This window comes from Nuphar pumila, chromosome 2 (genome assembly GCF_984573655.1).
Source record: "Nuphar pumila chromosome 2, dmNupPumi1.hap1.1, whole genome shotgun sequence".
Lineage (NCBI taxonomy): Eukaryota > Viridiplantae > Streptophyta > Magnoliopsida > Nymphaeales > Nymphaeaceae > Nuphar > Nuphar pumila.
In genome coordinates, this window is record NC_143250.1 from 97,897,762 (window position 1) to 97,969,850 (window position 72,089).

Consider the following 72,089-nt stretch of genomic DNA (forward strand, 5'->3'; position numbering starts at 1 on the left):
ATTGTGATAATTCCCATGTTTATATTGTTTCAGGTATCACGGAGCTACGATTCAAATTTTGTTCAATTCGGAGTTAAAACGATAAAATTATAGTAATTTTATGGTTTTAGAGTGAATTTCGATACGAATCGGTTCCTGAACCGGTCCAAATCACATCCTATGGATCGTGGATCCAATCCAAATGTGACCAGCACTCACTCAATCCAAATCCAATTGAAAAATGTCCAAAACCCCCCTCCCATGTGGTGCCAACCCCTTTTTGTAAATTATAATAGGTTTATGTGGTATTTTGAAATAGATTTTATTTTTGGACTAGTTTTGTAATTTTTTTAAAAACCTAAAAAAACATTATAAAGTCTCACTTTTGAGAGTGCATGAATTAGTTTTCAACCTTCTTTTCATGCAACTCTCTCTCTTCCATAGACCTCTTTTCTCTTCCACGCAACCCTCTCTCTCATCTTCTTTTTCAAATTTTTTCTCTTCTTCCTCGTTTCTTCGTCTTCTTCTTTCTCTTTTCTCTTTTCTATTTCTTTATTCTGCAGGATCAGAGTGGGATCCACTCTGAGAGCACTGTTGCATGCTGCACGAGATAAAGATTCATTCTCTCCTCAATCCAGGCCGTCGGGAAACGCCAGATCTTCAATTCGTTATTTCCTTCTCCCTCGTTTTCACGTGTAGATTAATTTTTTATTTGGTTTTAAATATCATGATTTTTTATTTGCTTAGATTAGATCTCGGTTATTATTTTGCATTCCATCTGCATTTTATTTTTTAGTTTTAAAAAAAAAAATAAATAGAACCCAATCGACGGTTTGGATCAACCCCCGTTCAATCCAAACCATCGACCAATCTAGATTAGCATTTTTTGTATTTTTAGTTTTCTAAATTAATTTATTTCTTAGTTATTTTGTTTGATTAATTAGGATTCAAATTAATTTAGTGTTTGATTCAGTCGATTAGTTATAATTAATTTTCATTTTAGAAATTGTTAAATAGAATAGTGATTAAGTTTAAGAAAATAGTTATTTTAGTTTTTTGAGTTTTTGTAATTTTTCCTGATTTTGTTTCATGTGTATCTGGAGTTTTCGGACACATTTTGTGAATTCATAAATTGGGTTCAGACCCCTAGATGAGACTATTTGTGTTCTATAAATTTTTTATCAGGTTTCAATGCTGATTGATAGATTGTCGCATCATTTTACGTGAGTCTATCCAAAAACACTTGTTTTCTATTTTTTCTGCAGATTTTCTATTATCATAATTATTTTGGGAGTTTTGTGCAGATTTTTTCAATTCTGTAAATTGTGTTAGATTTTTGAGTGTGTCAGGAATCAATCTGGAAATTTTTGTTGGGATTCGACACAATTTACTCACCCGTTCTGCAGATTTACGAAATCCTATCCTGACAGGAAATCACATAGGACAGAATTGAGATTTTGTGCATTTTGTAATTTTTGTTTTGTGAATCCTGTGTGTCGTGTCATGTCATGTCTTGAAATAGAGGACACTCTATTCGAGACCAGATCCCACTGACTTATTTGGGATCCATGTTTAGAAATTTTAGTTTGTTTCCTTTATTTTTATTTGTTTCTGCGATTTTTGTGAACTAATTTAGTTGTGTAGTGTTTGTGTTTTGTTCTTGTGTTTTTATTTGATTTCGTAGGTGGCTGCCACGAGCTGGAGGTACAATATTTAAGTAGAAAAATGAGGATCGATACACAAAGAGTTGGATCCCAATGCACGTGCAAAGGCGGATCACTGTTTTCTTTATTTTTAATTTTTTTAGTTAATTAGGGCCTTAGGCCACATTTGGGGTTGTACTTAATTTATTTTCAGCTCGTAATATTGTAATAGGTTTTTACGTGCTTTGGTGTTGCATATTTACTTACTTTTTATTTTTGTTAAGGCAATAAAGGCGTTTGTGTGAAATACAACATTTTTTTCATCTCGTTCCCTGAGTTCGACCTGGATGTCACCCTAGTGTAAGCCGGTTTTTATTATTTGGTGTCTTTACACAATTTAATTTTATCAAAAATATCTTTCAAAATCTATTTCATAAAAACTTATACCATAGTCAATCATCTTAGCTTGATCAAGAATGCCGAGAGCATAACTAGATTGATGTAGAAAAATACCACCTTCAAAATATTAAACTTGTATCCCGAGAAAATGTTGGAGATCCTCGAGGTCCTTCATTGCAAACTCGGAGCTTAACGGATTGATGAATTCAAATAAGAGGGTTGGATTATCTCTGAAGATGATGATGTCATTGACATAAAGGAGTAAAATGGTTCCTCTTAAATTGCGATAAATAAATAATGCAGAATTTGCAGTAATGCAATAAAACCTCAAACATAATAGGTAATCACTGAACCGATCGAACCACGTAAGTGACAATTGTTTTATCTCGTACAACACATGCTTGAGTTTGAACAGGTGGTTAGGTTTGGTTGGATCTTCAAATCTAGGTGGTTGTTTCATGTACACAGGATCAACAAGAAACTTGTGTAAGAATACGTTTTTGATGTCGAGTTGACGTATTGTCCACCCATGAGCGATAGCTATTAACAATACAATACATATTGTGGTCGGCTTAATCACTGGTGAGAAAGTTTCAATAAAATTGATGCCGACAACCTGATTGTAGCCTTTGGCAACAAGGCATGCCTTGAGCCGCTCAAGGGAACCATCGGCACAAGTCTTTTTTTTTTGAACACCCATTTGCAGTCACTATGTTCATGTGGGATGATGAGGGGACTAACTCCCAGGTCCCTGTTTGGTGAAGAGCGTGCATCTCCTTCTTAATTGCTTCAAACCAGCCAGGTTGCTTAAGAGTTGCCTTAACTGACTTTGGTTTAAGCGAAACTGTAAGTGTAGCCATCATGAGGTATTTGGGGTTTGGTTTGGACACACCTGACTGAGATCGTGTAGTCATGTTGTGACTAGGCGTGTATGTTTAGATGACTAGCTGGTGACTTCATAATCAGACTCTGAGTGTTGGCTGGTGTCTGTGTGATCAGGTTTATGTTGTTGTTGGTCGAGATCAGGTTCAGGTTGCTGCTGGTCGTGAAGCTTTTGAGACTGTAGTATGGTTGATAAACAAAATCCCAAGCCGACGCTTAAAAATGTCATCCCCGTTTGAGAAATTGTACGAGAAAGTATCAGACTATGGATATTTGAGATAATTTTATCTCTTTCTCAAACTGCATCTTAATCAACTTCCTAAAGTTATCAAAACAATCCACAAAATCCGATTTTTGTTTGAGTGGATAAAGCCAGAAAAATCTAGAATGATCATCTATGAAAATGGCATAATATTGAAATCCTTTGTTGGACCTTACAAGTGTAGGTCCCCATAGGTCACAATGAACTTTATTAAAGGCCTTTTTACAAGTAAAATCAGATTCCAAGAAAGGAAGCCTACACGCCTTGGCATAGTGCAACTAGTGCAAATACTTTTACATTTATTTAAAGAAGTGTAACTACTAGCTATCAATTTATTTCTGACTACGTTTATGTCAGAGTGACCGAGTCTTTGGTACCAACAATCATCACCGACTACCTGAAAATGTGTAGAGAATAAAGCTTCTTGTGATTTTGGCTTTAAGAGGTACAAGTCACCGCTCCTACGCCCCTTTGTGATCATTGATTTTGTGTTTCTGTTCTTTATCAAAAAAACCATTAGAGGAAAATTCAACAATTAGTGATTGTTTTTCTATCAACTGACTGATGAAAATTAAATTCATTTTTATTTTCAGAACCACCAACACATCTTTTAAATGTAATTCATTTGTGTCCAACTTAATATTTGTTGAACCAATATACAATATATCCAATTCATCATCATTTTAACAATGATTTTCTCTGGTCCTTCATATTTAAGAGGGTGGTGTATGTTCTCCCCCGATGATTCACTGAATCCCACGTCTGTGTTCGGAGGTCTGAATAAGCACCACGTATACAAGCACATGGGGCTCGTATTCCCGTGTATTTTGACATCACTTAGCATTGGAGTCTGGTGTGGTTGCAAAGACTTAAGTACCCTTTCTTGCTATTCTTTTCATAAAACGACAGTTTGAGAAAATGACAAAAATGCCCTTCATTAAAAAAAAACAAATGGTTCAAAAAAAGAACAAACATGTCCTCCATCCAGAAAGTTGAGGATGATGTTGACTCTTCAAAGTCTACACAACGAAACGAACCTTAATCGTTTCGTCGATGGTGATCCAGCAAAACGATGGTGAGCCGACGATCCGATGGTCATCCGGCGAAACGAACCTGAGCCATCAAAAATGTCTATTTGAACTTTTCATCGTCATCTTCTTCTTCTTCCTTCTCCGTAAAACACTGTAAAATCCTCTCTCTCTCTCTCTAGAGAAGAAATCAAGGGAGGCAAAGAGTTCCCCCTGGAGAAGGCCATGAACATCAACTCTCTCACTCTCTCTCCCTTCTCTTTCTACTTCTATGCACATCCAGCAGGCAATCCTACATTGCTCCATCAAACACCAACTGACCTGCACACTAACTGTAACATCGTTCAACTTGATGAGTTATGAAGCCTGATTCATAGTTTTTGCCCTTACAGGAGGGGGTTTGGGGGCTCCTCTCAGCGTTGGTAGCATCATTCAACTTGATGAGTTGTGGAGCCTGATTTAGAGTTTTTGCTCTTACAAGAGGGGGGTCTGGGGGCTCCCCCTCGGCGCGGGTCCCGTCCCTGGCGGGGGGCAACGCCCCCCAGACCAAATTTTTTGGAGGCCTTGTATAATTTTTTTATTTTCTTTCCCTCTTTTAACTATCGAAAAAGAGCAATAAAGCGTTTTCTTTCCCACAATTTTTCTATTTTTATTTTTCTGTTTCATTTCCACTATTTTTTCAATGCTCTTCTACAACGATTTTTAGTGTTGTTGGGTCTCCAACGAGCCCCACAACGATTTATAGTATTGTCCAGTCTTTCAACAACAATTTGTAGTATTGTCGGGCCTTCCTACAACGATTTATAGTGTTTTCGGGTCTCTAACAAGTCCCACAACGATTTATAGTGTTATTCAATCTTTCAACAGCGATTTGTAGTATTGTCGGGCCTTCTTACAACAATTTGTAGTGTTTTCAGGTCTCCAACGAGCCCAACAACAATTTATAGTGTTATCCGGTCTTTCAACAACAATTTGTAGTATTGACGGGCCTTCCTACAATGATTTGTAGTATTTTTGGGTCTCCAATAAGCTTCACAATGATTTATAGTGTTATCCGGTCTTCTAACAATGATTTGTAGTATCTTCCGCAAATCATTATAGCGATTTGTAGTGTTTTTGAGTTGCACAATATAGAATAATAGGTTTCTGGTTTTTAGTTAAAATGAGAAATGAAATTACCATAGAAATCACTGAAAATTTACAGAAATAAACTAGCCTCAATAAAAAATACACCACTTTTTACGGATTTGGAATATGACCTCCGGTTAGGGAGATATGACCATGACAAGTTGGTCATAATTTAGGTAGCGATTTACAACGATTTGCTTACTGAATAACATTACAAATCGCTATAGTGATTTGCGGAAGACACTACAAATCGCTTTATTGCTCTTTTTCGATAGTTAAAAGAGGGAAAGAAAATAAAAAATTTATATAAGGCCCCAAAAAAATTATATGAAACCCGCGCCGGAGGAGAGCCTCCAGACCCCCCTCCTGTAAGGACAAAAACTCTAAATCAGGTTCCACAACGAATCAAGTTGAGCGATGCTACCCACGCTGGGAGGAGCCCCCAAACCCCCCTCCTGTAAGGGCAAAAACTCTAAACTAGGCTCCACAACGAATCAAGTTGAACGATGCTACCCACGCTGGGAGGAGCCCCCAAACCCCCCTCCTATAAGGGCAAAAACTCTGAATCAAGCTCAACAACGAATCAAGTTGAACGATGCTACCCACGTTGGGAGGAACCCCCAAACCCCCCTCCTGTAAGGGAAAAAACTTTGAATCAGGTTCCACAACTCATTTAGTTGAATGATGCTACCCACGCTGGGAGGAGCCCCCAAACCCTCCTCCTGTAAGGGTAAAAACTATGAATCAGGCTCTACAACAGTCAATGTGCAGGTCAGTCGGTGCTTGATGGAGCAATGTAGGATCTTCTGCTGGATGTGCACAGAAGCAGAAAGAGAAGAGAGAGATAGAGTGAGAGGGTTGATGTTCATGGTCTCCTCCAGAAGAGATTTCTTTCTCGGATAATCCTGCAGTGCAGAGACTGAGTCTTAAATAATCATCTTCGGGGCACTTAAGTCTTTACAATCACTCCTTTTCTAGAATCGTTATTTTTTTTGGCACCAATAGAGGAGAGGGTACTTAAGTCTTTGCAATCACATCAAACTCCAATGCTAATTAATGCTGACAAACATGGGGATACGAGACACACAGACTTAAATATGTGGTGCTTTTTGGGACCCCCGAGCATGAGATGCCCTGTTCAAAGGGGGGGGGGGACATATAACCTGCTTCGTTCATATTTGATAAGGTTTTGAAGTTTTACCTAGATTTGACGTCATGCGATAGGATGCACCAGTATTCGGGAAGCATGCATGGTCATCCTGGTTGTTGTTGGCTTGGTTTGCCTATTGTGGAGGCTTAGTCGCATTCTGGCTATTATTTTCATTGGTTCTAGCTCCTTGGCGTGAGGCCTTTTGCTCAAATTGAGTAAATCTTTTTCCTCTTGAAGAGAACCTTTTGTTGGGACCGCCTCTTCCTCGTCACTGCCCAAAGAAGGCAATATTGTTGTTCACGGGCTCTGAATGTTCAACCACATAGAAACTCCTCATTGTTTCGTGACTTCGAAGGAGGGAGATGATCTCTCTACATGATGGAGTGGGCGGCTTCAGCATAGTGGTAACGAATGACTCGTAACCAGATCCAATGCCATTCAGGAGATTGAAAACCTTTGATCGATCACTTGCTGTTTTTTCGATCGCTGCTAACTAGTCACAAATGTTCTTAAAACCTCTAATATAGTCAGATATAGATGAGTTTCATTGGTGATACATCTACAGTTTTTTAGTTAGGTAACATTCTCTTTCATGGGAGTCAAGGGCAAATGACTCTCCTAAGGTAACCCAGACTTGAGCGGCAGTTTCTTGGCCTACGATTAGACCAAAAACCTCTTTGGATAGAGTGCTTGTAATCTATCCCTTTAAGAGCCAATCAGACTTTTTCCAAGCCCTGAACATCGGGTTTTTCTGACATTTTTTTAGGAAGTTCAGGTGTAGGGGAGCTGATGAGTGGCAGCGGCATAAGGGTTTCACCATTGATAAAGCCAAGGAGATCCTAACTTTCTATCAATCCCAGAATTTAAGTCTTCTATAGAAAGTAGTTGGATTGACTTAACTTGAGAGAGACGAAATTCCCCACGTTTAATGTGGATGGATAAAAGAAGAATGGCTGAAATGGTGCAAGAGCTTTAGGTGGGGCAGAAGAGGCCATTTTTTGATCACAGGTGGAATAACATACTCTATTTCTGTCATGGCTCTGATACCATAACAAGAAAGGAGAAGTTTTGGAAGTCTGCAAAATGTTTCAACTCTTGTTATTGAATATTGCAGGTACACATGAATTTATATGTTCGTGTCTTATAATTCTGTTTTTACTCTTACAGTTACAGAAGATAACAAATCTACATAATCCAAGCTCAATCTGATCATTATCATATTAAGTCTGTTATAGATTGGTTGTTACAGAGTCTATCTTCAGTTCACGTAACAGCTTCATTTGGATTGGGAGCAACTGCAGTTGGATTGAGATCATCTGCAGCAATATCAGCACTCGTAACAACTTCATTTGAGTTAGACTGCCTTATCTTTATCCTTCTTTATCTGACTGGTCAATACCACCCTGCTGGCCACATGGGCGACCCCACGGTGGTATGATAGATGATTAAAGTTAATTATGTTTTTAACAAGCATGAACACCAAATAAGACAATATTAAGATGGACGGATTTGAAACAAGATGAGGTAGCCAGTCAGAGTTCAAACTCAATAATTTGGCGTAGGTGCTTCTGACCTAAATTTGGGTCAACAACACAATGGGACTGTCATGTCAAACCCAATTAGATCAAATCAGGTTTTCATGTGTCCATGGACCGGGCTTTGCTTTGGGCTGTAGGTGGTCCAAAGTGATTCACCACAAATCAGATGCCATTAAAAGGGTTATTCATAAATCAAGCTAGTTGAGCTTGTTCCAAGATAAACTTGCTTAGACTTGTATTGATCAACATTCCTAGCAATAAGTAGAAAAAAGACTAAAGGTTCGGATGCACCAAGTTTGGTTTCACTTGACTTTGTAGAGCTCTCTTTTTTTTTTACTCGGAGAAACCGCTTCAGGCGCAGAGACCTAGCCGCACTTGCTCAGGCTGCCATATTTACAGTCTCTAAACATGTCAGTGTAAAACTCCGAGGGCTTATCCCACGAGCCCAGAAAGTCGCCAAGCTTCGGCTTACGCAAGGGGGTAATGCCCATGTAGAGCTGTCTCTTTGCACTAACCTATTGAAGTAAAATTTTTTTTTTTTGCTAGGCCAAGGGAAAACAACCCCCCTTGTGGATCCAACGAGGATCATACCCAAGTCCTACATGTTTGTAAATGCATGATTATGAACGTGTATATACGTGTGCACACACATGTGTGCTTGCATGCGCGTGTGCACGCATGTATGATGTGATAGTTATAAATATAGGCAATAAATTTGTCATGAAATTTTTGCCAGAAGTTAATATGCGATGAACTCAATTTACTTTTAAATTTTGCATATTTATTGCATTGTGATATGATTTTAACAAATTTTTTTAGCTGTGTAATAAAGAAAGAAAAACTCTTGCATTTTTTTTTTTAATTTAATAGCTTTCTTTAACAAAATAAGCTTTGCCGTATCGTGGAAAAGTGGCAAAATAACTAGAAATGCTTAGGGGGGCTCCCCTAGCGTTTCCTTATGGAGAAAAACTAGAAAATTATTTTTATTCGTAAAATACTAAAATAGGTTCCTACTGGGATGTATTTGGTATTCGCTTGGCTAATAGTTGATTTAAAAAAAAATTAAGATTAGGTCACTACATATGAAATAAATAGCCAGAAGCTATCATTTTCAAATAAAATATCTCCTATCAACTCCCATGTGGGACAATCCCAGAGAAAGGATGCCAATCCCTCTGAATTTAAAAATAATTGGGCCATATACCTACAAATATCAAAACTCATTATCATACATACACTGCAAAGCCCACGAAATTTTATGCTGTCAGGACAGTGACCATAAATAGGGCATCTGATTTTGGAGGTGGTTTTTCCTTGTAAATATAAAAAGATATCATTTTCTAATGAAGTTGGTAGAAACAAACATTCCTTATGTAACAAACAATTCACTGATGTTACCATGAAAGGCACACAATGCTTAATACATTGGGTATATATATATTTGCTACAATTGATTGTACTGCAATCTAGTTGAGTCCATAGAAAGCGAGCCCCCATTGCAGGAAAAAAAAAGAGAGGATCTAGACAGATGAGAAGGGGGTACTCTATTTAACCTTGTAGATGTATTCAGCATGGTCGATTTAGTGGAGAACCATCAGTGAATCATATTTTTTTTTATGAAAAAAAAGTGTTTTTGAGTTGAAAAATTTTGGTGCACTTACTTCAATTTTTGTTAAAAAAAAACAAAACTGTGCACATGTTCTGGCAATCTAAGGCCAATTCCGATTAAACAAAGCACATAGATCACATCTATAAGTTATACCAACAAAAGGAAAAGAAAGGGGTTTTGCTAAGTTGATTGTAAGTACAAGCAATTGTAGAATATACATAGAGTAATGCTCTGGTGCTCTGAGAGCACCTGTGCTCTGAGAGCACCTATTCCCATCTACTAGAATTCATGGTTGTAGGTTGCATCTTCTTCTCAAACATTTGATAGGAATCATATTTTGCATCATGTTTTTTGGACATCAAAATAAGTTTTTTTACGTCATTAAATTTTGGTACATTGCGAGTTGTTGGTTTTTGAAGATCTTAAAAACCCTACATGTATGCCTTAATCACATTATCCAAAACTTGTTTTTCCTTAAATATTGATTATAAATCATATCTATAGGGCCTGATCAATGAAAAAACACTCAAATTTTAAAAAATTGAAGCTTTCTATTGGGTGGGAGTAGGTGTTTCGACCATATCATTACTAATATATATAGAGAGATAGAAAAAGAGAGAGATGGGGGGAGAGGACCATCCAAGTTCAAAATCTACAATGATTGAAGGTGTTCCTTCTCTAATGATTGAGTTTTTCATAGAACAAACTTTACATGTTGGATTTTTATTATTTATTTAGTAAGCAACATATTTTTAATTATGAAATTTTAATATTTAGATGCATTTTTAAAGGCACTAATTAAAGATCAATGCCCCACCACACTTTATATTGTAAAGTTTTAAATGCATTGTGAGCCATCAATTTTTGACATTTCGAAAAACATGTTTAGATGCGGTAAAATCATGTAAGGTATATTTTTTACTAAATAAATTATAAAGAACAAATATATAAAAAACACTCAAACATTAGAGAAAGGGAGGAGAAAGGAAGTCCTCCCACCATCATTGGTCGTAGATTTTGGACCTTCTTTTGGTTAAATGACCCCCCTTAATATATATATATATATATATATATATATATATATATATATATATATATATATATATATATATATATATATATATATATATATATATATATATATATATATATAAAGAGAGAGATAAAGATGCATTGTCCCTCCATGTAAAGTAAATCACCTTCTTGACTAATAATGGTAATCTTTTTCTTTGGCATGAATGCTTGATGATTATCTTGGTAAACAAACAAGAGAAAAAAGAAAGGTCGAGAAGAGAAAGTGCCATTCTTCCTTCATCCCAAACACATATCATTAATAGGGCAGTACAAAGTTCATATATGTTTTCAGTTTCATAAAAGTATAAGTATGCATCACATCAAGGGTGCATTTAAGTTGCGTGACATAGAGTGGGTTTGAAGAGGAACACGTGAAACCTACCTCAACACAAAAAAAAATATTCTTTTCCCTCAAAAAATTCTCTCCCTAAAAATTGTTTTTTTTCTTCCTTTAAAAATAAATAAATAGAGGAACACGTGAAACCAGATGCCTTTTTGTGGACCCCACGGCAATATGCAAGTGTGGAGCCCCCACCCCCCGCTCCCCAAAGTGATCGATGCACTGCCATTCAAACATGCCTTAAGCGAGAGCTTGTGAACTTTTTGATGAGCTTAGCTCTTGAATTTGGTTTTGTATAGCAAACCAACGAGCTTGTTTTTTATATTTACACAGAGCTGACAACGTAAAACTTCATGGGCTGATTTTTTTGCTCTCAGAGATTAGCAATAAATGATGGAGCTTGCATTGAGTCTTACTACTCATTTTCTTTCTTTAATTTCGTGTCCATCTTCATGTAAATTGCAAATTTTTAGACTTTGATATCATAATCACAAATATTCTATAATATACTACGGCTAACACATGTTTTTCCGATCCGATATTCTAGAGGTCAGCGTTGTCTAAAAATCTGAATAAATGATGAAGCCTTAGGGCATTTAAAAAAATCACATAAGACATGAAAGAGAGAGAGAGATGAATTTGAAAAACTCCAAAGATGAAGGTGTAATAAGCCAAGGGAGTTAGTTTTATGCTGCCCGGACAGCGACCATGAAAAGATAAAGTGTAATCTCATAAATATTAAAAAGATCAGGTGCCACATGATCGCCCTCCATCTTAGGGACAGGGCCTGTCAGGTGTGGGACCCAATACCTGATGAAGGGTGATTACAAATTTTTGTGCATGCAATCATATTGCACCAGATTCGGACTCTCGTAAATAAGGCAGGCAAAGCCGACGCCGGTGAGGGCTTTTTTGATCCATCTGGTCGTGTAATTATAAAAGAAAAAGAACAATACAGAAAAAATGAAAACAGAGAGGTGAAAAAGAAAAACTTTATTCAGATCCCTCCGGCAAACTTTGCCTCTCTCTCTCTCTCTCTCTCACTATATCTGAATCCTTCCCTCGATGCCGTCCTTCTGTACGGTCTCTACCCCTTATGTACGGTCTATACCTCTAGAGGGTGTTAGCTCTCTCTTCCCTCCATTCTTTTCTATAACGCTCTCGAACTCTTCTTCTTCTTCTTCTTCTTCTTCTAGGTACATAACAATCTTCTCAATTTAGGGCAAGGGTTAGTTTCTATCCCCTCCCTTTTCCTTTTTTGGGTGGTGGGTGGGATGGACTCTTCTTGGGGGAGCAACCCCGAGAGCTACCGGACCTCTGTCGGCCTTGGTTCCAGGCGCTACGGTGTCCACTTCCCCTCAGCCAATTTCATCCAGGCGCCCCTCTCAGCGTTGCTCGATTATTCCGCGCCCGATCGCCTCACCAGGAGGCGGAGCCCTTGGTCCCCACCGGTGTCGGCAGCGGCGGCCCTCTCTTGGGATTCCGGGAGGGCCCGGACGAGCCCACCAATGGTGGTGGCGGTGGGGCGGAGATTTCGATCAGGATAATTGGCGCCGGGGAGCAGGAGCACGTCCGGGTTTCTGCTGCGGTGGAGGCAGCGGGGATCGGGGGCGAGGAGGTGGAGCCCCGGAGGGTGCCGGGCGATGGGCGGGCAGGGACGTTGCCGGGCGGGGTCGGAGAGGTGGTGCCGCCGCCGTCTTCGCCTGTAGCGGCGGGAGGATCGTCCGACGAAGGTGCGGAGGGAGAGGGCGCGAATGGGGCGGCAGCATCGCCGAACGGACGAGACTCGTCGTACCAGAGATACGATATCCAGCAGTTGGCGCGGTGGATAGAGCAGATTTTGCCGTTCACCCTTCTTCTGTTGGTAGTCTTCATTCGGCAGCATTTGCAAGGTAACCATTCTTCGGTTGTTCATTGTTCTTGTTTTCGTTTTATCTCCACTCTCGTGTTTGATTTCTGTTTTCTTTTCATGCCCGGAGATTCTGCATTAATCGTTTATGTGCCCATGATTCGAAAAATTTAGCAACAAGTGTACTTGGTTGGCGAAGATACGGAGACTAAGCTAGAGTTGAAATGGTGTTTTTGAATGGTGGAATTCGGCAATTAGTATTTTTGAGTGATATGATCTTATATATGTTTATCTTCAGCTTGATTCAATGATGTTGATCGTGTTTAAGGCATTCTTTTGGATATGGAATAGGTGGTGCACCCCACTAGTTCTGAGTTACATGGTTGAGATATAATTAAACTTGCAGCAACCATATGCCGCGAATGAATTGGTTCGTAGAAAGATGGGAGTTTGTTTTGAGGGCATCTTTAACTACCTCCTTGGGGAACTATTTCCAATTCTGAGCCTGAAATGAAGTAAGTTTAGGTTTGGTTGGCCAATGTGACTCGGTTTTTGTGCAAAACTTAGAGGTAGGATTATTGTTTGGTTCTTTGGATTCTCTATTGACTTGGGAATTGTGGAACATGATTTCCTTTAAAGATAAATCATGAATCCTTGATATAATCCATCTTGGTGCTGGTGGTAAGGAGGATGCTTTGACATATTCTTATCCATTACTGAATTGGAAATCCTCTGGAAAACCAATTACATGGTTGATGTTGCGGGAAGAGGGGAATGAAGGCCATGATAAAGAGGAGCCTCTTTTCCTTTGTCTCACTGTTCTCTAATTGCACGCTGATCTGCCCTTGTTTCGTTTAAGGATCCGGACTCTTTAGCCTAGAAACATTGAACCTTTTGCCTTCCTGATGGATGGATATTTAATTCTCCCACGGTTGTCTCATGACTTTGATATCACTCAAGGAAATTGGTTTTGCATCTCGCTTTAGAAATTAATTTTGTGTACATGGTCTCAATTTCTGTGGATAAGGTATATAAGGAGGTTTATGACAAGTTGGATACCAAAGAGGGTGAGAAGGATATTTATAGGCTTGCAAAGATGAGAGATAGGAAATCGAGGGATTTGGGTATGGTTAGATGTATCAAAGATGAAATGCAAAGGGTTTTAGTCAAAGATGAGGAGATTAAGGAGAGATGAAAAAATTATTTTGATAAGCTATTTAATGAAAGACATGCTCAGGATCTTGGAGAATTTTCAATTCCTTTTCATGAGATGAATCGTGACTTCATGCGCAAGATTCAAAAGAAAGAAATTGCAGAGGCTTTGAAGAAAATGAAATCAAGAAGGGCAGTTGGCCCAGATGGTATACCTATCGAGGCTTGAAAATGCTTGGGAGAGAAAGGTTTAGAATGGTTGACAAATCTTTTTAACAAGATTTGGCGGACAAATAAGATGCCTAATGAGTGGAGGAAGAGTACTTTGGTGCCTCTATATAAGAATAAGGGTGATATACAAGATTGCACAAACTATCGTGGTATAAAACTCATGAGTCATACTATGAAACTTTGGGAGAGGGTGATTGAGTCTAGGTTGAGGAAGATTGTCATGATATCGGAGAATCAATTTGGTTTTATGCCTGGAAGATCAACTATGGAAGCTATACATCTTCTTAGACAACTTATTGAGAGAAATAGAGAGAGGAACAAAGATTTGCATATGGTTTTTATTGATTTGGAGAAGGCTTACGATAGAGTACCTAGGGACGTTCTCTGGTGGACAATGATGAAGAAAGGTGTTTCTCTCAAGTACATTAGTATAATTAAAGATATGTATGAAGGAGTAGTAACCAATGTCCGCACTTGTGGAGGGGTGATAACCAATTTTCCTATAACGGTTGGGTTACATCAAGGATCTACTTTAAGCCCTTTCCTATTTGCTATAGTGATGGATGAGCTTACGAGATCAATTCAAGAAAATGTGTCGTGGTGTATGTTGTTTGCTGATGATATTGTTTTGATTGATGAGTCTAGAGCTGGGGTTAATGCTAAGCTAGAATTATGGAGACAGACATTGGAAGCAAGAGGTTTTAAGTTGAGTAAGAGTAAGACAGAATACATGAAATGTCGATTTAGTAAGCAACGAAGTAGTGATGGGAGTGTAGTGAAGCTTGGTGAGCACGAAATACCGGTGGATGATTCTTTCAAATATTTGGGATCTATCATTCAAAAGTATGGAGAAATTGATGGAGATGTAAATCATAGGATAAAGGTTGGGTGGATGAAATGGAAGAGTGCAACTGGAGTGTTGTGCGATCGTAGAATGCCATTGCGGTTGAAGGGAAAGTTTTATAGGACGACTATTAGGCCCGCTTTACTATATAGTACGGAATGTTGGGCTGCCAAGAGACATCATATTCAAAAAATGAGTGTAGCTGAGATGCGTATGCTTCAATGAATGTGTGGAAATACACTAAAAGATAAGATTCGGAACGAGGAGATACGTAAGAAGGTAGGCGTTGCACCCATTGAAAATAAGATGAGAGAGAATCGTTTACGGTGGTTTGGACATATTCGACGAAGGCCTAATGATGCTCCAGTTAGAAGGATGGAGAAATGGGAAAATATATTAGTTAAAAGAGGTCGGGGTAAACCTAGGAAGACATGGATGGAGGTGATAAGAAAGGATATGAATGCTTTGAACCTCACCGAGGACATGGCATTGGATAGAAATGAATGGAGGAAAAGGATTCATGTGGAAGACCCATAATGATTTTCTTTGTTGGTTCATATCGCCGACCCCAATTGTTTTGGGATGAAGGCATAGTTGTTGTTGTTGTTGTTGTTGTTGGTCTCAATTTCTGTGGATATGTATATTTATGAATTTGTGATGTATTACCTTCGTTGGAAGGACTTGCAGGTTTCTTTGTCACATTTTGGACTGCTGCAGTTATGATAAAGTCAAATGATATTCTACGGAAACAAACAGCACTGAAGGTACTTTACCTTCTTGCCTGCTTGGTTTTGTTTTGTGATACATGTAAGAAAGATGAGATGGTCGTAAGTAGTTATTGCTCATACTTTGATTATTATTTGGCTCATTAATAATTACTATTGTTATGTTCGTACTGTTGTCTTTTATTTTCTTTTGACATGGAGAGGTTTTATAGGGGTTTCATCTTACAGCTGAAAGCCTTCAAAAGGAAATTTAGCTATTAAACCACATAGATATTGGGGAAAAGATAACGTATGAAAACCTCCCCAAGTTTCTCTAGCAGACAAGTTAGTAGAGGAAATCTTTACCATCTAAACAAAAATTTTCCTGAGCATATGGTGTTATTTTTATTAATGGTGGACAAAAGAATAAAGTTATTTCTTGGTTTTAGTTTTCTAACTATCGATGTTCTTGTTTGCCTCGCCTTTCGTTGATGTATGATATATGCTACTTTATTTCTCTATTGAAGAGGCTGGATTATCTCCTTCTGGTGCAAAGTGGATGAGCAACTTCACTGGTTTTGTTTTGTAGTCTCATGAATTTAAGAAAGTCTTAACCACGTGTAAATAAAGATGATGCCTTTAGGATGATTAGAGTAAATTACATGACAAAGCTGTGACTTGCAAGTTGCAAATGTTAAAGATTGTAACCTTCGCTCTCTATTTCCTTTTTCCTTTTGGACCTGAATTAACCTAGAAATTACTCTCTCTCTCTCTCAATTGAAACTCTGCAATTTGCAAGTTTCAAATGACTGAAGGTTGTGACTGTCACTATTATATTTTATTTGAAAACTGTTTTAATTTGTATTTGGACAGTGGTTCCTCTAACTTTTCCACTCCAGGCAAGGAAAAACAATATAAAACTTTTCAATCTTTAGTAAGTGTATTCCTTATAAATTGTTCAGGGGACTATTTTTTCCAGACAATTTTGGATTATGATAAATTGTTGATCTGGTTGCTTGGTTGTTTAAGATTTTTTGATAAAGGTCTTTTATACTTTAAGAACATTTAATGTTCATTATATTGCTTGATTTATTAAAGGGTGTTCAGTAGTTACTCCAAATTGGTAATATGCTCTTTCACATTTTTTGTTGGATTCTAAAACTCTCCACTATAAGCTAGTTCTGCTGTCCTCTGATACTTTTCAAGTGGCATTAGTTCATCATACTCGAAGTGTGGCTTTTCCCAAGAAAGACACATTCAGTCATGACATTGAAGTTGCTTTGCATAACGTTGAATCCTATTTTTCTTTTTCTCTTTTTTCAGGGCGAGAGGAAAGTTTCTGTTCTTATTGGCATCACACTGGTGTTTATGCTTCATGTTGTTGGGGTCTATTGGTGGTATAGAAATGATGACCTGCTGTACCCACTTGTCATGCTTCCTCCAAAATCAATACCACCATTTTGGCGTGCTATATTTATCATTGTGGTGAATGGTATGGACTTGGTCTTACATACATGTTTACCATCAGTGCAGATTTGTGCTTGTAATTTCTTTCTATGTATTTCATTTTTTATGTTACTAATTAACCTTTTCCCAGCCCATCAAATCATTAAAATAAGTATATGCTTTTTATTGGTTTACCTTTGTCAGATACCATGGTTCGCCAGGCAGCAATGGTTTTTAAATGCGTGTTACTGGTTTACTACAAGAATAGCAGAGGGCGCAATTATCGGAAGCAGGTATATATATGATATGTCTTAGATTTTACAAGAAGCAAGAAGATATTTCTGGTGGTGGTACACACAAGCACATGTTAAACAGGATCCTTTCTTGTTGCTGGAACCATCGACTTTTTTATGAGCTCTGTTCTAGACCAGGAACATGCATTTTGCAATGTGAATCAAACCATCGACTTTTTTATGAGCTTTGTTCTAGATCAAGAACATGCATTCTGCAATGCGAATCAAATATTTCTAATTCTAGTGATAATGAAATTGGTGTTTTGGCTTTTTTTTCTGTTAGGATTAGTGAGTACACATTGTTTTCACACCCACCCTTTGTTGCATGTAATTTAACTGCATTCTATTGAATTTTGGACTTCCTTATGGATCATGTTGTTTGATAAATTTTTATTAGCAATAGTTGAATAATTGTTCATCAAGTGCTTATGGTTCTTCATTTTTGGTTTTTCAGGGTCAAATGCTTACCTTAGTTGAGTATTGTCTGCTGTTGTACCGTGCATTGCTACCTACTCCTGTTTGGTATAGATTCTTCTTGAACAAAGATTATGGGAGTCTCTTTTCATCCCTTACAACGGGATTATACCTAACCTTTAAGCTGACATCAATTGTGGAGAAGGTATGAGCTTTTCTCTCCAGCAATTTGTTTTCTCTTTTATTTTTCTGTCACTTTGCATTCTTTTGTAATAACATTTCCACTTCCCTTTCAGAGATGCATGCCAAAAAGGCGTCCCTGAAATGCATGAATGATGGATAATTTGATTCCCCTATGCCTTGATGATTTCCCCCTGTCCAGGTCCAATCCTTTTTTGCTGCTTTGAAGGCATTGTCTCATAAAGAGGTGCATTATGGGTCTTATGCTACACCAGAACAGGTTAGCAGTCCTTTCAATATCTCCTCATTTTGCTTTTATATGAAGTGTAAATGATTAGCTGAATAACTTTTTGCTAAAAAAATGTGGCAGTTGACCTGTAAGAAGTAAGAATGTTTGAAAGATTGCTGGTTGTTTGATTAACTTGTTCTTACTTTGATTTTTCTTTGGAAACCAATCTAAGACAAGAAAAACGCTTTATTAGATGCTGAGAGTAGATGAACAGTACATAGTCATAGTCATAGATGGAAGTGTCATGAAGTGCATCTGTTGTCACATGGCATCTGTTGCTTGTCACATCAAAGTGACTCATTTAAGGACTTTTTATCCTATTTTATGTATTCCATCTTGGTTAACCAGATTTTTTTTGGGGACTGTACTTGGGAATTAAACCCAAGTTCGCATAATTAAGATGACATAACGATAGGGATTAGGAAATCATGTTTAACTCAACAATTTTCTTTGTTCTTGGGGATAACAATTCTTATGTGGTTCATGTTGGTGTATCTGCTAAAGTTTTATAATAAATTCTTGCCAGCTTGTGTAGGAACCACATTTTGATACAATTTTTATTATATTATTAGACATTCTGGTTGGCGCAGCTGCATGCCTTTGCAAAATTTGTATTTCCGTTAGAATGATTATGCTCTTATCTAGTATGCTTATGCTGTTTGGGTAGTTGGAATCTAGCATCTTGATTCAAAGTATATGTCACCAATATTTTTCAACTAATGGGCCCTCCTTTTAGTCGCGATAAGGATTTGAATATATATATATATATATATATATATATATATATATATATATATATATATATATATATAGAGAGAGAGAGAGAGAGAGAGAGAGAGAGAGAAAGAGATTGTGGCTTTCATCCTGTTAACTTTTTTCAGCTTGTTTACTTCCTGTTATGCCCCATTGATAAGGGTCATATTGTAACAGTATTTGAATGCTAGGTGATACTAGAATAACTCTGATGAAGGATAATAACCTCAAGTGGCTTGCATAACGTGCGATGTTCCATAAATCTTGTCTCTTTTGGTGAATAATCTTTCCAAGTGGATGATATTCCAACTTATAAGCATACATGCTGGTCAACGCAGCTGGCGATCTCTGTGCTATCTGCCAGGAGAAGATGCACACTCCTGTCCTACTGCGTTGTAAACATATCTTCTGTGAAGATTGCGTATCAGAATGGTGGGTTTAGTCTTCTCGCATGCTTCCGGCATAAACGGCTACTGTTTTCATCATTTTACAGCTTGTGCATTCATGTCTCTTGACTTCTAAAAGCATTAAATTGTTTAAGCATTCCATGTTGCATCAATCAATTTTGAACAAAGAAGCCATTGGTTTGCAGGTTTGAGAGGGAAAGAACATGTCCTCTATGCAGGCAATTGGTGAAACCAGCGGATCTTAGATCATTTGGGGACGGTTCCACGAGCCTGTTCTTTCAGCTATTCTAATGATGCTTCTGTGACATAAGGATTGGGGTGTATTTTCTTTTTCCTGCCTGCAGGTGGCAATTTTCCATGCTAAATAGAAGGCAATCTAATATGCATCATATCTGCTGTAGAGCGCCTGAATGACTAATGGAAACGGTGGCATATTTTGTACGAAGGCGGCCTCTCGTGTGAGGTGTATGGGTAAATAATAATAATAATCATACTATACTTGTACTTAAAGTACTAGGTGTGTGTGTGCTCTCTCTCATTGCATGCCTTGCACGGCCATTGTTTTGCTTTTTTATATTTACACAAAGAAACTGCCCCCAGGATCAAAGATCTAGCCGCCCTGGCTCTGCCTGCCAGCACTTACGATATCTGTCCTGGCAGCGTAAAACCTTGTGGGCTTACCGCTTGCTCCTAGGGAGTTTCCATGCTTTGGCTTGTGCAAGGATGACACCCATGGGATTTGAACCTAGACTGCCTGCTTAGCGGCCTGAGCTCCATCCCGCTCTGCCAAGCCCTTTTAGGGCTGCACGGCCATTGTTGCGTAGCCTTTCGTGGGAAGCAGATCAGGTCATGCTGAACATGAGCTTTTTGCTCATGCCAACATCGTGGCCGTCTGTTTGCATTTTGGATTAAGGGCACGTAGCATATAACTGTTCTGTTGACTACTTTTCAAAATACAAAATGGACGGCCACGATGTTGGCATGAGCAAAAAAGCTCATGTTCAGCATGACCTGATCTGCTTTCCCTTTTGTGACCCTTTTTTTATTTTGTCCATCTTAATAGGTCCAAGCACCACGTTCAACCCCAACTTATTATGATGGAGACATCCTTAAACTCTAAGATACAAAATCATGCACTTTTTTTTTTATACTTTTCAAAAACCACTTAATTTACTTGCTAGCTCGTTGGTGTAAAAATCTCATGTCCCTTTTGCCCACCATCAGACCCATGAATTTCGAGCTCATGAAGTCCCTTTAGCTTAGTAACTTCACGACTCTTTACACATCCAGAACACTTTGAACCAATGTCAAAATTGTATCGGCTATCGAATCTGTTTGGCCAACGATTCACCTGAATTGGCCAATACCGATTCTCGAGTGAATCGTGGCTAAAAAACAATTAAAAACATTGTCAATCAAAATGTGACACGTGTTACAACTATTAAAATAATATTAAAAAATTAATTTTAAGCATTCTTATATTTATTAAAAAATAGCCGAATCAGGTTAGTATGGTATCGATTTTTTTGTGTGGATAAGATAGGAATAAGCGGATTCAGGCCGATACTGACAACATTGCTTTGAACCAATGTCACGAATCTCCACCTTGGGAAATCTCGGTGACTGAAAGTCTTGCAACATTTTGAAAAATCTGGGCTTTCTCGGGAAATTCTTGAGAAAATATTGGCACAAATGTATAAATGAAAATATAAAAATACTGCAAAAAACTTTCGAAGAGTTAATATCATGATAAAAATGTGATACTTTTGCACTATTACATATGTTAAAAATATTGCATTTCTTCTCGGCATTATTATATCAGCTTTTGAAAATATCATGACAAAAAATCATGTTTTTTCACAATAACCATGATATTTCTGACATACATTTGAAAATTATTTTCTGATGACGTATTTTGTCATCTCCTCGCGGATGGCATACATCTGTCAATCCACTCCGCGATCGTGTAATTGGCAAAATTGTGAAAACAAAACCAGAAACCGGAGATGCTTGCTAGTTCGCAAGATATGGGGCGCAACATTCCGGGGCAGTGAAATGATCCGGATCTACCATACAAACCCATCCCCGTGACACCATCTTTGGGTACGATAGTCTGAACAAGCCATGCATCTTTTTTTCATCAGATGCCCTACGTTTATGTACAAGCAATCGTGCAAGTATTCAATTCACCATTTTGCAATCACATAGACAATTGTAATTGCATTTGGATCTTAAAACAAAGATTAAAGGGGTTACATGCTTGGGAAAATTAGTAGCTACTTGATCCATTACGTCCTTGATGAAACTTGATCGTGCTGACCGTGATGGACGGTCAGCATGCAAGAAACAGTAAAAAAAAGATGCAAAAATAAAACCTTTAGTGGTGGTTTTGAAGCACCAATAAAGGTCCCATTTCCACTGGGACTTTAACGGTGCACAAAACCGCCGCCAAAGGTCATCCGGGATGCACCTGGTATTCTTTTTGTTTTTAGTGGCGGTTTTGAGTGCCACTAAATGTCAATTTTAAGTGTTTTTGCAAATAAATGCTGAGCGTCCAGTACATGCACGATGGACGCTCAGCAAGATCAAGTTTTTTTTATCAAGTACGTATGGATCAAGTAGCTACCACTCACTCTACAAGCTTTTATATATATATATATATATATAAACCAACACAACCAGCAGATTTATCACTGTTCACTGATAAAATCCCACAAATTTCAAGCTTTTCATCAATAACGTAACAATTGAAACACAAAATGCAACAAACGCTGCTAATACATTATACACCCCCCCCCCCCCCTCTCCCAAAAAGCAAAAAGGAAAATAAATAGAGATATTTCAGCTGCCTCAGATGATGGCAATAATGTACATAAACGAAGATCTTACACTGGCTTTCTGGAATCAAGCAATAGGGGCAGGAGGCTATGGAGGAGGAGGAGGTGATGAAGGAGCAGGAGAGGCTGGAGGCACACCTGGGGAAGGAGAGGATGATGGGGCGGTAGGAGGGTCGGGAGACACCTGAACGTCTGGAGGAAAGGTTGTCTCGAATGGAATGGTTATCGGGCACACCTCCGTCACCTCTTCGATTCCTTCGTCCAAGTAGACAACATCCTGCATGGTGAGTTGATGATACTCCACAATCTCACGCAGGAAGCGATTCTCACGTGCATAGATGGAGTTCTCATGAGCCAGTCTGGCCTTCTCAGCCAAAAGTGTCTCGAGTTGAAGCCGTATCTGCACAATATAACCATGATAGTTGAGAGATAAGCTAGTGAATCATTGACCAAACCGAGGACTCAGACGAGAAAAGAGTAACCATAGGATGAACAGTGACACTGCCAGATGACATGGAAGATCAAAGTGATTAACGCAACTCGATCTGATCCCGATGAGCATAGTGCATGGTTTACATGCAAATATCCCTTCCACATCCGAAGTGCATGAACCAGATTTTGTGAAGGCAAAAGTTGACCCCTGGACCAAAATTTCAGGCATGTTTCTCAGAAAAAAAAACACTTACTAGATCATCATCTTCTGGGCTATCTCCCTTTTCAGTTGACTCCCTCAAAATTTTGTTCTCCTCCTCTAGTTGGGTGCATCGCTCCTTTGCAAATGCCAAATCTGCTTTAACAGTTTTTAGCTCTCGAAGCAGTAGCTTGGCTTTTGCAGCCATGGCCATTGCAACCTGCCATTGGATAAAGCAGAGACTTTGCTATCTACTATGTCCAAAAACCAAACAACAACCTCACAACAACAGTAGAAAGACTAGCAGCAACAATAATAACAGAATAGAAAAAAAACAAATAAAGCCAGCAGGCAATGTAAAATAATTAAAAGCAGATGGAAGAAAAATAGGAAGCTCTTCACATAATTCAGTGACGACACACATTTGCCACCTTACGTCGCGAGATGCCTTCAGTTGAGTTTCAAAGTCTGCTTGTGTAGACGGGGTTTTGATGGCAGGCATACGTAGACTTTTAACATCTGGATGGAGAGATTCCTGTGTCTGAGTATCAGAAACATTTCCTTTTCTCCTGATATGAAGCTTGCGAGTGTCTGAGATAATATCCACAGCTTTCGTTTCCACTCTTGTCAGACCTTCCTGATAAGAGGACAAAATATCAATGGGAAGTGAAGATATGAGATGACTGTACAAGCTTTTCTACACAATAGGAAGGATAAGGAACTCGGAACTGTTAAACATATAATGCTTCTCCTTGGGAGAAAATAACTGCATTGCTTTTGTACTTCATACATGAGATAAAATCCAATAACAGACATAATATATGCATTATTACTTGCTATCTTTTCAATGAGCCGAGCAGCCAGGTTCATGGATCTGATGAACATTAAAATGTTCTTCTCAACCACTCATGCTTCATCAGTTTCAGGAGGATGTGTGCTACCAATCGAGAAATGTGGAGAAACCAAAAAGGTAACTCTGACACTGAAGATGGTGACCTACTATCTAATCATAGATCATATAACTGACACATAGGCACTCTTATTTACCTTCTGGTTACTTTCTTAGATATTTGTCAAGTAATTTAAGCTGTTGGCTAGTTTCAATATGCCTGTGTGATGATGCACATGACCATTATTCTACAGATTATTTGCTTAATATACTACCATAGAATTGCTTATCTCTGCCTTGCAGCTAGAGCTCATGGTGTATACTGTTATGCTGAGTCTGCTGATTGTAGTAATACAATTAATACAATGGATTAAAGTTTACTACTGGTTTTAAAGTTTTTCTTTGTCATTCTCCACCATAACTACAAAACTATGTAACACGGACTCTTCTAACAGAACACTGCACCAGTGTTGCACCCGCACCCATGCGGGTGCGACACTTGGACACAGCTTCCTTTGTGTTAGGTGAAGTCAACCACACTGAGGTCCATTTCTGTCCAAAAGTAGATTCAGTAACCCTAACCAAGTCCAGTTTTATCTATATTATAGATATAAATACATAAATGCACACACATCCACATAGTGTTAACTTAAAACTGTTAAAAATATAAACCCTCCCCGCACCCAAGTTTTTTTAAAGTGCAGCAGTCCCTTTTCAACCTTTCTTCATAGTCAGACAATCACTTTCTATTATAGAGAAACCCCATGTATTTTTTTGAAAACAATATCTTATCTGACAAATATAAATTTCACATTTTGGTAATGATCATATCAAAAATATTTAAAACTGATTTATTCCAATTTCAATATATTTAAGAAAAGAATTGTTGAGAACAAGCAATAAATTACTTATCAAATAATTATACCAACAGTCTCATGACTTACCTCAAAGGATTTACCAATTGTCCCACCAATGTAATTGAGGGAGGAAGCAATGGCATCTAGACCTTTCTGAATTCTAAGGTTCTCTGTCTTCCGAGGGACCTCAGTAGATTGATATGACTGATGAAACTGCAACTATGAGATGCATCCTTTAGGAGCACAACAGTAAATAATTGTAATATCAAGCAACTATCTGTCAAAAGCAGCATCAAAACTCTACACAGAAGAAACAAATTTGAAAAGATGTGAAACAGATTTGGCACCAGGAAGTTGACAACCATCATTATGCTAAAAATTCACACCTGAGCACCTGTGGAGGCTTCAGAGATCCAGGGGCTGCCTCGGCCAAGTGCTTCAGTCTTCTGAGCACCATTATCTTCCTCAAAGATGGTTTTTGCTTTTCTAGCAAGAACTCCCCAGAATCTAGATCTGGAATCACTCAAATTTCTCATTGATATATATTCATATGCTGTAGATTCCTGCGCTCAAAAGAAACATAATGCTCTTAGCATACAATCACCATCAACTGTGAAAAAGAAAAAAAACAGGATGGGTTTGCTGACTAGGTGAATCCAATGCTAATTTGTATTGAAAAACAGGAAAGAAAGAAAAAAAACTTGTAGAAGCTAATAGATTACTTCTAATACTAGAGTCAAAAGTAAAACACGCCACAAGCATTGCAACAGTTATGCAGTTTGTCATCACAATTGCTTTATGCACCCAGGCCATCAACAAGGTTCAAGTCAGCCAGCCTTGTTGCCCATCTGAATCGCATACACAATCACCTTAACTGAAAGTTGACAACAAACCAGCTTTTAACAAAAAAGTTATGGATGCAGTGATCATGCTGTCTTTCAAGCCTGCCGCACTGATACCCCATTTGGACTCCCATTCTATATTCTCTTATATGCTAGTCATATTGGAAATTTCATAAAATTGACCCTACCCCCATATCAATGTGACATCGACAGAAGCCCTCTCTTGTTAAAAGGAATTTCCATTCTCTCAACCACTAAATGGATGAACTAGTTACAACCATTAGTTGTTCCAACTTCCAACCTTGATTTCCATTCTTAATGTTGGATGTTAGTACATCATGTAAACAATGACATTTTTTCACATATACTGATTCATACATTCAAAAGATAACCACAACATTCAGCCATGTCCAAGTGAAATTCATGCAGAAGTTGGTATGTATCTATAACTGAACAAGACCCACAGTCTAGACATTTATAATGCACCAGTTAAAGATCAAATACAGCTCCAGTAGAACCACTCAGCACTTCTGGGTTTAGAAATTCAACATAAACAAGCTTATTCCTCTATCTTTATTTGTCCTCACATCTGATTCCCCCTCTGTTGAGCAAAACTAAAAAATTAATGCTCGTTATCTCTATTTACCAAATTACCAATCCAAACTAGTAAAACAAACTCCAAAATGTTTCATTATATAAATCTCATAGCACCTTCCTAACCATTCAATATATCCATCAGAGACTAACATTAGCATGAATGATAACAGTAGATGTGATATATTTAAATTACATATTCTAAACTGACATCCACCTTAACAAAATCTGCCTGAAGATCACATTTCGATCATGGAAGCATACGTGCGTTTACCTACTTATGGAATGCAACATGGTCTTATGCACTATCTTTTCATAAAAAAATCATCGTCCACAAGAAAAATGGAAAAATACTCAGCGCAAGAAAGAAATAAATGGATATTTCCACGCATCACAAAATCAAAACGATCGCGCCGCTTCCCTGAAAATGATAAAGGATCGTTTCTAATAGGGTACAGAATGCGTGCATTAGATGGAACAGCTACGAGAAAAGTCATCTGATTCGTTTCTCAGAAAGAAAAGAAAAAATAATGAAGAATCCTGCTCTAATAATCCACAATCCTAAAGGATACTTCATAAGAGATAAACGATCGGATGAAGAAGAAAATAAGAAGCCCTAAAAACGTTCAATCTGGTTCTAAATCATCAACATTCCCATTAGGAACACAATTGCAGCTTAAATTTCCCATCTATCAACCCGAAACGAGGAAAAACCATAATTCTGACCCGATCACTAAAAAACCAGACCTAAATCCCAAATTTGCGCAATGCTCATAAAATTCCGCCTGAAATCCATCAAAAAAACCTATAAACGTTCAATCTGGTTTTGCATCATCAACATTCCCATTAGGAACACAATCGCAGCTTAAATTTCCCATCTAACAATCCGAAAAGACAAAAAATAACCATAATCCTGACCTGATCACTGAAATCCCCGACCCAAACCCCAAATCCAAGAAATACTCATCAATTCCGCCGCATTCCATAAAAAACCCCTACAAAACCCCGGGCGATCCCTCAAAATCTCCGCTGATTCTATTGAAAACCGCCGCAAAACGATATAGAAACCGAAAAAAATACGAGAAGAACCGACCTGCTGCGCTGGAGACGCCCTCTGTTTCGGCGAGTCCCTGTAGGTCGAGGAGAGGACAGGCTCTCCATCGGCCGATAAGAAAGACGAGTCGCGGTGCAAGGACGACGCCCGGATCGCCGCAGCGGCCAACAACGAGCTGTCTTCGCAAGAGGGCGAGGAAGTAGCGTCATCCGCAAAGGACGAAGAAGATGATCTCCCGGAGTGTCTTCTCCGATACGCCATCCCCTCGAGAGGACGACGAAGAAATTTACAGAGAGGGAGCGGAGAGGAGAGGATTAGCTATCTGATTAACCCAAAAAAAAATAACGGATTCAATTTATACTTAATAACCTGGATCGGGACATCGGGTAATGGGAATTACAGGCGGAAATTGAGATTAACGGAGAGAGCTTTAAAAGAAAATGACTATAATGCTCTTGATTTTATGGTCAAGGACATAAGAGAACCTCCCGTCCTCCCGGAAGAAGCGCGCCGGGAATGTTAGAAGGTTGAAAACTTGAAACGAAGTTCGTTGCTGTCTGTGATTTTGACTTTCTAAAACCGACGCGTAGAACGCGGCTATGATTGAGGTGGTGGAAATATGGAAATTAGACAGATGTGAGGGGTGTTTCAGTCATTTTTGTCTCCCACGTCAGCCTTCGTTCAGGCAACCTGTCAAAATGGGCCCGCTTGGAACCGATTTTGACCCATTCCGGACCGATGGGATCTGGATCCTGGCATATTGAAATAGGTTCGAATAAGTATTTCGGGTCAGACTCACAATATCCGAAAAGTATAGGATCTCAGCTATGCCATAAAGACTCGTGGACACGGGCATGCGTGAAGCGGGTTCGACTTCGAAAGTTTTTTTTTTGAAAAACAAGACACCAGGACACAGTATTTTTAATTTTTTATCAATAAAAAACTAATTTTTAATATTTTAATGTTAAAAATGCATTTTCTTTTGAAGTAATACTTTAAAAATATTTTAAAATATTATCAATACATGTTGGTGTCCCCTATCCATGTGTTCAAGGGTGTCCGCTTGTGTCACCCGGGACACACACACAACTCCCCCCCCCCCCCCCCCCCCTTTATGACATAGGATTTCAATATGGTTTATAAAACTTCTAACCAGATATGGGTTTGATTAAGTTTCCTTATTTTTAATATAAAAATATAAAAAAATCAGATTTAACATGCATTCATATAATAAATAATAAAAATATAAGTTAAAATACAAAAAACTCTTAAAATTTAAAACGCACATGAGAAAAGAAATCAAATTTAGCATACCTTCACTCAACAAATAACAAAAATATAGATTAAAATGTAAAACTCCTAAAATTTAAAACATAAAAAAAAATTAGATTTATCATAAATAACAAAAATATGAATTAAAATGTTGAACCCCTAAAATCTAAAGGATACATGAACCAAAGAGAAACCTAAATAACTCAACAATTATGTTTACATATATAAATATACAAAAATGTCAAGATGAAATGAGCATAACATAAGCAAGCTTACATGCTTTTTAATGACAAGGAAGACTCAAGACTAAATGTTCAATCGTCAACGCATTCAGCATGTGGCCACCAACATTAAGAATTACTTGCAATAATATTATGGGTTCATGAACATCTAGTTTTATCGTCTACACCTCATTCTTACTGGCTGAGAATTGCAAGAATTGCAAGAATTGCAAATTTCAAAGGATGTAGTGGAGACATACATTAGGCATTAATCCAACAACTTTGTGAGGGTCAAGTATTGCATGCTCTAGAAATGCTGGAATAGGGTTAAATGTTTTACAAGTTTAATAATCAACACAATAATGAATTAGGTGCAATCCATACCAACAACTGCTTGGATGGCAAGAAATGCACCATGAAATGCAAAATATCAATTTAAAAGGTGTACAAATCATATAAGAACTTACGCATCACCCATCATCTAAAAATCAGATTCAATATATAAAGAAAGTAATATGATGTGGAAAAGTATTATCATTTATATATATATATATATATATATATATATATAGTAACAGAAAAAATAAATCCCTTGATATGAGGGATGAGGAGGTTACAATTGCAGTAGGTTGAGAAAGGTAAGCGACATTCAAGGGATATTTTACGAGCAGTCATAAAAAATGTATCTTGAAAATCTTATGGTGATATCCATCGACCCTTCCATATATCGCCCATTACTCTCCTTCAAGTTGGGTGTAGAGATTCATAACACCCAACTTGAATAATATGAAATTGAACGGATCACATCCAACAGGTTTTGTGAATATATCAGATAAATAACTGCAATTTACTAAGTGATTATGCATATATTTTGCATTTATTCATACTATTATATGCATGATCCATCGAAAAGCGCATTAAAAACTCATTCTTATCCGTGTTTTTGAGAAACTGTTTTAAATTAAAAAATAAAGGTAAAATCATATTTTAAAACATTTTCTTGCATTTTTCAGTGTTTTGCTTAGTTTAGAACCTTTTAATTTGTAGTTTAATCAGATTAGGAGTTGTAATAATTATTTTTAGTTGGTTTAGAAGTGTCTTTTCTTGAAAACACATTTTTTCTAAAGGTACTACTTTATAATTTTTGAAAATTTATAAGGGTTTTAAAGAAAAATTGTGACCTAAATGTTTCATTATAAATAATATTTTTTTCAGTAACGGAGGGTGTCTTTTCTCTGGAATTTCACGAAACCTCTGTCTCCTTCCCTCTCTTCTTTTCTTCTTCTGTTTCACTCTTGGTCGGTTCCTCCCTCGGTTCTTCTTTCCTTTCTTGTTTCCTCTTACTTCTAATCCTTACTTTCGTCGACTTCTTCTTGTCCCCATCGTCAGAGGTTTGAGCAGCCCAGAGAAAATATCACTTCTTTTCTCAACCCCTCTATCGGAGGCGAATTGCGAGGTTTGTGTCTTTTCCTCCATCTCTCTATATATTTTAGATCCATTACATGCATCATATTTCATTTCAGCATCATTAATGCATATAGAATAATCTAATTTGCCTTTTTTTTAGTGCTGCATGTTAGATTAGATGCATTCTACATTGTAGGTTAGATTCTTTTGTTCCATTAGTTTTCGTTTAGAATAACTGCATAGTTAAATTAGTCTTTCTTATTGCTCCTTTTTGTTGCCCGCAATCAAAGACAATCTGCGTGATTTCTTTGATCATGCAAACTATGGTGATCGTGTATTGCATATTTTATGGCTGGAATCCCAGCAGAATGACAACCATAAAACGCACTACCATGATCCAATGTGATTGTGATAGCGCGTTTACAGCCAAAGACATCGAATGGCGTGATTTATCCGATCACGCAGTTCAGGTGAACCATATCGATAATCTACGTCTTTGTGCAGGCAGTTCGGTGCAGATCCAACGAGTCCAGATCAAGCTTAGTTTATCACGGGTTGTTGAACATCGTGTTAACTGGGCTTAATAGTTTTTTTTTTTACAGATCACGCATTGATTAGAACAGCGTGAAACGTTGTTCACGCCGGGCACTCAGCGTCAAGCACACAAGCATCGTGAGTTTTGGAAGTTTTTGTTTAGTTGTAGTTTTGTATGGTTTATAGTTTCATTGCATCGCATAATTTTTTAGTATAGATGTTAAGTAGGGCTGCGTGATTTCATTGTTGCTGCATGTTCTATTTAGTTTGATTAATTTCTTCATCTTCTTGTGATTGCAAATCACAATCATAGCACTTTCTCAAGTTACGTGAAACGTGAGAAGGTGCAAGTTGTGATTGTGGTTCTCGGTTGAGAATTGCTTCGCCTTTGAAAGTTGATCACAACACTGACATTGTGGACAATAGTCACAGCTACGACCAAAGCAAATGGGTTAGAAAATTCCATGTTATATATCAAAACAAAACTACTTGAAGAAAGCATTTTAGAGTGTGTTTGAGAGCTCAGATCACAGATTCAAGGATCTGACATGGGGCATGGGCAGCTGCTAATGTGGCTTGGGGTCCTTTCTTAGTTAAAATGCTATTGGAAAGAAGGATTTGAGATAATGGATCTAAAATCTCTTACATAAGGGAACAACAACAACAACAACAACAACTAGGCCTTCATCCCAAAACAATTGGGGTCGGCGATATGAACCAACAAAGAAAATCATTATGGGTCTTCCACATGAATCCTTCGGATTTGAGAATGGATGGGGAAAGATCTGTTCTCAAATCCTTATATTTCAAATTCAAGGGCCCGCCTTTGATTTGAGTTATGTGAAAAATGAAATATGGATTGAATAAAAATAAAATAAAATCGAAAAATAAGGAGGAGGAGGAGAGAAAAACACCAAATACATGTGGTTTAACCAAAGGCCTACATTCACTGAAAAAAGCTCACACCTTTTTCTCATTTATTAAATATCTCTATGTCACATATTTATACAGGTTTAAGATTCAAAACAAGAAACTTTATCTACAACTCATATGGTTACTGATGAAGATAAGATAATGATATATTGAATTTCATCTAATCCATCAAATCTTGAAAAAATTGTAGCTGCAAATCTTTTCTACATTTAGATAAAACCTTCCATATCTTCATAGATTCCAACAAAATCTAAGCTTTACAAACACACTTGGATGACAAAATATTAGATTTGAGGATCTCAAACCCATACATGAGATTCAACGTTTTTTACAACACCAAAACCCAGGTTTGGCCTTTATAATGCTTTGGGTTGTGATTGGATTCAATCTTGAGAATGTATCTTGCATATGCAAGTTGAGTGCTTACCTAGGTGGACTGTTTGGAAACTAGTAGCTGGGATGAGAGTTAATGCATTTGGTAAAAACTTGGTCAAACAACCACGGTGGTAGATGTTTGGAAACTGGTAGCTGGGATGGGTGTTCATGCATTTGGGATGGGAAGTGAGGTCCTCTCTTTTGTATTTGCACTAGAGAATGGAATTGATAGCTACGGACAAATCCAGGATTATGCAGCTGCCACTTTTTCAAATGCATAATCTCCATCCAGCTACCAGTTTTAGTGCTTTAAGGAAGTCTTAGGCCGATGACCTTGCCTTTCTGATTGTACTAGTAAGTCACTATCATACGCGGAATAATATAGCTAAAACCAGTTAGTCTAGCTCTTCAAGACTTGTATCTAGATGACCTGGAACTGGAATGGCCGGGTGAGCATGCGTCAAATTGAATATGGGTCTGATCCAGATGGCAACCAAACTGGTTTTGTAATATAAAACATCAGACCCAACTTGTATTTCTAACACCCTTTAACCTGTTTTTAATGGGTTCCGTGCCAAGTCCAGATTCAACATAAAACCATATCCGAATAATGAAGCAAACTCATAACCACACTTTTAGAGAAACGGATTCCCTTATATATATGTAAACAAACAATTTCAACTTTTTTTTAATGAAGAGGAACCTGCCTAGAAAAGGAGTCGCTTAGTGGAATTTTCATCTTAGATAGTAAAACCTCGATTAAGTGCCTTAGCCCGGCGAAGGGCATCCACCATACAAGCTCTTTGAGGTCCCCCTGCCTACCGGGGAGTAGGCCCAGCTTCAACCTTGCGACCAGGGATACCCTTCATCTGTTTGGAACTTATGGTGACACTCACGAGTCCCCCCACCAGATGAGTGGAGCCACAATTTCAATTTTTGTAATCTTGAATGTTTAAAAAATGTTTAGCAATGGTAACAACAATTATTCAGGCATCCAACCAAACAAGTGGATTTCATAATGACCACGGACATTTTCTTTTACTTTTTTTTTTCAACAGAATTAAGCGTCACATATGATAGTACTATTTGGGAAAATCGTGTGGTCCTACATATGACGAATCGTACATTGTAAGCTATCTCAGGTTCGGGCTCACTTTATGTGATCTAGTTCGGTTGGGCCATATGATATCTCATATGGTATGATCTTATTATGCAAAGACACATGTTCTATCTCTCTCCAACTCTATGATGGGCTGAATTGAAGATAGACTCTCAGTTGGATTCAAATTAGGTTATGATCTCCAAACCTTATATAGTAACCCTCTCCTTCCCATTATCATCAAGAGAAAACAGTCATTCTCATAAGGTTTAGAGAAAGGAATAGGGCCACATATATAGGTTCTGAAATATCATACCCGTCAATGATCTATCGAAGCGTCAATGGATTCCGATACACTTCTGCATTAAGATTCTATTTGTGTTTTGGTTTTCAACGATTTAGCATGAACATGTATATTGATCCTTTAGTTTTCGGTAGATTTCTAAAATCCAACAATTGATATCAAAGAATCTTATTCTCGTTGAAACATACGATCTTATTATGTATTTCCTATTTTTTTGTTTGCGACGATGATCCATTATGATTGGTGTCGGTGCACGGGCTGAGGACGACGATTCCCTTCGGTTGTGCCCGAACATAGGGAGGGTCGATCGGCTCTCCCCTTAGGGGTTTTCAGATGGGGCGGGAGGGTTGTTCAACTCTCCCTCTTCTGAACATTGGATTGTCGTCGGGTGGCAGGGGGGCTTACCTCTGTTAACTATGTTGGACGGGAAGGGTCATCAGACCCTTTCCATTTTTGCCTGTCGATCGGATGAAAGGGTCGTTCGACCCTTCCCCATTTTTTGTTGTTGTCAGACAGTAGGCAGAGGTTGTCGACCATTCGATTTAACGAATGGCCAATACATCCTTTCTTTAGGTCATCTGGGATAAAGGGGAAGGCTTCGCCTGATCTGATCGTCAGACATGCGTTAGCTTTCTCAGACCGTCGGACGGCTGAGGGAGGCAACTGTCCAGTCCAAACATTGTTGGGTCTGGCGGCTATTCAGACCCATTTTTGATCTTCATTGGCATCAGGGGTCAAACTTGACCATTGCCAAAAAAGACTCAGCTTGCTGGGGTCTGGAGCCATTTTATGGCCATCACCATCATCCTCTGAGGACCGGCGACAGTTGCGGTCAGGTTTGACACTCCACCAGTGGGTTATTGCGTCCAGCGAGTCATTCGGGTAAGTTGACTGGCTCAGCCTTCAGGCGATGCAGAGTAACTCAGGGCCAGTTTGGCCTTTAGTCGATCCGGCGTCTCGGGTGTTTCAGTACTGTATCGTTGTGCATAGCTAACTCGGGTTCCAAGCTGGTTTGGTGCACTTTTGGATGACTCTGTCAGGCGGGCCGATTCGACATTCAGCCAATTCAGCTAGTCGAGTCAGTTCGGCCTTTAGTAGACTAATTTGGTCTTTCAGCAAACTAGTTCAGCCTTTAGTAGACCGATTCAACCTTTCAACATACTAGTTTGGCCTTTAGCAGACCAGTTCAACCTGTTAGCAGACCGATTTGGCCTTTTAGCAGACTGGTTCGACCTTTAGCAGGCGGTTTAGCCTTTTAGCAAATTGGTTCAGCCTTCAGTCGACCAAACCAGACCATTTTTTTACTGAGTACTAGTCTCACTAGCGACCCAAGGCTAGTTTCAGGACCCAGTCAGGCTCGGACCGACTTAGGTCTCATTCAAAGGTGGGGCTAGTGACGTATTCAGTCCCCATTTGGTTTGGGGGGGCTGAATCAAGTTAGGCCATGCCTTTGTGTGGGTTGAGCCTGGTTGGACTCGACCCGATAACACAAGCTTGTACCTAGTTTTGGTAATGTTAGGTTTGACCCATGCCAGGTCAGACCGGTTTTTGACCCATGCACAAGCCTTATAATAATTAAAAAAAAATGTAGAGTTTGTTATTTTCAAGGCTATTTGATGTGCATTTAGGATCCCTTCAAAGGACCATCTTCAGTTATTTTTTGCTCTATACAGATTGTGATTGTGCTTTCTTTATGTTCATGCACATAGATTGACATATTTGAACATTGGTATTCTTTTGATTTTAGGTCAAATATTCTAAATTAAATTAATTGAATTAATATATTGCCAAAGTAACCTCTATTGTGTAGATTAACTCATTTTGAAATATTATGATGCTTATGTATTTGTGGTTCATGCGAATAGTGATCAACCCAAAGAAAGATTGTTATTTGGTCAAACCCAAATATAGAATTTTCAGTAATAAATAAGGGACAATCATACAGTTTTCTATGTGAATAACAAATCGGTCTAAAAAAATACTCATTGTTTGACAAGACTTATTGTCCATGTTTGATTACTGTCTTGAGAGTACCACTTACAAGTTGACATTTCTATCCAAAGACTAAATGTCAATGTTGTGCTAGATATCTTGTGATGGGGTTTACCACTGTTTAAATATGTTATTGTTCTTATGTTAATGCATGTAAATATGTATGTTAATTGTGAGCTTATTTTGTTCTTGATTCAGTTAATACATCTGCTTCTACGATGTCTACAAATATTAATTCAATCCCTGTTTTGAGGGGTTCAAATTTCAAAAATTGAAAAGAAAATGTTATGATCATTCTTGGATGCATGGATTTGGATCTTACACTACGAGAAGATCAACCACCTAATCTTACAGATAAGAGTTTCACTGGGGATAAAAAAAACTCTGAACGGTGGGATCGATCTAATCGCATGAGTCTCATGATAATGAAACATGCAATTTCTGAATCCTTCAAGAGCACTATGTCCGAAGAGGTTAATGCCAAAGGTTTTCTTGAAGAAATAAAAAAGCGTTTTGCGAAAAATGAAAAGGCTGAAACAAGCACTCTTCTTTCGAGTCTTGTTTCAATGAAGTATAAAGGAAAAATGAATATTAGGGAGTACATTATGGAAATGTCCCATCTTACTTCGAAACTAAAAGTACTAAAGTTAGAGTTGTCTGAGGACTTACTCGTGCACTTGGTTTTGATATCTCTTTCTACACAATACAACAGTTTAAGGTCAGTTATAACTGCTAGAAGGAAAAAGAGACTCTTTCTCACTGTCTGCAAGAAGATGATAGGATGAAGCAAGAGAAGACTGAAAGTACTCATTTGATAGTAACTTTTAAGAACAAGTTTAAGAAAAAATAAAGGACTAAGAAAGCTGCAGTTCACCCTCAATCGCAGAAAAAATAAAAAAGACATCAGGACCCAAAGTCTAATTGTTTCTTTTGCAAATGGGAGGGTCACATGAAGAAAGACTACACCAAGTATCATGTTTGGTGTGAAAAAAAATATATGCTTCTTACTTTGGTTTATTCTGAGGTTAATTTAACTTCTGTACCCAAACATAATTGGTGGATGGATTCTGGTGCTACCACTCACATAAGTGTGTTTATACAGAGTTGGCTAAGTTGTCGACCACCAATTGATGTTGAAAGATTCATCTATGTGGGCGATGACAAAACAATTGAAGTTGAGGCAATAGGGATATTTATGTTACTTTTAAAGACTGAAAATTATCTAGATTTGAATGAAACATTTATTGTATCGTCTTTTAGGTGGAATTTGGTTTCTATTTTTACTTTAAACAAATATAGATATTCTTGTTTATTTGAAATAATAAATTTAAATTATTTCTTAATTCAAATCTTATTGTGACCGATTCTTCATCTACGATTGATAACCTTTATTTGCTTAATAATGTTGCCTCATATAATAAAACCTTGCATTTAAGTTTTCATAATATAAAACAAAAATTAACAAATGAGAATTTTGCTTTATTATGACATAAGCGCTTAGGTCATATTTCTAAATAAAGAATTGAAGGACTTGTGTCAAGTGAGATTTTTGATTTCCTTAATTTCACCGACTTTCAGGTTTATGTTAAGTGTATAAAAGAAAAACAAATAAACATAAAGAAATTAGGTGCTGAAAGGAGAACAAACGTTCTAGAACTAATTCATACAAATATTTGTAAGCCTTTACCTACAGTTTCTTGAAATGGTCAACAATATTTTATTGCGTTCGTAAATGACTATTTTCATTATGGGTACCTATATTTAATCCATGAAAAGTCTCAGTCCCTAGATGTGTTTAAATCTTTTAAGGCTGATGTTGAAAACCAACTTGGCAAAAAAATCAAGGTCATCAGTTCTGACCGTAGTGGTCAGTACTATGGTAGATATGATGGATCAAGTAAAAAATGTCCAGAGCCCTTTGCTAAAATCTTAGAGAAATGTGGGATTGTTTCTCAGTATACCATGTCAGACACTTCTAGCATGAATGGTGTTGCTGAGAGACGAAACAAGACCCTTAAAGATATGGTAAGGAGTATGATTTATCATTCTACCTTACCAAAGTCTCTCTGGGGAGAGGCATTAAAGACTGCAACTTATGTATTAAACATGTTACCATCTAAAGTAGTAACCAAGACTCCATATGAATTGTGGATAGACAAAAAACCTAGTATGAAGCATTTTCATATTTGGGGATGTCCAACTGAGGCTAGGCCCTACAAGCCACATAAAAAGAAACTAGAATTCACAATAGTTAGCTCCTATTTTGTTGGGTATTCTAAAAGGCTCAAGAGCTATAGGTTTTATGATCCTATCAATAAGTCTTTTTTTGAAACAAAAACGTTTGTTTCTTTGAGGATGTTGAGTTTTGGGAGAGTGATAAAGTAAAAGATATTGCTTTTGAAGAAGAATCTTTTTCTCTTCCTACAATTGTGATTGACAATAATTATAATTTTATTCCTAACATTGTTCCCACAAATCTAGATCAAGGTAATGCTTTAGATCTTTTTATCCAAATCCAATCTTTTACTCCTGAAGTTCAAACTCAACAACCTCAAGAAACACTTCAAAAACCAGTGCCATTAAGGAAATTCACTAAAGAGAGACGAAGGACAATTTCAGATGATTATATTATCTTTCTACAAGAACATGAGAGTGATACTGGATTAAGGAAAGATTATCCAATCAACTTCCATCATACCACACAAAGTTATAACTTTCAAAAGTAGATTGATGCAATGTATGAGAAAATTAAATCCATGAAAGACAATGACATGCAAGATCTTGTTTCATTACCTGAAGGTGTGAAGCCCATTGGTTACAAATGAATATTTAAAACCAAAAGAGATTCAAAGCGTAATGTAGAAAGATATAAGATTCATCTTGTTGCAAAAAGATTTACTCAAAGGAAAGGCATTGACTATACAAAAACTTTCTCTCCGGTTTCTATGAAAGACTCTTTTAAAATTATGATGGCATTTATGGTTCATTATGATTTAGAACTGCATCAAATGTATATTAAGACTATATTCCTTAATGATGACATTGATATGACAATATATATGATCCAAACAGAATATTTTGTCTCAGGTGATGTCAAGAAAATAGTTTGCAAATTAAAGAAATCCATCTATGAACTTAAGCAGGCTTCTTGTCAGTAGTATCATAAATTTCATCAAGTTATCCTCTCATTTGGTTTTGAAATGAATGTGGTTGATGAATGCATATACCATAAGTTCAGTGAGAGTAAATAAATTTTTTTTTATATGTTAATGACATATTGTTTGTCAGTAATGATATAGACATACTGCACGAAACCAAGAGATTTTTAACAAAGAAATTTGAAATGAAAGATCTTGGTGACCCCTCTTTTGTATTAGTGATGTAAATACATTGAGATCGTTCTCATGGTATTCTTGGATTATTGCAAAAGTGCCATATCAAAAGGATTCTAGATAGATTTGGCATGAAGGATTGCAAACTAAGTAATACTCTTGTTGCTAAGAGAGACAAGTTTAGTCTCGCTCAGTGCCCCCAAACACCAATCTGAAATTAAGGATATAGAACAGATTTCCTATGCATCTGCTGTGGGGAGTCTTGTGTATGCTCAAGTATGTACACGTTCTAATTTAGCATACATTGTTGGGATGTTAGGCAAATATCTTAGTAACCCAGGTATGGATCATTGGAAAACAGTCAAACAGGTTATGCAGTATTTGCAGAGAACAAAATGTTATATGCTCACATACAGAAAGTCAGATCAGTTGAAGATCATTGGGTATTCTGATTCTGACTTTGCGGGATGCTAAGACAATCGTAGATCCATGTCAGGTTATATTTTTCTGTTGACTGGGAGAGTTATTTCCTAGAAGAGTGTCAAGCAAACACTAATTATTTATTCCATCATGGTAGCTGAATTCGTAGCTTGTTATGAGGCATCCAATCATGGAATATGATTACGTAATTTTGTCACAGGCGACAAATTTTAGATAATGTTGAAAGACCGCTAAAGTTATTTTATTACAATAATTTAGCAGTGCTATATTTCAATAACAACAAGAGTTCCTCGAAGTTAAAGCATATTGACATTAAGTTTCTTGTTGTTAAAGAAAGAGTGCAGAATGGTCAGATATCGATAAAACATGTTGGCATAATTACTCCATAATTACAGATCTGCTTACTAAAGGTTTATCACCCAAGGTCTTTCACAAGCATACTACTCGAATGGGTGTTTTATCATTTTATGATATGTAGGTTTAGTAGGAGTTTGTGTTTAGATGTTCTATGATATAGAGTTTTTCAGAATAAAGTTAATGTTTTAGTTTTATTCTGTACTCATTTTGTTGTGATCTCACTAAAGTTTATGGAAAGACCGGTTGAAAATAGGCATGTTTGATCACATTGCATATAATTTCCATGCTTCACATTCATACTTAATCTATGTTATTTGGTTATGTCGATATACGTGATCATTAATGAGTTTAATTACATTATTTATAATGAAGACTGCTTTGGTTTTATGTTGACATGATCAATGAACTGGATTAGTAGAGATATCAATTGATAAAACAATATTTTTGAGCTGATAAGGTTATAATGTGTGATTATAAGGTTACATATGTAGCCCAAGTGAGAGATTGTTAAGAAAAATCGTGTGGGCCTATATATGACAAATCGCACATTATAAGTTATCCTAGGTTCGGGCTCACTTTATATGATCTAGTTCGGTTGGGCCAAATGATATCTCATATGGTATGGTCCTATTATGTGAAGAGACATGTTCTGTCTGTCTTCAACTCTATGATGAGCTGAATTGAAGACAGTCTCTCAGTTGAATTCAAATTAGGTTATGGTCTCAAAACCTTATATAGTGACCCTCTCTTCCGGCTTTCCATTATCATTAAGAGAAAACAATCTTTCTCATAAGGTTTAGAGAAATGAATATGGCCACATATATAGGTTCTGGAAGATCATACCCGTCAACGATCTATAAGAGTGCCAATGGATTCAAGTACACTTTTGCATTAAGATTCTCTTTGTATTTTGGTTTTCAATGATTTAGCACAAACATGTATATCGATCCTTTAGTTTTTGATGAATTTCTAAATCCAACAAATATAGGGACACACAAACAAGACCTTTGATTACATTAATTTCTTACTCTCTTTACGCTACTAGGGACGTTCTCCTACTGGTTGAAATGTTGCAGATTGTGAATAGTACCAGAGGTAGGGACATTGGATCTCTTGAATTTGGTTGAGGTCAAAGCTGCCATATGCATGCAAGTTTTACGCTGCCAAGACACTGACCATAAGTACGGGAGGCAGAGTTAAGGCAGCTAGGTCTATGATCCTATGGGCAGTTTCTCCATGTAAAAAAAAAAAAAAGATGCCATATGCATGCAATAAACCTGTTCTAGATTACATTAATACACCCTAAAACATGTTGCAAACTGCAACACCAGGCGCAAGAAACCTGACCAAACCTTGGAGCAAAACCTTCAATCTGCATTATCTCTTCCAATCAAACTGTTCTTTTTAACACACACCCGCTCTTGGAAACGTAAAAAAAGGAGAAAAAAAAGTGAATATTGGCTAGCACTTAGAAAAAGTTATTTCATTCTGTCTGAGAATCGGACTCTGTCCTCTTTGAGTTGGGGAATCATTTTCTTTTTTGATGCATTTTCTGATACAATCATGGGAGAAATAATTTCTCTTGTTTGCAACCATGTTGAAAAATGGTTCGCCTGAGAATCATTCTCTTGACACTTGAGAAAATCTGCAATCACAAATGTAAATTTTCTAATTGTTTTCTATGACAAGGAACTCTCACCGAACGAGGGAGAACCCATGGTGGGGCCCCACAACTGCCTCCATGCATCTCTGCTTTATTTCTGGAAAAGTAGAGATGCATGGAGGCAATGTGTATGGTGGTAAAAAAAAATTATGTGCCCGCATGTGAATTGGTTGGACTTGACATACAGCTGAAAATAGTGGTTGGAGAGAATGGAGATTTGGGTCCACCACAAATATAATTTTGAGTGAATCTATGCAACTCTTGAACACATAGAACAACTCTTGTGGGATATGAAGAGCCCCAAGAAAATCCCTAACTCAGGCAACGATGAAAAAATCAGTAACTTGAAAATTTTTAACTTTGTTGCTCACAGAATCCCATTCTTTCCTGAAAATCTACCATCAGTTTTTGAAAACACACATATTTTTTTAGTATTGTTAAAGATACACCTAAACTTTTTCATGGTTAATTACAAAAACTCAGGCTACCAAAACCTCAGTGTGTTTTTATATTATCACCAAAACTTTAAGTGTGTTTGAATTTTTAAGATTTGCCATTTTGAGGGTAAATCAGTAACTTTATCGTACAACTTGGGTTAACGATTATCCAAGTCGAATTAACCGAAGTGTGTTTTTAGTTAATAGAGCATAAATTTAGGTAAGGTTTTAACAATATCAAAAACTTAGGTGTGTTTTTTATCATCACTAACACTTTAGGTGTGTTTTGTCTCTTTTTCCTTATTTTATAGTCAAACTGATGATAGATCCTGTTGTAATTGGTTCTGGGACTATTTGTCTAAGATAGAGACTATATCAAATCAACTTCTACTTTTTACAGTCACTGCTTTATCCTATTTTTCAATGCCCACGTCCATTTTCACAGTCCCACCTCTTTTTTTACTCCATTAAGATGTGATGGCTCTTCATATACAGGATCAGGCTCTAACATGTGTGGTTGTTATGATACCAAATTGTAGATAGCTAACCATTGGAAAATAATAATAATAATAATAATAATAATAATAATAATAATAATAATAATAATAATAATAATAATAATAATAATAATAATAATGAAAAGAGAGAGGGGGAAAGGGAAACATTTAAAGAAAAAAAAGGAAGCAGATCCTAAATCATTTAGGATTATTACACTATCAATCCTGCTGGCTCTCGACTTGGGTAGGAATCGTTGATTTTGATCCATTCTAAGGAGGAAATTCCAATCTCATAATGGCAGTTGGACCGCAATACATCAATGAAACAAAGGCAGGCTCAATCTCCACAATGCTAACCAAGGAACTGAGAAGAGCTGCCACTCCAACTTCTAGTTCTCACATTGATGGGAGTGCAGGTACTCCAATTCTCCGTTTCAGTTATTGCAGTAACACTCATGATCAAGCTTAGAAACTAGATCATCGAAAAAAGCATGTTTGGAAAAGGAGAAAATCTGAATTCAGCAGAATAGAAACGGATTTCACCAAGCTTGTTTTCCTGACAAAGGTGGAAAACCAACACATGCCTAAATAAGGCCTTGATGGGAACTAGGGATGGCAGTGGACTGGGGGAAAGCGGGGCCCCGCCCCGCCTTGCCCCGTTTGGACCGGGGATGAAGGGTATGAAACGGGGATGGAGGCGGGGACGAAGGTTAAAATCCATCCTCGTTCGGGGATGGAGGCGGGGATGGACTTACACTTTCCCCCGCCCCGCCCCACCTCATCCCCGCCCCATCCCGGTTAAAAAAATTACTAACTTACTAACCCTAAATCATGTGCAGCAGCAGCAACATGTTCGTCTGCCCTCAGCCCTCTCTCTCTCTCTCCACCATCGGCGACCATCATCGTCGAAGTCCGTCGAGGGACGGGGGAAGCGATGTCGGATGGTAGCAAGAAGGCGTTGCTTCTGAGGATAGAGGACGATCGCGACTCGAGGAGTTGTCGACTTCCACCCCGTCCGTCGACGGTGGCAATGACCACCAATCACCATGTCCTGAAACGGGCGCCACCATTCTAGAGATTCGTTCTTGGGTGTTTCAATCGTAGCCCGGCGATGCGAGCTCCAGTGAAAATCATCCTGCCTCGACGACATCTGCGACGACACCTCTCGGCAAATCCTACCCACCAGCACCCGATAAAAGGGAAACTAAAAAAGGGTAATCTCTATTTTTTTTAATATTAGAAACAGAAATATAGACGGGACAGGACGGGATGGGGACGGGGCGGGGACAGGGATAATTTGTTTGTGACGGGGCGGGGGTGGAGGTCCAAAGTCCCCCCTGCCACGGGGATTGACCGGGGATGGAGGTTAGCTTTTTGAGACGGGGCGGGGTTGCCCCCCCGCCCCCGCCCGGGTCCACTGCCATCCCTAATGGGAACCCTGTTGGTTTTCTGCTGTTTCAACAGAAGGTTCATAATTCTTTTATTTATAGTCAAACATGAGATACCCCCCTTCGAAATTGAACCTGAGATTCGATTATGATAGTGCGACTTAAACATCCAGGCATCTCAATCGAACACGTCTAAGAGTTTGTAATTACTTGTCGATTGTTAGTATTTTCACGGCAACAAGTGGAAATCAGACAGATTAGAAAAAAGAACTGGGTTCATGTATCTAAAAAGGTAAAATATATTGAGGCAAATACAGTCATATATATATAAAGTTGTGTCATTAAAGGAAGGAATCAGTTCTACAGGTTTATCCTTCTAGATCCATGATTTTTTTAAACAATGAAGAACAATGGCCCTGTTGACAACCTGATTTTTCGCATTGATTAGCATTAAGGAATAATATCTTGTCATTCCACAACTGTGGTAGCAACCCTACAATTGGCCCTTTCTCATCCACAAAGTGCCTCATGAAACTTCGTGAAGGTTTCCTAGAATTAAAAAGAAAAAGAAAACGAATGTTTTTTTATTTTACTTTCTGCTTGATAAAAAATAGACCAAGATTAGGGTAATCGCATCACACTACCATAATGGCTCTCAAATACTGTCTTATCTTCTATGCTTGCTTTTAAAAAACTGTTTCTTTACTAATTTTGAACAGATTAACTTTTTTTTAAGCTTCACCACCACAGCAATAGAATTTCTTAACAGAAAAAAACAAATAATAGTAAATGATTGAAGCTGTTAAATAATGGATGATCATGATACATCATGAACAAAAAAACCCAACAGTTCTCAGTCCTCCATAAAAATAATCAAACAGAAAACAAGAGATATTATATGTTAGGAAACTCCAACATAATGTTGATATCTCCCTATGTGAATGGTGCCAGGTCTCCCCCAACAACAAACGTGCAATAGATGTGGACGTTAACATTGAAAATAATTTTCCCATCATTCTCAAAAATCTTATCTTGCCTAAGAGTAAGATGCTTCAAACTTGAGGTAGCACTAAAAATCTTTTACTTAGCTGATGCAGGTAACTTCTCAAATAAAACTGAGAAACAAACAATAGAAAACTAAAAGATTTTAAGTGATGACTGCCACATTAAGGCCCTAACTTTGCACCTTACCACTACTTGAAGGCTTCAACCATGCACCTCTAGAGAATATTAATTATTTTTTTGGCATACTTGCCGTCTAATAACATCAACAATTATAGATCACTTGCACAAAGGTTGTAAAGAATCAGTTATAGATCATCCCAGTCATGGTGTCACATTCACCATAAGGGATACCACAACACCGGGGACGTTTGCTTCCATTAATCCTGTAAGAATCATCCTCTCAAGTTTATGATTCTCAAGAGGGCATTTTCTCAGGGCATTGCAAACGTGAGAAGAATGTGCCATGAGAAAGTTCTCTCATATGAGAAAACAAAGGGCCATCTCCCCGAGAAAGGGAACGGCAAGTCTAACCTTGTAACTTCCTTTCTCAGGGAGAATGATTCTCAATCGAATCATCCTCTCAGCATGTGAAGGTGCTTGCAAAATCGCCTGAAGAATCCCAAGATGATAGTTGAGCTCAGGAAAGACCAGAGGAGCATACCGACCCAAATAATCTTGTCAATGTTCTGATCCTTGTGTAAAAAAAAAAAATTTATGGGATCAAAATGGATGAAATGCATGGCCTCTATTTTTTTTTGTATGATTACCTAATCCTGCAATTCCAACCAATAACTATTCATATTAAAGATATAAAATTGCAGTGTGGTAACTTATTAGTTTTTAGCTTTTTATTAATTAATTCGGATACCCTGGTGCGTTTCCAAGTAAGAAGCCATTATCATCTTATACAAAAGAAAAAGAATACCACAACCTTATTTACGAATTGAACACCATAAAATAATACACGAAAATGATGGAATGATTGTCAAATATAATAGAGGAGTTTAATAGCTTCAATTGCCACTGGAAAGTAATTCTAGCAGTTTTTCCAAAGAGGCTACTTCACCTTTTCTGTCAATTACCTGGGTACCCCTAACATTGCACGGAGCAGGGTGGTGTGGTAAGTTGCAACTAACATAGAAAGAGCTAAAACGTTTTTATTAACAGGGCACTCATACTAATGAAGAGTGATTAGCAAAAGAGACCATAAAGCATAAACAGAATTACCACTGCTAACTTGCGTAGAATATGTCATGGCTTACAACCAATACTGATAAACACAGGCCTAATTTTCAGCTGGAACTTGGAACTTAGTTTGCAAACATTAGATGAATTTAGCTGTTTGAAGCACTAATTAAACTAAATTAAAAGAATCACCATCACAATCCTTGCGATATAAGAGAAGCTTGAATACACCATCTGCATGATACATGTAATTTATTTGATGAATGCTTTGTAGTTGAAAAAACATTTCTTTCATGATTAGCTGTTTCCTAAAATTCTTCGAAGGGTAGGGTTGAAACATGCGTAGGTGCCCAACATTACCACTAAACTGTGGTTTTTGCTGTTATGGTTTCCAAGGAGATATTAGCATATTTACTGTCTATAAATGACGTTTGGCATCAAAAACAATTGAAACGGGGTCAAGACATGGAGATCTTGAGCTTGGTTGATTCTTGAACTACTTGATTCAAAAAGAGGTTTTGAAACTCATCATGCATGTTCCCTAAAAAAAAGAAACTTATCAGGCATGATTCTTGCATTCCAAAAAGAAAAAGAGAAGTTGGACAAATTCAAAGGCCGAAATGTACCTAACATCGAATTATCGAACCACCCACCCACTTGGCCAACAATGATGCCCGCCCCCACACGTGAAAGCTTTGATCCTTTTAACACCACCTACCCACCCCAAAAACACACACGTACCAAACAATGCAAAGAAAAGCAAGATAATTTTCCAACAAAGCAATTAAAAAAACCCACGAACAAAACAGAAAAATCTTGTAGTAAATTCTCTCTCTTAACAAAAATCCCGCTGGCTTGAAAATTAAGTTGCAAAGACGATCTTTCTTTTGTTCTATTTTGATTCCACTTTTTTCCCGATAACAACGACGGCCCATCACGGGCCGAGAGGAGAAAGGTGCCACATTAGCTGTGGCCCTATTCCAGTGTCCACGTTGCGTAACTCCAAAAGTACTAAACTCCTGAACTCCAGCAGAACAGAATAGTTTTTCATCGGCTTCAACCTTGCAGCAAGGGACACAAACCAATGTATCGAACCCACCTAGCTAGGTGTGTGAAGCTCTTCTTGTAGACTGCATTTTGTTTCCACTTGTTAGCCACATAAACCATAAGATTGATCATTTTTCAAGATCATCAAGTTGAAAAAGTAATCGTATTTTGAATGGCATGGATATTTTTGAAATTTGAAAGCAATAAAGACCACTAATTTCAGAAATATTGGTACATTCTTCCCTTTGCCCTTGACAAGACCATACAAAGAAACCCCACAAGAGAGAGAGAGAGAAAGGCCATCTGCAGTTCCGCAAAAGGAAACTATTAGCAAAAGCTTGAATGCCAATAGATAGACAGAAAGGACACACACGTATGCCAAACGTGTACCCCCTTCCATTAAATATGAGCATCACCGTACTCTTTGCCAAAGGGGAAGACAGTTTTTAATGCCGAAAGATGAATAAACAAAGCCCCTCCATCTCACAAAACGGCCACCAAAAAGACCAAAGTTAAAAACAAATGCACGTTATGCCTGACTTATCGCATAAGAAAAAAAAAAGACGGGAAAAGCGTTGCACCCCATGAGACCATGAGAGAGATTGATTCATACCAACACAAAACCCTCAAAAAAGAACGAACGCTGAGTACAATACTTGATATTTAATACTCTTTCTCTCTCTAAACCACAAAAGGAACTCATCAAGAAGCTTTCTCCCATGAAGCCAGAGAGAGATTCTTTTTTATAATCTAAGTGAAAAATCCTGTTCACCGACCGCACATTGGCTGGCCTCTAGTTGGTAAAACCCTTGAGGTTCTCCCTGCCACCCATGGGTTTCAAGCTTGTGACGCCGGTCAACTTGGTGACATTCACAGTCACCTCTAGCAGAGAGAGAGAGATTCATACAACACAAGTCACAAGACCCTCTAGAGAGGACGAATGCTTATTAAGCATTTAATATTAAATATGCTTCTCTCTCTCACTAAACCACAAAACAAACTCATAAAGAAATACAAAACCTTTCCATTTAAAGCAAATCCCCGCCATTACTTGCACGACTGGAGTGTGCCACATTCCAAACAAGGAAAAAAAATGAAAAAACAAGAAAAAAAAAAGCAGAAAGAAGTGTTTCCCGCCCGTTGGTGCATGTTGAGGAGAGCCCCAAAGATGGATCTCGGGAATATTAAAATGGGTAGTCGTGAAAAGAATCGGTGCAAGCAATAAAGAATGAGTTTCAAACATGTCTTTTCAAGACTGAAGAAGGGAATAGTTTAATAGGGGGAGGTGAGAGGTACGATCGCACAGCCTTAGAATTCTCACAGGAAATTATTAATAAAAGGGGTTTGAATTGAATTGATTCATTTGAAAGCCTTTTTTTTAGGAGTGGTGGGCTGCGTGCAGACGTCCCATTAGTTGGATGATCGGCAGAGAGAGAGAGAGGTGGAAGAGGGACAGGTAGGGTAGACTGGAGAGGACATCAGGTGGTGGTAGGGGGGGGGGGGGGTTTAAAGCGTCGAATCTCAATGAGATACGGGGTCAATAAGTGGGAGGAGAAAGAGCATGGCGTTCATGAAAGTACTATCATCATCATCATAATCATGGGGGTGGACGAGAACGGACGATGCCGGTTTTGAACATGAACATCGTAAAGGAGGGTTTAGAGAGAGAGAGAGAGATCTGAACCCCTAAGCCCAGTAGAGAGATCTAAACACCGACTCTTAGTGTTTGTTTAGATTTTGAAGCTGTTCATTAATCTAAGAAGGACAAAATAAGTGTAGGCGTAGGTTTCGAAAAAGAACATGAGAGAGATAGAAGGTTTCCCATCCCCACCCTAATTTTCGGGGACATGATCTTGAAGATATTCAGTAACACTAAAACGGACACATTTTGGCCCCTACTGGCCTATCCTTTAGGCATTTCACAAATCCATCACCAAAATTCGGTGTGTGAGAGAGGGAGCACCATCCAAGTCTTCCAAAGGAAAACCATAGAATTTTGACTCAAACAATGCGCATTAGGAAAAGATATTGGTCGAGAGAGAGATGGGGGGTGTTAGCACCAACCCAATTTACAAAAAAAACATCTCGCTGAATTTTGGATAATACTGTGAAAAAAGAACTTTGTTGAGAGAGAGAGAGGGAGCTCCCTTCAGTCCAAGTACGGGGAGCATTGGATGAAATTTATCTCCCGCATCATTCACACAATCACCAAGTAGTGCACCATCCCCTCCCCCACTGGGCATTTGAATGAATGAGTCGGCAGATAATTCAACCCTACTGCCATCCATGAGTGGACTGAAGAGAGCTCCCTTAATGATTCTCACTTAAAATTCTTCTTTCTCCTCTGTAAAATCCAAGCATTCCAACCTCTTTCAGTGACAACATTTAATGAAGGGAAACAATTTTTTATTCCCCATGCCTTAACAAGCCAACATTCTTCCTCTTTTTGGTGAGACAAACCCCATGAGTTCCTTATTCCTCCATACTATGGAAGAATACCAACAAAGAGAAGTGCATCATCACTCACCCTATAATCCTTCCAATCCAACACCAAGAAAACAATTTTCACCCTACGCATGTTTCACACCCCAAATAAGCAATGAAGTTCTTTACCATCAAGTTATTTTTCCAAACTATGGAAGAATACCAACAAAGAGAAGGGCATCATCACTCACCCTATAATCCTTCTAATCAAACACCAAGAAAACAATTTTCACCCTACGCCTGTTTCAGGCCCCCAAATAAGCAATGAAGTTCTTTATTACCAAGTTATTTTTCTCTCACCACCCCTATAGATGCAATCACCAAGTAAACACAATAACAAAAAATGGAAATACATAAAAGGAAACTGCATAGTTATCAAACTATGTCAAAGATAAAAAAATGCTATTCAAAGATGATTATATCATGCTTAACATCAAAAACCACCCCATACTAAAACTGATCTATGAGATGACAGGCAATCCTTTCCATAACATCATCATCACCATCATTAAGAAGAGCATCATCCCAACACGAGGACTGCTTTGTATCAACCCTTGCAAGCATATAATACAGTTCAAATACATGTAGAACAATCTTAGAATAATCTTAGATAAACTAAGAAGCATGAGAAGCAAACCATATACATAAAACATCTTCTTGACTGAAAAACTTCAACATGCAACCATTAAAGCACCATGTTTCATAGCCCTAGTGCTGATCAGCCCTGTTAGAACTATTAGTTACAAATTAAATTCCCCAAATCCCCCAAAGCAACACTTATCAAATCCAAAAAAGAAGCCTTAGCAATGTGCTAACCATATTAAACATATTATTTTGGCGATGCTTCCTATCACAGATCTATCATAAAATCTGTTTAGCTCCTTGGGACAATCATTTTAAGTCACGACCATCAACTTAAGACTATGCCTTAATTGCAATAATGGTTAAACCAAAAGATAAGAAGAGAATAGGCTAATCAACCATATGAATTCTACTTTCATCATCATCATCAAGCCTTATCCCAACTACACCAAAACAAATCTACTTTGAAAAATTGGATCATCATATATAGTATCTAATGTTAAAAATTTAACAACAGAATAAGAACCCCAAAGTCCATTTTGTAACAGTTATAATAGAGATCCATGACCTGCAATCCAGAAACAAAAACAAATCTTCAATCCCTTTTTCTGTCAAACCCCTGTAATCTTAATTAGCACTAAAAAATAAATAGACCATACGTAAAAACTATCATTTTCCAATCCAAAAACCAAATCTACGTAAACCCCATCTCTTTTAAGCCACAAATACTAATCTCATGAGAGAGAGAAAAGCCCTCTTCCAAATTTTTCTCTCTCAAGCCAAACCTTATCAAAACATATCAAAAAAAGAAAGAGTAGAAGAAAAAAAAAAAGAAACCCACATTTGTCACCATCATCACCTGGTTCAGAACTCCACCAGACTTTTACAAACCAAAACCTGGACTTGGATCTTCAGAACTCCATGATTTTTCCACTTTTGGAAACCCTGATCCCCTCTTTTCTGTCATGTCTGTGTAGGCAAGGAGGATAAACTCCCACACCACAAGTGAGAGAAAAAAAGGAAAAGGGAAACAGCAATCACAAGAAAATAAAGACGGGCCTCATAAATCTAAAGGAGCTGAGCTCACCCTCATGAAATTATCCATAATGGAGGTAAATCGACTAGGTGGCGAACAAAAGTAAAGTCGTTTTCACATGGAAATCAGGGTGAGTTTTTTCATAGACAGAAAGTGACTGAAGAGAGAGAAAGGGTCAGAGAGAGGGAGGGTCTAGCTAGCAGATCTAAAAGACTATGAACTGCTTGTGCTGTAAAACATGATAAATAAACAACAAATAGATAAAAATGGTCTTTAGTAAATTAATAAAGAGAGGCAAGGACGTGGGGAGGGAGGACCTAAGACTGACTGGGAGCAGTACCCCTTGCCATTTAAGACAAAAATCTATGTGCTGGCAAAGTTAAAGTTTGTGTTAAGGTGGGATGTGATTTGTCTGTTTTAATGACCAAATTGCCCTCTACAGTTGAATTAAGGAGGTGAAAGCATTTTTGCTATGTTTAGGGGCTAAGAAAAAGAATCATTCCCTCTGTCTCTCTCTTTTTTTCTCTCATTGTCTCATCCGTGTTTAGTTTTAAGAATGGTTATTCGTTAATAAGTGGGGGAATGTTACCATGTACCCTGTTTGTCGTCATGTTATCATGCCAACCATAGTCACAAAAGTTTGCAACGGTAAAATAACGGCAGCCAAATTGTCGTGAGAAATTGAAAATGTTTCATTTCCCACGTTTTTTCTGCAAAACATCGACAAAATAAATTTTAAAATATAATATATATTTGTAAGAAAAAAAAAACAAAATCAGTAGATAAAGGATTAGTGTTTCCTGGTGAACGGGCGACATAATGGTAAGCGTCGTAATATTTCAGTATAAATGATAATATCAAAATATTTTGATGGTTTAAAACAACCATCCAAATGTCATGTTTTTTTGCAATATTTTTAGAATATCACCAATATTTGTCACTATGATGCCTTCAGCAACAACCACGTTCAGGCTACAACATCATCACAAAAAGTGGTGAAAGGTGCTGGATCAAAACTTAATTGACTTTGGTACAAGTTAGCATCCCTCATTAATAATTAGAGGTCTAAATGTCTAGGTGACTCCAATCCTTTCTTGGAAGGTATGAACCCTTGTTCACAGATAGACCTTTAAAACATATACTAGTATTGAATAGGCAAGGAACCCTAGTTTTAACCTATAAAAAGGTCAGCTTAATCTCAAGGTATGTAGGTTGCACTTTTTGAAAAATCTAATTAACTTTGGAGAAACTACTGTATGGACCTTAGGATTTGCATCTAAAGTTATATATATCTCCTATCAGTCAATTTACTGAATTATTTCACCAATAACAACAGATGCTAAAGTCCATCCTACAGTAAGCATGTCTTCCCTTATCCACCCCAGTCCAGTCTAGCATTTGCATCTATAGAAAACATGCTCTCCCTTTATCCATCCTAGTGCATTCTAGCATTGTTCACCAATGCAAAGTTCAGATTCCAATTTGTGCATTAAATCTACCTGTCATGTTGATGCAATTAATATCTTCGTATGTCCTAAGTTCATGTCCTCTCTTTTGCAGATCATGCTTATGTGCATCACTATTTGTTTTAGTGCCCACAAGGGCAGGAGGGACTTCAAGGGTTTTACCAACCAGAGTCCAGCCAATGTGAGGTCAGTGATGGGGTTTTTAGGTTAAAGTTCTCTAGATTAAACGGGTATCGTCACATTCATTAGTGCAACAATTTGTCATTGACATTTTCTAGACGCAGTAGTCAGTGACTTATTGGCTTTCTTAGATGGTGCCGGATGAGAGCATGTCAATGAATATGAAATTTGAAAACTGCATGTGTACTTGAGTACGTTGTACTTACACAGCCATATTTCTTCTTGTTGTATAACAATAAGTTTTCTCTTTTATTTTGCTTTTATTTATAAGATACATGCAATCTTTATTAGCTTCAAGATACAAAAATAAAATCACGAAAAAGCTTAACATTTTGAACATCTATTTATAGTGAAAAAATATGATAAGTAGGATATTCAAAAAGGTCGGATTTATCTTGTGATAATGCTTATATATATAATAAAAACCAAAAACCAATGGTACATAAGATACCTTTGACAATCATTGGTTTTGTAATATAAAAAATTATAGAAAAAAAAGTATTTTAACTTGTGATAAGTGTACGTGGACATTAAAAGCGAGGTTGTTATATTTAAATGATCTTATAAAATCCTGTTCTTTGTAAATATTGCAGATACAGTTAACAACACTTGTCATTATCATAAATATTGCTTGAATAAAAAATTGGGTCAGAGAATAAACAATGCATCTATTAAAATAAGGCATGATCTTATTGTTAGGAAAGTTTTAAAATTGATGATTTCTTTCCACCAAAAGTGTTTTAAAAAGTTTAGTCCCATATCTAAGAGAAATCAGTTTTTCTAGTGGTTTAAATACAAACTTTGTTCTCTATTCTTTACTTTAGTAAGCCTTGTGTCCATGGGTGGCTTGCGGACGTTGCTGCGCATCGTGCAGCAACGGACGCGCCGTTCGCGCGCGCATGTGCGCTTGAGGCGCAATGTGGCGTTTTGATGACGCACTTTCAAATACATTTTTTAATTAATTATTTTGATATTTTTGCTCCTGTAACCAGAATATCTACTATTAGAATTCTGATTGCCATGGCTGCCATATATAAGCTTCAAATCCATCAAATGGACGTGAAAACGGCCTTTTTGAATGGAGAATTAGATGAAGAAATATATATGGAGCAACCTGAAGGTTTTGTAGTGCTAGGGCAAGAGCGCAAAGTTTGCAAACTTGAGAAATCCTTATATGGATTAAAGCAAGCCCCTAAGCAATGGCATGAAAAATTTGATAGTTCTCTGGTGCATAATGGTTTTAAAATTTATGATGCGGAAAGTGCGCCATCAAAACGCCACATTGCGCCTCAAGCACCCTTGCGCACGCGCGCGCGCGCGCACGTGCGCGCGCGCGAACGGCGCGTCCGTTGCTGCACGATGCGCAACAACGTCCGCAAGCCACCCATGGACACAAGGCTTACCAAAGTAAAGAATAGAGAACAAAGTTTGTATTTAAACCACTAGAAAAACTGATTTTTCTTAGATATGGGACTAAACTTTTTAAAACACTTTTGGTGGAAAGAAATCATCAATTTTAAAACTTTCCTAACACTTATGTGGCTAGGATCATAGGTTATTGCAAAAATAAATATAGGTGAGACATTTATAGTTAGACAAACAATAACAAAAACATAATCAAATATAAAGTTTAAAATCCATAAAAATTGAAAAAACTATATGTTTTAAAGTTGTCCAGTATATTCATCATCATTAAGGTACTTTCTTGGAATTTGCAATTTTTATTTCAAGTAAATAAGTGTACTTTTTTTTGTGTGACAAATATGTTTGTCTTACTGATTAAATAAATGTTTAATTTATGGATTTCTATCATTACATATATTAGTACTTCCCTCAGCATGGACTCAACTTGGCCTATAACTAAATTGTCCCAAACTCGAACCATCTATAATACCTCAATGACCAGAATTCACAATATTTATTTGACTCAAAATTTGGCTGTCCCTTTTATTCATGCATTTTATGGTACATTGATTTGATGTATAAACACTTATACTTTTAAAGTTTTAAATTACTACCCATAAGTCTGCGCTCAAACAATCAGCTGCAAACATAAAAAATATTGGGCAAATAACAACTAACAATTTCAAAGTGGTCAATATCTAAGTTAAAATGTGTAGAAAAGGTTGATGTGTTTGTGGTCATAATCTTTGTCTCTCGTACCAAAAGCATTTAAGAAGGGAGAGGGTGACGGTTGTCGTGGCTACCTGCACCCCCCCCCCCCCCCCCAAGAATATATGTCATGGTATATCTCAGCGGTTTGGGAGGTATAGAAAAAATAGGATAAAATAGTTAAATCAGGTATGAACAATTATGGCCTGATAAGCGTATTAGGTATAATTTTGGTCTAAAACTAAAAGGCTCAGTCCAAGGGTTATAGGAACACCTATGGATGTATGTGAGGGTCTGAATATGATCTAAACACAAAGAAAGGCTATTGCGGACAACAGTTATCAGTTTAGGGAAATCAGACATTTCAGGCGCTGAATAGGATGTGGTTTTGGGTTTTGGGTTATACGAAGGCAACAAAAGTTAATCTAAGGTTAAAGAAGAGTTATAGAGGGTACCTTGAAAGTATATATCAAGTTGAGATGGAGTTCCCCATGTTTTAAAACTCGTACATCCGATCTGCAATATAGAAAAGCCACCTAGCTCGGTGGAAAAGCAAAATGCATGGTCCGAACGCTCGAGGAGCTCGAGTGACGAGTTTAGACATCCAACTCTTGTGTGATTGATATGTTGAAAGGTTTAAAGAGGACCAAAGGTAGTGATAGAGGAGAGAGAGTAGAGAGACAAAGGGACGTTAGAAAGAGATAGAGATGTGAGAATTTCAATAATCTTATTCTATAATAAAAATAGCTCTCCTAGACCTTCTTATATAGAGATAGTTGGGGTTGATTCTTAATTATCTAAACTTTATCTAATTAGAAAAGATAATAACCCAACTAAGTTAACACCCCTACTCCTACTTACTAAAGACTCCACACTAATTAACCAATTTAATTAAAGACTCTTAATTAAAAGCAATAAATCTAACTTAATTAACTTTTAGAAGAGGAATGTTTCATAGGACTTTCCAACAAGGCATGCCCTCCTAGGTGGACCCCGCTCCTTAATTAGCTTGCCTGTTTTGCTTGACATGTGTCCTGCTTCTCTTTCTCTTGCCCTAGATACTCTAGATCTTTGACTTGTCACCCATTAAATAAGTCATGTAATCAACTTAGGCTCCACCTAGGCCTGAACAACCCTCACTGCCTACAGGAAAAAGCATATAGATCTTGGAGCTTGGATCTACACTATCTTTTGAAATTTATGTCATAACAGTGAGTGAGATGTAAAGAAGAGTGTTCCACTGGCTCACTTTGATGTTGTTGCAAACCTCAATGCCCAGATGGATGAGGCTGGAGATGCAGTCTTTTACAATGACAGTGGTGAGGTACCTCAGCAAGGAAAGGATGTGAACCCTATGGCTGAGGATAATATGCAAGCTCCAAGGGAGAGGTTGCAGCAAAAAATAAGATTCGGTGCTCGCGAATATGTATCAATTATATATTTATCTTCTAGGCAATCATTAATAGTTATAACATGAAATGATTTGTATTTATGTGTATTGTAATTAGATAGCAATAAAATCTATCCATGCTTATTTATATGTATTTTCACATTGAATCATGTATGTATGAAACATGTAATAGTTAGGATAACTAGATTGTTAAAATATTATATTTATATGTGTGTGTAATTCAATGATTAATTTGACTGATTCCAACAAAATTAATTATAATTGCAGGATCCGTAGGTAAAAGATTTAGAAGATCCAACATCATTCACTTGTCGATTCTACTTGTAATACCTGGAAAAAAAAAAACAAGTCTGACACGTGTCGGACACGAGCCTGACACGTGTCGAACACGAGCCAGACACGTGTCCTGGTCAGTTGGCGATCCCGGATCCGGGCCGGACCCGGATCTGTGCCGGACCCGAACCCGGCTTCTCGAATATTCGAGAAGCCGGTACACGCCCCCTTTTTAAAAGGGGGTAGGGTGCCTCGGGCGAGGGCATTTGTCCTCGCTCGACTCTCTCTCTCTTTCTCTCTCTCCCCCTCTCGTTCTCGGCTCGATTCCGGCGACGCACCGACCGGTGAGGGTTCGATCGGCCCTTCGGCAGCCACTTTGGTGGTGTCTCCCCCCCCCCCCCTTCGTGCTCATTCGCCGCCGGACTGTTGGAGGTACGCGCTTTCCCCTCTTCTCCTTTTCCGTGGGCTGCGGACTCGTCGGCCGGCAGGGGTTTAGTCCCCTGTCGCCGACAGTGCGCCGGTAGGGGGGGCTTCGCCCCCCCCCGCTGTTGTGCTTGGGTCGGCTGGGGGCTTAGCCCCTGTCGCCGGCCGCTCGTCGGTAGGGGGAGCTTCGCCCCCCTGCCCGAGCCTCCTTGTCGGTAGGGGGTCTTCCCCCCTGCCATCGTCGGTGTGTCAGGGGGGAGGTTTGGCCCCCTGACACCGACGTTTTGTCGGATGGGGGCTTAGCCCCTATCGCCGGCCGGTTGTTGGCAGGGGGCTTCGTCCCCCCTGCTAGGGTCTGTTTCGTCGGCAGGGGGTTTAGCCCCCCTGTCGCCGGCGTGTTGTCGGCAGCCCCCCCCCCCCCCCCTGCCGTTGTCTGTTGCGTTGGTAGGGGGCCTGGCCCCCTGCCATTTTTTTCGGTTGTCGGTAGGGGGCTTGGCCCCCTGCCGTTTGCTGTCGCCTCTGGTTGACGGTAGGGGGCATGGCCCCCCCTACCATTATCTGTTTGGCGGCAAGGGGCCTGGCCCCTTGCCTTTGTGTCTGCTGGCAGGGGGCGGAGCCCCCTGTCACCCCTGGTTGTCGGTAGGGGGCCTGCCCCCCCCTACCATTATCTGTTTGGCGGCAAGGGGCCTGGCCCCTTGCCTTTTTATTTGCTGGCAGGGGGCGGAACCCCCTGTCACCCCTGGTTGTCGGTAGGGGGCCTGACTCCCCTACCATTATCTGTTTGGCGGCAAGGGGCCTGGCCCCTTGCCTTTGTTTTTGCTGGCAGGGGGCGGAGCCCCTGTCACACCTGGTTGTCGGTAGGGGGCCTGGCCCCCCTACCGTTATCTGTTCGGCGGCAAGGGGCCTGGCCCCTTGCCTTTGTGTTTGCTGGCAGGGGGCGGAGCCCTCTGTCACCTCTGGTTGTCGGTAGGGGGCCTGGCCCCCCTACCGTTATCTGTTTGGCGGCAAGGGGCCTGGCCCCTTGCCTTTGTTTTTGCTGGCAGGGGGCGGAGCCCCCCTGTCATTGTTCTGTTTGCCGACAGGGAGCAGGCCCCCCCTGTCGTCTCTTTTGTTTGTCAGCAGGGCTCAGCCCTTGCTGCCGCTTGCCGTTTGGGATTGTTTTGCTTTTGGCTTGCTGACCTCTTTAGCGTGTACAGGTTGCACGACGGAGCGCTCGCGTGTCTCGTGGCCCGAGACCCTTCGAACTTACGCCCGCAGGCGTGCAGTGATCCGCAACTTCCCAAGGTAGGGGAAAGTTGCGTGAAAGGATTTGAATGAACTAAACTGAACTAAATGAAAGATGATTAAACAACCTGCTTATATACGTATATGTATGTCTTTTTAAACTCAAGGACGCGGTTTCGCGATCCTTGTCCTGTTTACTCTTTCAGCATTTACTTTCTGCTGCCGCCGCGCTATATGTGCCCAGGCTTTCCTTTCTGTCTTTTTAACTTAAGGACGCGGTTTCGCGATCCTTGTCCTGTTTACTTTTCAGTATTTACTTTCTGCTGCCGCCGCGCTATATGTGCCCAGGCTTTCCTTTTTTGTCTTTTAAACTCAAGGACGCGGTTTCGCGATCCTTGTCCTGTTTCCTTTTACAGCACCTTACTTTCTGTCGCCCCGCGCTTTATGCGCCTTGGCTATTATATTTGTGCACTTTACTTATTGCTTTGCTTACTTATGCTGACTCATTTCTTGCCTATGCTATATAGACTTCGATTATGCTATTGTTCTGCTTTGCAGGTGCTTTTAGAAATTGCTGTCTGTACTTGAGCTTCTTTGTGTATTCTTGGCGACTTGTGGCTATAAACTTAGCTATATCTCTGAGCATGCGATGCTATGATGCGTAGAGCAAAGTAAATGGGCCTTATGATCGGCTTTTGAATATCTCACTAAACGATAAACATGTCCCTTCATAGGCAAGATGCTCGAGTGGGTCGAATAGACCAGAGCATATAGAGCAAGGTGATGATGATGAATAACCCTTCATCGTGCTTGTTCGGGCTGGTTCATCAAGAGAGAGGATGGATGGTACAAACCCTTCGGTGGACAGGCCATTCATGGCCATTACGGGCAAAGGCTCGGCTTCCCCAGTCATCGAAGGTAGGGGAGTTGGCGTCACCATAAGTATCCTAGGTGGTAGTCGCCCGACACTTCTGCAGAAGTTGGATGCATCCGTGGGCCCCTTCTAGCCTTTGGGGACTTGCTCTCTCGACCACAGGTCGTCCCCTTAGGAGCGGACTCAGTCAGTCTTTCAGGGTATAATAAGATATATGGCATAATGGACCCCTGAAAGGTTTTCGACTGTTTCTACGTTTATACATTGTGCGTACCCACAATGTCCAGATAATAAATCAGATCACACGTATGGCATGCTCACATTTATTTATTCTCGTACTATTTGCTTTTACCTTACTATCTGTCTGTGCTTACGATAGTTGGAAGGTATGCATGATAAGCCTGTGTATGATTGCTTACAGTTGTATTGATATCACTGTACTACTAGTTTGCTTGCGTTTATGACGTACCTGTTAGCTTCGCTATTCACTTGCGTAGATTGTATCTGTTTCTGCTTGCTTCTGTTCAAGCATGCTTTAGATTAGTTCATTTTACTTCTTTTGCGCACCTACCAGTTTTCAGGACTGACCCCATTTCTTTATGGGTGTAGGTGACAGGTAGCTCTTCTTTGGCGGTGGTGCAGAAGCTACGCGGTCAAAGCTTCGCCTCTCTCGTCGACTCGTTGGCTATTTTGTTTTTGTACCTTTTTGTTGTTTTGGGGGTGGACACCCTTCTGCCTTGTATAAAGTAAACTCTTTCTGTTATGAATGCACTTTTTATTCTCTGCTCACTATTTTGGCTTAAAAAGTGAACTTGTATTTGTGATGAGTCTTTTTGCTAAAGTACCCAGAAGATTTGACTCGTGTTTTTAAAATTCTTTGATATCTTTGGAAATTCTTGCTGCAACTCTGATTTTTCCTTAAAGGTATTTCAATTTCAAATCTTTTCTTTTCTCGAGTCAAACTTTTGGGGCGTTACACTACTGGTTTCAAGTCCCTAAGTGGTTCATAACACTATCCGAGGAAGCGAAAGAGATGCTACATGGGATGCATTTTTTATATTTCTTGGAGATCACGCCATAAAATATTAGTCACCCCCTCATAGATGTTGTTGTTCAGTTCTGAAATTCAGAAACCAACATATTTCAATTTAGAGATCTTGAGATGAACATCATGTTGAAGGATGTGACACGAATCACCGAATTTAAGTGTCATGGAAAGACAATGAGTTGACATTGGTGGGCATATTTCAAACACTAGTGTGAGTTTTATTTGGAAGTGAATGATAATGTGTTCGATGAAGAAAGGCTAAAGGTATCATGGATGAGGAACCGTTATGACCCTAGAAGGGTGAGAAGAATGAAGGAGAAGCTACTGTATATTGGAGGAAAGGGCAATAGTAGGGTGGACAATGTGGTGAGAATATTCTTGCTATACTTTGGGACATGCCTATTCATCAACACTGGTGCACATCCGGTTCATGTATCATACATTCAGTTTTTGCAAGATATGGATCACATCGATGAATATGCATGGGGAGCAGCCTCACTTGCACACCTGTATGCAAGTTTGAGTAGTGAGAGGAGTGAAAAAAAATATTGGCGGTTGTTGTTGTTGTTGGAGATATTGATTTCTTGCCCCTTGAATATATCTCAAAATACATTTGACTCTGTGAAAATAATTAATAGAAGGGTTATGCATAAATTGACTAATATAATTAACACTGAATGAAAATTCTAGATAGGTAATACTTAAATATTGCAAAGGCCCTACTAAGCTCTTGTAATGTGTGACATCAACAAATGGACAATCATTTTTTAAAAGTTTTGAAGCCATGGGTGTAGCAGCAGGCTTACACTCATGCATGTTGGCTCTTTCAAGAAGGTTACAAACATACTTTGTATGACAAAAAAAATCCCTTCATTGAAATAAACAACTTCTATTTTGAGAAAATAATGGAGTCTTCCAAGGTCTTTAATGACAAACTCTTTCCTCAATTTTTTGACAAAAGATTTTATAAGACTCATTATCTTCCCTGAGAACCATGTCATCAACATATATGAGAAGGATCAAGATCCCTTGCCCACATTGAAAACAAACATTGATGGGTCAATTGTACTGCAGAAGAACCAAAATCTAGGAGAAAATTACTCAAATGATAAAACCAAGAACAAGAGGCTTGCTTGAGTTCATAAAGAGCTCTTTTTAATTTACAAACATGGTCAAGAAATTTTGAATCGTCAAAATTAGAGAGTTGTTTTATATAGATAATTTCTTTCAAATCTCCATGTAAAAATATATTTTTTTATGTTGACCTATCATCCATTTCTTGACGATAGTGGCTGATAAAATAATGTGAATACTAGCAGGCCAAATAACAGGAGAGAAAGTTTCACAAAAGTTGATTCCTTAAAAGTGGTTAAATCCCCAAGCAACAAGACATGTTTTAAGTTTTTTCAAATACCCATTAGATTTTAATTTAGTTTTGAAAACCCATTTTCACCCTGCAAGATTCATTTCTAGGTCCCACGACACCAGATCCTATGTTTCATTTTCTTTTAAAGCTTTCTTTCGCCATGACTCTTTTCCAACATGAGTTTTCAAGAGCCTCACTGATGATTTTGGGTTCTTTACCAACAGAGTCATACTTAAGGACATGAACATTAGCATACTTGATATTCAGTTTGTGAATCCCATGCATGCTTCTAGTAAACATAGTTCCAGTATTGACCTTAGCTTGCTCATTGATTTTAAGAGTTCATGTTTCTCATGGAGATTATTAAAGTCGTCACTTTCATCCATGCCCCTATTAATCATTTTCTGAATTTTGCCCAATTTCAGCATATTCATTAGCTATAAATTCCCCACCATCATTAGTTTGATTTTTGGTGAGTAATTTCAACTTGTGGCTAAGTTGTCGTCATGAAAAGAATCACCAAAATTATGAAGAAATTTTGATTTTTCTTACTCAAAATCATTAAAAATAAAGAAATGTCCTTAATCTTTGGAAACATCATAAAGTGAACCTAGATTTTTAAAAGGCCAGTTTTTTTTCAAAAAACCACATCTCCATGTTTAAATCCTTCATGTTCTTGGGTGCAAACACTTATGGAGCATCTAAGTCATGGACACTCATGGACAGGACAATGAGTCTTGTTTTGTACTATCCATGCAACTGATATGACACAATCTTCTATCCTATCCAGCGCCCTTAAAATTTTTTTTTCAAGTGTGTTTGGCGATGTTCATCCTCTGTTGTTCCATGGTGGGTATGAAACAACGAGGGTCATTGTTTTCCTGTTCATGGGATACACCAGATATGAGACAATGCATCCCTTATTTGTGTGAATGCAAGGATGCATGTGAAGACTGCACTCTAGGCATCCTACAAATGGTGTACTACCCTTTTTATCTAACATCAAACCCAAGAAAAATGCATGAAAGAAGCCCTGGTTCGAATGTATTCTTGGCATAGTCTCTTAAACAAGGGAAGCACTTGCATTTGAAAGTCCTCAAACTTGAATAAATTGGTTGCTTTTCAAATAATTTTAAGAATGGTAATTTATTTCAAAAGAAGATGAAGAAAGTCGATTTATAAGAAATACGACAGTGGAAAATACTTTGACCTAATTTTTTTTGGAGCATTAGCTTAAAACAAAATTGTGAGACTGAGTTTCGTAACATTCCTATACTTTTTTTTCAGAAACTTTGTTTTGCTCTTGCATGTATGTGAAAGAAATTTGGTGATGAATACCATGACTTGCAAGATATTTTCCAAAATCTAAACTCATGCATTCACCCCACCATATGATTAAAGACTTTGAATTTTTCCCTCAATTTCACATTTCAAAAGCTTATGAAATGTTGAAAAAATCATATCTACATTTCATGGGATAAAACCACATAAATCTCGTATAGTCATCAATGAAAACAACATAATATTTAAAATTCTCTCAAGACAAAGTGAGGGCTGGTCCCCAAATATCAAAATGCATTTTCTTGAAAGGCCCTTTAGTACTTCCATCTAAACTAAGCAACGATAATCTACATGCCTTCCCTAGGTAACAGATCGAGCAAATAATAATTTTATTAGAAGAACTACTCACATCAATAAAGTTTTGCTTCTTAAGAAAATCAACAATACAAAACTGAGAATGTCCCAACCTAATGAGCCATCTTTCACTTAAAGCATATATGAACTGATTTGAGAACATAGCATGTTTGTTTCTATTAGTGATAAATGCGATCTAGCCTTGATTGTTTTAGCAAGTAACCTATATGGCAAAATTACCTATGAAAATTAGGATAAGAAAGGAGACCTACATCATAAGGAAAATAAGAATCTACAAAAGGGCAATAATCCTGGCCAATATAACATAACTTCTAATGTTAACAACTTTTCTAATGTTCACACAATTTTTAGGAGACTCACATGAAAATATAGAAGAGAGGTCTCCTCTATCTTGTAAGTTGTTATAAAAGCATAATGAGCCACTCACACCAAGATATTGAGAGTTGTGAGATACCGTGGATGTAGGTGGTTTCTCACTGAATCACGTTAATGTGTGGTGTCATTTTTTTTCCTGTGGTTTGCATGCTCTTTCATGTTATCAAAGCCAGCAATTGTTGGTTGTTACTTTCCTCTCATCCAACCTTATTTAAACACCTGAAAGCGCTGCATCAGGACATTGTTGTGTTAGGTGCTATAGTTGACTCAGATTCAACAGTTTTTGCTGCTCTACACCCATTTTCTTGTTGTTGGTTCATCATGGTTGGATCATGGACAGTCTCATTGTCTTCATCGACCCATATAAGTACTCTACAACTCTAATTATCTTCTCCTACGAATTTGCAGTATTTTTTGTCAACCAATTTATAGTAAAAAAATTTTCTGTTGTGGGAGTCACAATTTACTCCCTTATTGTTTTCTTATGACCTGCATGATGTAGCATCAAGAAATGCCCACTGAAATTTATATTGTTGAGTGATGGAAAATCTAAAAATGTTAACCCTGATTATTTGACATGGAAGAAGAGTGATCAGCTATTGCTTAGCTGGATCATCTCTTCTCTATCTGAATCAGTGCATGTTCATGTTATTGGCCTTAGATCTTCATATGATGTTTGGAACACACTAAGAAATATATATGTTGCTCAATCTAGATCGAGGGTCATGCAATTAAAAGAACAACTGATGCCTCTTAAGAAAAGTACTAAATCAACTGATGAGTACCCTCAAAGAGCAAAAATGCTTAGATATCAACTTGTTATTATTGGTCAAGTTGTGAGTGATGAGGATATGATTATGCACATTCTCAGTGGTCTGCCATCAAATTATGCTGCCTTCAAAATGTTTCTCAGAGTTCATAATGAGTCTCTCACCTTGGAACAACTTTATGATATGCTAATAACACAAGAATCATAATTAATTGATGATGAATATGAAGAAATCAGACATATGATAGAAAACAGTGAAACAATAGAAATTCAGGACAACAAAGAGGAAGTGGGAAGTATAGGGGCAGATCTTAGGGTCATGCAAATCAATCTGATCGAGGAAAAATTATGTCAATATTGTGGCAAACCTGAATACTCTACACGTCAATGCTATCAAATCACTAGAAACATGCCCAAGAAATTAAGTAGTCCAAGAAACTCTCCTCCCCATGCCTACAATATTTCTACTCACAATATGGATGAAGGGAATTGGTACCCAGATTTAGGAGCAACAAATTATGTCACCCATGATTTGAACTCTTTCTTTATTCACTCATCGTATGAAGGAAAGGACACCATTAAAATAGGTGATGGATCAGGTTTGTGTATTCATAACACTGGCTCATTTGAATTTCATGTTGATGATGTTAAAGTTTCTCTTAAAGATATTTTACATGTCCCACACATCACTTAAAACCTTATTTTAGTAAACAAGTTTACTCGTGACAATAATGCAGTATTTGAATTTTACCTTAAACATTGTTGTGCTAAGGATCAGGTGTTCGGGAAAGAACTCTTTTGAGAGACGACGAGTACTGGGGTATATCAAGTGAAGTTGACGGGAGTCTCCAATAAGTAAAAGGTGTGCTGCAAGAAATAAAGAAATTCTTTTAGGTGAAAGATCTACTATTGATAAATGTCACCAAAGACTTGGCCACCCTGCATTACGGGTTCTTCGTTCAATAGTTTAGCAGTTTGGGCTTCTTATTTCAGCTCCAGTTCTCATATATGTGATGCTTGTCAAAAAGAAAAAAGTCATGCATTATCGTTTGCTTCTTCATTGCATAAAGTTACTGAAATTTTAAATTTAATATATTTTGACATGTGGGAACCTGCTCTCATCATTAGCTTGAATCGTTATCGATATTATATTAATTTTGTTGATGAATTTTCATGTTTTACATGGATATATGATAGCTCATAAATCTGATGTCATGGGGGGGGGGGGGGGGTTCAAACATTTAAAGCAAATATTGAAAATGTTTTTAGCAAGAAAATAAAAATTTTGCAAATAGATGGAAGAGGGGAATATCAAGTCATTGATCCCTTTGTGAAAGCTTATTGAATTAGACATAGAGTGTTAAGTCCTTATACCCATGAACAAAATGATGTTGTTGAATGCAAACATCGTCATGTTGTTGACACATGTCTCTATTTGATAAGTAAAGCTAAAATTCCAAAAAAAATATTGGACTTATGCTTTTAACACTGTAGTGTGTCTAATAAATAAATTTCCATCCTCTATTACTGGGAAAAAATCTCCTTTCGAAATCTTGTTCAAAGAAAAACCATATTATAATTTTCTCAAGGTTTTGGCATGTTCCTGTTACCCATATCTCAGACCCCATCATCAAGATAAGTTGGACTATAAATCAAAACAATGTGTTTCTTGGTTACAACAATGTTCATCGTGGATATAGTGCTTAAATCTTAGAACAAAAAAAAATCATAGTATCACGACATGTGGTTTTTTATGAGTCAACTTTTTCTTTCAAGTTCAAAGACAACCTTGAAACCTTGGTGAATCTCCTCACATTCCTATCATGCATATGATTCCAACTACCTCTGAGCCTTCTTCCCTACCACATTCAATTGAAGTACTTGATCCTCCTACCTTACCTGAGTCGCCTAACTCCCCAATGTCTTCTATGCTATCATCACCTAAAGCTTCTCAAATTAGTCATCCACCATTACCTACAGTTTCCCTTCAATTGACTCAACCTCAACCACCACCTCCACCTAAACCTTTTTGTTCTCATCCTATGATTATCCAATCACAAAGACAGATCTCGAATTCCAAAAATTTTCTTATCTACTCTTTATATGGTACCTATTGCTCTTCTCACTTAGTTTTCTCAAGATCATGAGCCCAAAACTTTTCGTCAAGCAAATCAACACTTACACTGGCATGATGCAATGGCCAAAGAATTTCAGGCCCGATGTAGAACCTCCTCACTCTCGTCAAAATGTCATTAGGTCTAAATGGGTATTTAAAGTTAAACAACGAGCTGATGGGACTCTTGAACAGTATAAGGCATGCCTTGTGGCGAAAGGATATAATCAAGAGGAAGGTATGGACTACTTTGAAACCTTCAGTCCAGTAGTTAAACCAACTAAATACTTATTAATCTTACTATTGTTGTTAGTTATCAATGGCATGTCAAAAAACTATGTGCAAAATGCCTTTTTTCATGAAGATTTACATGAAGTGGTTTATATGAAACAACCACCAGGGTTTGAGGACCCCAATCATCCTACTTATGTTTGTCGTCTACATAAAGCTCTTTATGGCCTCAAGTAGGCCCCAAGAGCGTGGTTTCAACAACTCAACGTTTTACTTGACTTGGGACTTGCGGGCACTCAGACAAACACTTACTATTTTATTCTCAAGAAAGGGTTAATGATTATTTTCATTCTCATTTATTTAGATGACATCCCTGTTACTGGCAGTTCTTCTTGGTATCTTGATAATCTGGTTCATCACCTTGGTACCACTTTTACAGTGAAATATCTTGGTTCACTAATTTTTTATCTTGGCCTGGAAGTTGTTTGGACTTTAACAGGTCTACATCTATCATAGAAAAAATATGCTTTAGATCTCCTTTACCTCGTAGATATGGTTGGCGCTAAACTTGCTCGTGCACCTTTACCTCGCACTCATTTACTTACTGCCAATATTGGGTCCACTTATTATAATCCAACACAATACCGCGGCATGGTTAGTGACTTGCAATATCTGACTCTTATACGTGCGAACCTGACATATGTTGTCAACAAGGTTTGCCAATTTATGCATCGCCCCACGACTGAGCACTGGTTAGTTGTGAAGAGAATTCTTCTCTCGTGAAACATACTATTCACTATGACATCCTTATTCAATCGAGCTCTTGTCTCACTTTCTCTGCCTTTTCAGATGCTAATTGGTCTAGTTGCTCTGACGATCACAAATCCACAGGGGGGCTATGATGTCTTTCTTGGTCCAAATATTATCTCATGGAGCTCCAAAAATTAAGTAACAAACAGTTGCCCGATCCAGTTCTGAAGCCAAGTATAAATGTTGCTAAACTTATTTGGGTTTAGTTTTTGCTTAAAGAACTTGGCATTCATCAAGCCTCTCCTCCTATCCTCTAATGTGATAATGTCAGTGCTACGTACATGGCTGCTCATCCCATATTTCACCAATAGAGTAAGCATGTAGAAATTGATGTCCATTTTGTGAGTGATCGTGTGGCCAAAAAACAACTTGCCTTGAAGCACATTCCTTCTCAAGACCAGCTTGCAGATATTTTTACTAAATTGCTTCCTACTGCTCAATTTCATCTTCTTCGCTCCAAACTCAACGTCTCTCCTGACCCGTTCAGTTTGCGGAGGGAATGCTAGAGATAAACGTGATCTCGCCTTGACTGTTTCAACAAGTAACCTATACAGTAAACTTACCTATGAGAATCAGGATAAGAAATGAGACCTACATGACAAGGAAAATGAGAATCTGCAAAAAAACAATAATCCTGACCAGTGTAACAGAAATTCTAATGTTAACAACTTTCCTAATGTTCACAAGATTTTAGGAGACTCTCATTGAAATGTAGAAGAGAGGTCTCTTATATCTTGTATGTCATTATAAAAGCATAGTGAGCAACTCACAGTAGGATATTGAGAGCTGTGAGATACCGTGGACGTAGGTGGTCCTCTTTAGCCCCTTAAGCAGCATTGCCTTCTCATATCATATGTGACGGCATGCTGGTTTCTCCATTTATGAAACCTTGCAAGTCTTGGCTCTCCACCAGAGCGGTGACTTGAGTCTTCCAAAGTAAGACGTTGGATTGGTTCAACTTCAATGTGACAAAATTTGACACATTGAATACGGAGAGTTTTGAGATGCTTGAGGAGATCACAGGAGAACATTATAAGAAACACAACTCACCTCTTTATGGTTCTGATACCATAAAGGAAAATGCAAAGAGGAGAGATCGGATATTGTACTCTACATCCATAGATGAATAAATACAAGCATATCCCCAACAATGGTGCCAAAAGGATAAAGCAACAGTTATATGAAATCCTCAATTAGAAGAATGATCAAGATAATTGGTTCTAAGAATCTCACTCCTTGATTTCAGTCAGATATCTTTATCCTTTGTTGAATTCTTATCAACTGGATTTTTTCTTTCCTTCTTATCTCCATTTTTTTTCAATATCTTTTCTTTACCCATACCTTGATTACTTTTCAATATTACAATGTTTTACCTTTCTATCAACTTCATTTAGGGCACGTAAGATGTAGGAAAAATGATGCAAAACTAAAAATTTGTACGGATTTTTAAACCCATCCAAACAAAAGAGATTTTTTTTCCTGAGAGTTTTTCTAAAAAGTACAATTTTTAATAAGAAACATTCCTCCATGGAAAGAGGGGGTGTAGAGGAATGTTTCCTACCAAAAGAGAATTTATTTTTACACTCTTCACCACCCATCTCACCACCACCACCACCCTCCTCTCCTCTCTCTTGTATTTTCACATTTTCCCACTTTGTTTTTTTCATGCTATACGAACAAGAGAAAAACTTTCTTTTGAAAAACTTCTTATATCAAAAACTCTCAGTAGGCAAAACTTTCTTTTTCTAATGAGAATTTTTCTCTTCCAAACGTGCCCTTAATTCGACTTAATTCACATTAATTTGGCTAATATTCTTAATTCTATTTTTCATTCGAAAATGATTTCAATTCCTGCAAATAGAGCGCATTTGATTGCATGCCAGCCCAATGGGAGCAACGAGTCACATGAAAGCCTCGTCAGCAGGAACATCTTTTTTAGGCTGGGAGGGAGAGCGAATCAATTGATCTACCAAATTTCTTTCTTTCTTTTTCTTTTTTGACTGAGAAAGATGGGGGTTAGGCAGATCCCTACCAGTTATACAACTATACCATAGGGATTTGAACTTCAACGTCCCACCAACATGACGTGCTCCCATTGATAATCTGCCAAAATCACTTTTAAAAAAAGTAATTTAGCATCCTCACCGTCCACAATGTACACAAAGACACAATGGACGTGCTTAAAGTGATTTGACAGATTACGTGATCTGTCCAAGTTGTTGGGACTGTGATGCACGTTTCGTAAGAAATGTTTACAAAACTATGTCACCAGGACACATCATTTTGGCGGCATGTTCCTGGTGTCTCGTGCTTGGACATGTGGACATGGACATTGGCACGTACAGTCAATAATTTTTTACATTTTTAGGTTTTCAATAAATTATATTTATTAATATCAAAATTTTAGTTTTCTATTAGTTTTCAATAAATGATGTCTTATTTTCCGTAAATGTTTTGCACTCCCGAATCGAGCACATCGTCGTGTCTGTAAAAAAAAAACATGTGGGGGGGCCCACCGCAGGAATCCCAGGTGGGAAATTTATTTCTTCAAATCCCAAAACATTTCTTAACAATTTTGTTCGTTTGTTTTGGATTGGCGAAAATTTTCCTAACAATTATTTGGAAGGTAACAACGAGTTGATGGTATTTTAGTCATTTAATGATAAAGTCAGGGATGTTTGTGTAAACTAAAATGGGGTTCCCCGTCAAACTTTGAGATTCAGAAAAAATCGGGACGGAAAACGAGGAGGGAAACGCGACAGATCGCCGTACTCTTTGAGGGTTAGGAGAGCGGTCGCGGCTATTTACTCGTCAAAGAATCGGCAGGCAACACTGCAGTTTGTGAGAAGAGGGAGGAGTCAAACGCTGCAATGGACACCAGAATCTGTCTCTTGGACGTACGTGATCTCCTACTAAAACGATAATTATACCCCCAACTAAATAAGCGATAGAAGCACATTCAAGGAGGGTACTTTGGTCTTTAAATGAGAAACAGAGTCAGGCCCGTACAGTCCACGGGGACTCTCCCCCATGCCTTTCTTTGTCTGCTGTGCACTGTGCCCCAGTCCACCCCCTCTTTTGTTTTTTTTGGGCTAACTCTCTCTCTCTCTCTCTCTCTCTCTCTATATATATATATATATATATATATATTGAGCAGGTTAAGTGTCATGATGAGGGTATCGGGCTGCGTTTAGTTGACTTAGGTAGAACCAGATTCATTCCGGGTTTGTGACCCAGATCTGGGTCCAATCGAACTCACCATAAAAAAAAAACATACCCGGATCTTGTAGACTCGGATCATACCCCGGTAAATTTATATTTTTTATATTGAAAAATTATGAATCTTAGTCAGAGAGGTCGGGTCCAGGTCTGGTATGAAAGTTCACAAACCATACCTGAATCCATATATTAATCGGATCCTTTGGGTCCATCACACCTTATTTATCACCAAACCTTGACCGGGTTCGGGTATGGTGATAAATAAGAAGAGCCGATTAAAACTCAGCTTCAGAACCGAAGGTCTGATTAATACATGGATCTGGGTATAGCTTGTGAAATTTTATACTATATTTTTTATTATTTTTATATTAAAAAATTACGGGTCTTATCGAAACTCCAGTCTGTATATGGTTTCTCTTATGGTAGGTCCCATTAGACCCAGGTCTGAACTTGATACCATACCCGAAAATCAGGGGCCAGGTCTAGTTCCAGCTGGGTCTGAACCAAACCCGACCCGTTGACACTCCTACCCTATAGGGTTTGGTACGGGTCGGGTCCAGGTCAAATTTGACCCATTGATACCTCTAGTCATGATCAAGAGCATGCTTGATTTGTCATGACATGATTAATTAGGTTTTTTTTTTTTTTTTGGATAATCCAAAACAAAAATCCCATATTATCGACCACATATATTGGCTGGCCTTCGGTTGGTAAAATCATTGATGTCCCTGGGATGCTACCTGTGGGTTTCGATTGTGTGGCATTCGATCAATGTGGTGACATTCACAAGTTGCGAATACCAAATCAGCGGAGTACTTGTGGGACTCTATTTTATCATTGATTATCTTTTTTGTTGGAATACCAAAGGGGTTGGCTGGCTCAATGGCTCAACCAAGTTGGAAGCAACATACAAATCTAGCTTTTAGAGAATTGATAAATTATTTTTTTTTGCATTTTGAAAACTATATAAAAAATGTCAGTGATATAAACATAACAAAATTAAAATGTGACACACCTCTAAAAGCAATGAACACACCCGTTTGCCAGCAGGGTTTGATCAGGGGGGGGCTTCAACTCAGCACCCTGCTGGCCACGAGGGAACTTCCCTGGGATTTGTCATATATAGTGACACGCCACTTATAGTGTGTGTGTCATGGATGACATGAGTTGAACACGTTATGTGGAAATTATTTTAATATTTTATTAATTTCCTAAAAAAAATATTTTAATAGTTTCTTAATCGTGTTTCAATAATAATATTTTTGTATACATTAAAATGTCAAAAAAGGTTTTCGTTAATTGAAAATTAAAATATATGTGTCCCTCTATCTTATTTTTCGAAAAGCTTTCAGACTCGAGTGCTGAACTTGAGTCATGTATCGAGTCATGCCCGTATCTTTGTGACATAAACTTGAGTTGCATCTTGTGTTGTACATCAAAAATTACCCAATCAAACACGTCTCATAGATGGCAGGGATTGGTGAGGATCGCAAGCCTGATAGGTTTGGTTGTTGTACAAGATTGGACTGCATATCGCTTGAACCAAGTTGGCTGAGTCCATGAACCATGACTTAGATTCATGCACTAATTTAGTACAACACCCTTAGTGCATGTTTGGCATCGTCTAAAATGTGATAGAATTCATGAACT

General features: G+C 38.1%; 2 protein-coding genes across 3 annotated transcripts; one reads left to right on the top strand and one right to left on the bottom strand.

Annotated features, from left to right (window-relative positions):
• Positions 1 to 12,284: 12,284 nt before the first annotated feature.
• Positions 12,285 to 20,104, top strand: LOC149846325 (uncharacterized). Its single transcript, XM_089997946.1, has 8 exons — positions 12,285 to 12,924; positions 15,787 to 15,872; positions 17,136 to 17,304; positions 17,463 to 17,551; positions 18,006 to 18,170; positions 18,348 to 18,432; positions 19,505 to 19,619; positions 19,780 to 20,104. Exons 2-8 carry the CDS (start codon positions 15,828 to 15,830, stop codon positions 19,883 to 19,885), a joined length of 774 nt encoding a protein of 257 aa, XP_089854072.1. The 5' UTR covers positions 12,285 to 12,924; positions 15,787 to 15,827; the 3' UTR covers positions 19,886 to 20,104.
• A 2,256-nt stretch (positions 20,105 to 22,360) lies between these two features.
• LOC149846326 (uncharacterized) lies at positions 22,361 to 27,620 on the bottom strand. 2 transcript variants are annotated; one of them, XM_089997948.1, is made up of 6 exons: positions 27,338 to 27,620; positions 25,195 to 25,371; positions 24,896 to 25,021; positions 23,499 to 23,699; positions 23,118 to 23,282; positions 22,361 to 22,831 (listed from the first exon to the last, which is right to left on the bottom strand). In XM_089997948.1, the coding sequence occupies exons 1-6, from the start codon at positions 27,557 to 27,559 to the stop codon at positions 22,520 to 22,522; spliced, it is 1,203 nt and encodes a 400-aa protein (XP_089854074.1). In that variant the 5' UTR covers positions 27,560 to 27,620; the 3' UTR covers positions 22,361 to 22,519. The 2 variants fall into 2 exon arrangements, with proteins under 2 accessions (XP_089854074.1, XP_089854073.1); XM_089997947.1 differs by having other exon boundaries at positions 24,896 to 25,027.
• Positions 27,621 to 72,089: the final 44,469 nt, after the last annotated feature.

Coding starts and splice junctions, on each gene's coding strand:
- LOC149846325 (XM_089997946.1), top strand. CDS start 15,828: ATGATAAAGTCAAATGATATTCTACGGAAACAAACAGCACTGAAG. Junction 17,305..17,462: donor ATTTATCATTGTGGTGAATG/GTATGGACTTGG, acceptor TACCTTTGTCAG/ATACCATGGTTCGCCAGGCA. Junction 19,620..19,779: donor GAAGATTGCGTATCAGAATG/GTGGGTTTAGTC, acceptor ATTGGTTTGCAG/GTTTGAGAGGGAAAGAACAT.
- LOC149846326 (XM_089997947.1), bottom strand. CDS start 27,559: ATGGCGTATCGGAGAAGACACTCCGGGAGATCATCTTCTTCGTCCTTT. Junction 25,372..27,337: donor GGGCGTCTCCAGCGCAGCAG/GTCGGTTCTTCT, acceptor TTTTGAGCGCAG/GAATCTACAGCATATGAATA. Junction 23,700..24,895: donor CAATTGGTAAATCCTTTGAG/GTAAGTCATGAG, acceptor TCCTCTTATCAG/GAAGGTCTGACAAGAGTGGA.